At 43.8% G+C, this 72089-nt stretch overlaps 1 protein-coding gene across 1 annotated transcript; it reads right to left on the reverse strand.

Moving 5' to 3' along the window:
- Positions 1-22725: 22725 nt before the first annotated feature.
- Positions 22726-23614, reverse strand: LOC121007418 (pre-mRNA-splicing factor syf2). Its single transcript, XM_040439341.1, has one exon. It carries the CDS (start codon positions 23603-23605, stop codon positions 22865-22867), a length of 741 nt encoding a protein of 246 aa, XP_040295275.1. The 5' UTR covers positions 23606-23614; the 3' UTR covers positions 22726-22864.
- Positions 23615-72089: the final 48475 nt, after the last annotated feature.

Consider the following 72089-nt stretch of genomic DNA (forward strand, 5'->3'; position numbering starts at 1 on the left):
CCACAAGTAATTGGTTCTGTGGTTAATTATGGGGTTGGTGGTATGAAAGGGTCATGGTATAAAAGGGTAAGGGTTATTGTGTGCACTGCGGTCAAGAAACTATGGTATGATTTCTACAAATGTTCATTTCTCTGTAGTTACAGAAATGTGTCTCATATTTCATCTGAAATTTCAGATCACCCTCATCTATATTTCCCCAGATTCTCAGAGGAGCAGCTATCTATTGCACATGGAAATTATCACTTGCTGCAGATGCAGAAAGAACAAATTGTATAAGCTAATTCTGTTCTATCACAAGGTACAAAAACTTCTGGCCAGTTGCACAATGTACTAATGCTCTATAATAATCATTATAACTGTGATATGATTGGACATGAACTATCTGTACTGACCGTACAAATGTCAAAGGGCGCAAGGGTATGCTGGTAAACTCTGACCCCCGCCAGGGGCCCTCTTTCTACTAATGGCATATATTGAAAATTAAAAGTAAGATGATAACATGGCATGTAAGGAGTATCAACACACATTATATGTCTTATATGTCTTTCTTACCTTTTTTGTTTTCTTACTTATTTTTACTTAATTTTTTTGGTTAGTACTACCAAGGAATTCATCAGCATCTTTCTGTTTCAGATATGTTATATCTGATGTATTTTGTTCTTAGTGGTTTAAAGGGCTTGCGCAGTGTCAGATGACCAATTCTCAGGATAGGTCACCAGTATCAGATTGGCTAGGGTCCGACACCCTTGGAGGACAATCAATGTGTTTTGAAGCCCTTGAAAATGGCCATTTGAGATCGGCTACACATGTCAGGGAACAGATGGCTGCTTGAGTAATACTCTAATTTGGAAGTGAATAACTTCCACTGATGACACCGAGACCAACGTCTGGACCACCTGCCATCACTTACTGTGCATTCAAACCTACAACCGATGTTCTTCATGAAGTGCTACGAGAAAATGCATAAGTACTTAAAAAGTAAATGTTCACATCTAAAAACTATTTTACATTTTATAGCATTCATTCATTAACTGTAAATGCAGTGCAAATACTAATTCAGAGTTATGGCCTGTTCTATAGTCCAGAGCTGTATTCACAATGCTGCATGCTTCAGACCAGAACTGTCCTTGCTAGTGGAAGCAGATATATCCGCTGAATATACCATCCTGTACAAGGGCAGCATATTAGTGGTACAGGTTAACAGTTCTATTAGCCAAAACAGCACAATAGGTCAACTCAAAGTATACAGCGGATTCAAAGTTATGAGTCCACTGTATAAATGTGGGGAGCGCTACCATGCCTCTCTCCACTTCCATCCGCTCCTCAATGTGGTGACTGCTCCTGTGTATATGGGCATACAGGCACTATACAGTCATTTGATGAATGAGAAACTAACTACCCCCTATATCATAGGAGCCCAGTTGAACAGTCCAGGATGTGTCTGTTGACAAACCGGTTTCCAATAATAAAGCAGACTCATAGCCTGAATGTCCTGTGTCCCCCCAAACAATCTGCAAAAAAGCACTCCCAAATACTAGGTGTCATTTACATTACTGGTATTCTCATATTGAACACTCCTGAATTCAGCTTTGACACTCTCTAACTAAACAAATTTGCAGCTAAAATGTGGTTTTGATCAGTGAGAGTCCAAGCTCTGAGACCCCCACCAATTACCACCAGCAAAGAGAAGCACTTATCATCAAAGATGGGCTCAACAGAAAGTCTATAAGCCTACCTCAAGTTGATCTCCAGCAGCGAGGAGAGACAACGCTCTCTGTGAGTGCTTCTTTCTCCTCATTTTAGCACTTGAACCACCACCGATCACTATGACATATCAAAAGTAAAGACCAACCATTTTTTTCTTGTTGCGTTTCTGTTTTTAACTTCCTGCCTTCCCGTAGCCATAACCTTTTTTATTTTTCTGTTCACATAACCGTATGAAGGCTTTTTTTGTGTGGGACAAGTTGAACTTTCTAAAGGCACAATTTTTTATGGCATAGGATGTAGTGGGAAGCTGGAAACAAATTCCAAATGGGGTAAACTTTTAAAAAAAAAAAAAGAAGCTATTCCACCAGAGTTTTATGGCTTTTGTGTCCTGTGCAGTAAAACTGACCCGTTACCTTCATTCTCTGGGTCAGTATGATTACAGTGATAGTACAATAGTATAGTTTTTCTTGTGTTTTAATACTTAAATAAATACAAACGTTGAAAAACACAGATGTTTGCTTTGCATCACCACATTCTGTTCCCTAATAACTTTTTTACAATTTTATTTTTTGCATGGCAATATGTACTTTTTATTGATACCATTTTAGTGTGTGTGACTTTTTGATAATTTTTTATTCAATTTTTTTTGGAAGGTGAAGTGACGGAAAAAAAAAGAAAATTGGCCATTTCGATTTTTTTCTGTTACACCATTCACTGTACAGGATATTTTTATATTTTAATGGTACAGGCATTTTGGGACAGGTCAATGATTATGATCTTTATTTTTTATGTTTATTTTTATTATGGAGAAAGGGGGGGGTGATTAAAATTTCTATATATTTTAAAAAGCTTTTTAAAGTTGTCTTTACACTTTTCAAAAGTCTGTCTAGGGGACTTGAACATGCACTCATTAGATTGCTTCTCCCATAGACTGCATTTATTTAAGAATGCTGTCTACAGGAGATTCAATATATTCCTATGGTGCATTGCCACCTGCAGACCTTAATAAAAATACACCTGTGGTAGGCATCGTAGCCTTGGGCAGGCTCGAGGCTACCACCAATGAACGGCTTCCACAGGGAAGCCAATCGGACTCAGTGCTCCCAGGGAAAACCGGCTCAGATGCCATGGTCACAATTGACCACTGCATCTGAGCGTTATTGCCGATCGCAGACATTAGCTCTGAATGTATGCGGTTTAAAACAGCAGAAACTTGTCAGCTATCCATTTGCAAGCGGGTGCCATTTTCAAAACCTTAGACTTCTGCCATACATGTATGGCAGTGGTCTTGAAGGGCTTACAGAACAAGAAAGCTATAATGGTTATGCAAAAATATTTTTTAAACAATGTAAATTTTTAAAACCATAAATTATACAATCTAAAAATTCTGTAATCAATGCCTGATTGGGATCCCACCTATCTAATTGAAAGAACTGGCTAGATCTAAACCTGACTCCCAGTGCTGCAACCCTTTCTGCTCAGACTGGCTTCTCGATATAAGCACAACCTCACCAGGAGGTCATAATAATATCATTCTCACTACAACAAGGGCCGATTATAATCTACAGAGCCCTCTACTATAAAAACAACGGATATCAATAAAGTTTATTTCATTGATGATGATTTTCATTCAGGATTACAACAAACAAAAGGAGGGGATGATGGATGAGCTTCGTCTGGTTAATATCTAGATATTTTTGACATGTTTGAAATGTAATCTTATCATCAAAGCAAATTAATATTAAATCTGAGCTCTGCCAACTTGCACTTACTAAACGTATCATATGAATTTATCCCTGCTGTCAGTGTTTCTGTTACGTAGCAAATAAGGTACAGGCCGTGACCTGGAAACCAGGGGTCATATGTTGCGCCTCACTAGTCAAAAATGGTGACAATGCGACCATGCCCATCTGGCAGATTGTCGAAAGAATTAGATGTGGTCATATTTCAAAAGACTTTGTACCCCCATATACATTACTGAGAGAAGGTTATTCTGAGACCACCCATCTTCAAGATTAAATAGGAAACATAAGGTTACTCCCCCGAGCATATAAACACTGAAGACATTACATCATGTCTTCACAACTTCATACTTGACACTCACCATTAAACTGTAACCTTTAGGCAGCCATCATATCAAATTAAAGGAGTTGTCATGGCTCTTTTAAAAAATCCATTCTTCCTTTTAACGTGTTGAAGAAAGAGTTTATTTGGTACTTACCTCTCACTTCACTGTTTCCGCTGCACTCACACAGGCTGCAGACTCTTCCGCTCTGGTCCCAACCCGATGTTTGTCTGAATAAAAGTAAACTATCTTTTATTTATCCCCAGGACTGTGACGAGGGGACATCTTCTACGTCTGGAGGAAAGAAGGTTTCTACACAAACATAGAAGAGGATTCTTTACGGTAAGAGCAGTGAGACTATATGGAACTCTCTGCCTGAGGAGGTGGTGATGGTGAGTACAATAAAAGAATTCAAGAGGGGCCTGGATGTATTTCTGGGGTGTAATAATATTACAGGCTATAGATACTAGAGAGGGGTCGTTGATCCAGGGAGTTGTTCTGATTGCCTGATTGGCAGGAATTTTTTTGCCCTAAAATGAGGAAAATTGGCTTTTACCTCACAGTTTGTTATTTTTTGCTTCCCCTGGATAAACGTTCAGGATAACAGGCTGAACTGGATGGCTGTGTGTCTTTTTTTTAGCCTTATAAACTATGTTACTATCTTTTTTCAAGGATTTATCCAGTCTAGAAAAACTATTTTCATACACATCATTAGGGAATTCTGAGTTGACATATTGAGGTCCTGTGTCCAGAATCCTCATCCCTTGACCAGAGTGGAGAGCAATTACAAAGAGTATCTCTCGCTCTGGAGGACATGTCCTGTATTACCCACTGTTCTGAACGGCATTGCCACTGTGCAATAATAATTTACCCTGTGCTACAGGTAAACTGAACACTTTCCACCAGGTTTCCTCACATATTACAGCTGGTTTCTGGTGGTCTAGGCAGGTGGATAGTTTTGAGATCAGGCTATTATCAAAAGACAATGCAAACACAGAGTATATGAACTAATGCTATGCTCAATATGCTAATAGTAAATAAAATTTTATAAAAATCATTTGTCCCTATCCACCACGGCAAAGTGACCTTTTTTTTGGACAGGAACCTGTGCAAAATGCTACTACCTCTTTTGGAGCCAACCAGCCTCTTAAAAAATTTAGAGAAGAAAGGTTCCCCCTGGCCCATTCTATATCTTGCCTCTCCTGGTACCAACTGGCCTCCAATAAATCTAGGGAGAGCAGGCTCTAGCTTTATGCTACACTAATTAAAACTAAATGCAACAGCACTCTGCAAAGACAGAATATATGACCTTATATGAATAAATGAGAGGTTTTCTGCAAATATATTTTGATCAAGATCATTTTTGCCCATCCACCACGGCATCTTATTAGTCCCTGCTGCCATCAGTAAACCAATAAAGTCTTTACCAGTAATCTAGGTGACTAGTTTACTCTTAGAATTAGGGGTGAGCGAATCAAAGTATCCGATTGAAAGTATTCGATCTGAATTTGAGGAAATTTTGATTAGCCATAAACCTGAATTTCCTCGCGTTTTGTGGTAACGAATCCATTTTCTCAGAAATGCCGCAAAAAAAAAAAAAAACATACTCACCTCATCCATTTGAGTGGAAAGAGGTCGCCGCGGCAATCTTGATTAAAGATCCAGGGCGAAATCTTGTGCTCGGAAAGGTATGACTTCACCACGCTGGCCAGCGTGTTGATGTCATCATGCACCGCGCAAGATTTCACTCAGGATCTTCAATCAAGATGGCCATCGCGGCCTTTTCGCACACAAATGGATAAGGTGAGCATTATTTTAATATTTTTTTACTGATTAACCCCTGAAAGCCCTAATTTTTTATCTTCGATGCCGCGATCACTGATAAATGCAGCATCTGAGGGGTTCAATGATGGGGGTCGGCGCAGTCGCCGTTCCATATCATTACGTCCGCTACTTACAAAGAAATGTGCTTCGTGAGTAATTCTTCACAAAGCTAATTTCTTTGTGAAATTCGGCAAAGCAGCCGATTCAAATTTTTGTAAATTTCGCTCTATTCTACTTAGAATAGTCTGAAAGATAACCTAGACATTCCAGGAGAGTGCTTATGTATGGTAAATACTTAGGGAATGTGTCATCTAGATTTTTTCTGAGTCAGTGACTCATACTGTATTCTTATTTTCTAATCTATTTTATTTTCTGACAGATTTTTTTTAAACTTCTGGTACATGATAAAGTTGGCAGCTACCTCGCCTGAGCTGTTGCTTACAGCATTTAGAGATATGCTTTACAGCAGCATCATAGACCAGAGACACAATAATCTGGAGGGGATCACTGACTTCTATTGGACGGTCTTCTAGACACGTTCTGAGATCTGGGAAGAGGTCATCGTGCAGGGAGGAAGGATAGATTCATACCCCTTGAATTTTCCCACATTTACACTGACAAATTTAAAGGGGTTCTGCAGTTTGTTTAAACTGATGATCTATCCTCTGGACAGATCATCAGCATCTGACCGGCGGGGATCCGACACCCGGGACACCCGATCAGCTGTTTGAGAAGGCAGCGGCGCTGGCAGTAGTGCCGCGGCCTTCTCGCCGTTTCTGTCTGGGGTTGGCTGCTGGTCTCCTGTATCCCATGTGCAGTAAGCCGGATTGGGGCAATTGCACACTGGCGCAAAATTAATAGTTTTTAGTTCGTGACGCCCATTGCAGCTTGCGCAGGTACTGTAACAGGGCCCTTTAAGATTTAATAACTCACGTACCAAGTGAGGAATGCCAGAGGGGGATAATGTCTCTGTATAGTAGGTATGGTAGTGTCAACGGTGTCTCCTACCTTGGTACGGCTGGACTCCTGTATCCTGGCTCACTTGCAATAAAATGAGTGTTCTTAGTAGGAGTAATTGAGGGTTGTAATAGAAGCAAATGAGATCCAGACTTGAGATATAATCCAACTTGTCTTTACTTAATGGCAGCTTGAATCCATACAAGTTACAGCATAGGTCTTGGGTCCCAGCAGGTATTGGCAATATGTGGCAGGAATCAATATGTATTCTGCTTCCATTCATATGCCTAGAGCAGGTGTCTGCAACCTTTAAGACATAAAGAGCCACTTGGACCCGTTTCCGAAGGAAAAAAAAAACTGGGAGCCGCAAAACCATTGCGACATTTAAAACAAATATAACACTGCATATATTGTTTCTTACCTTAATGCTATATACAGGATCGTGCAGTCAGCTATCAATCTGAAGAAAAAAAGGACTTTTTCACTTAACAATGTAAAATATATTTTTGCAAATTAATAGCTAATTAAAATATTTAATTTACCTTTACCAGACCCCCCCAATCAGGTGCCAGTAATACCAGACCCACCCCAATCATGTGCCAGTAATACCAGACCCCCCTCCAATCATGTGCCAGTAATACCAGACCCCCCTCCAATCATGTGCCAGTAATAGCAGACCCCCCTCCAATCATGTGCCAGTAATAGCAGACCCCCCTCCAATCATGTGCCAGTAATACCAGACCCCCCTCCAATCATGTGCCAGTAATACCAGACCCCCCTCCAATCATGTGCCAGTAATACCAGACCCCCCTCCAATCATGTGCCAGTAATACCAGACCCCCCTCCAATCATGTGCCAGTAATACCAGACCCCCTCCAATCATGTGCCAGTAATACCAGACCCTCCTCCAATCATGTGCCAGTAATACCAGTTCCCCCTCCAATCATGTGCCAGTAATACCAGACCCCCTCCAATCATGTGCCAGTAATACCAGACCCCCCCAATCATGTGCCAGTAGTAATACCAACCCCCCAATCATGTGCCAGTTGTAATACCAACCCCCCAATCATGTGCCAGTAGCAATACCAACCCCCCCAATCATGTGCCAGTAGTAATACCAGACCCCCCCCAATCATGTGCCAGTAGTAATACCAACACCCCCCAATTATGTGCCAGTAGTAATACCAGACCCCCCCAATCATGTGCCAGTAGTAATACCAGAACCCCCCAATCATGTGCCAGTAGTAATACCAGACCCCCCCCAATCATGTGCCAGTAATTCCAGTGCCCCCCCAAATTCCCTAATCATGTGCCAGTATAATACCAGGGCCCCCCATTATGTGCCAGACTGCCAGTTAAAAAAAAAAAAAATGAACACTTATACTTACCTCTTTGGAGCGATGCGATGCAGGCCTCTTCCGGCCTGTGTCCCGACTCCAGCGCTGTACGGCTCAGGCGGCGCGACGTCATCACGCCGCCTACGCCGGCCTCTGATAGGCTGCCGGCCTAATAGTGCCGGCAGCCTATCAGAGGAACAGGAAAGGGACACACCTCCCTGCCCTGCTCCTCCGCACAGCCTTCTGTTTGTATCGCTGTCCTGAGGACGGCGATACAAACAGATCACTATGGAGATGAGAGCTTCGCTTCCACAATGGAAGCGCTCATCTCAGTGCCTGCCCAGCCGCCGCCGCACAGTGCCTGCCCCGCCGCCGCCGCACACACACTGCTCATGCCCATGCCGGAGCCGCGGCAAAGGTTCAAAAGAGCCGCATGCGGCTCCGGAGCCGCGGGTTGCCGACACCTGGGCTAGAGAATCTGGCAGGTTTCTATCTTCTGCTCTGTCTGTCTTCTGCTTGGTATGGGCCTCCTCCTAGCTGAGGAGGTATTTGGCTACTCCTGGTCTCTGGATAAACACTAACAGTTCTGCTCGCAGGGTATATTTCATCCTGGAGGTCTGTAGATCTGGAGGTGGCTGCTTGCTTGTCCACCAGCACTGAGGTTGATGGCTCAGTCTGGGAAGGATGAGGCTGGATCCTAGGTTGGGATCCCTGTTTCTGGGAGCTCCTACCAACACAGCCTTCCCCTAGAAGGGGGCTGGTTCACACTACCTAGAACTTTCCTTCCTCCCCATGAGGTAGGATGTGGGAACATTCCACTCCTCCTCAAAGAGGGGGGAGCTAGACTGGAATGAACTATTCCAGTCTAGCAATACTAAACTGGCTAAGGTCTGCTGAACATATTGCTGCCACCTGCTGGTGTACATGGAAATTATAATTATTGTGCTGAGTGTACCTATATTATAGTTATTTTAAAACATATCTTTTATTTTGTCGATATTTAGAATATAAAGACACTTTTGTTGAAACAATGCTTGTATTGCACTGCTTTCTTTAGAGGAGTGTCAGGCGTGACATAGAGATTCCGATTTTTTCAGGCAGCGGTTATTTGTGCTGTGGTCGCTTTTTAAACAATTATTCAGGTGGGTTGCTCTGCCTGAGTTCTATCCCTACATTTACTAGTCGTGATGAGTGGGGAGAGCCCTATTTGGCTGTATTCCGGGCACCCGCCCTTACAAGGGCGACCCACAACCGCTGGAACCTCGGATCTATCGCTGTTTCACCCTGACAGCTAAATTCCCTCTGGACAGTCTAGAATGTTAGATTACACCAGATGACAATATACATACACCTAACATGTTGTAGCGGGGAGAAAAAGTTAAGTGACATACTCTGGGATGTTACACATGCTGTAGCGTGGCTGCTAGGTCTCTTTCTGTGTGTGTATTAAACTTCTCCCTGCAGCACTGCAAGGGTTAATTCACCCTTATGCTCTATGTTTAGCTGTTTGACTAATGAGCTCATCAGCTCTCCTTTATATTCTGGACTGTTTGTTCCACCCCTAGTCTGAGCAATAGATTTATTTTGGTTTCACTTGCTTGTTATGGCCTGCAAAAGGGGTGTCATCCATTAGTCTGTGTACCGATTTTGCCTCCTTCCTGACTCTCTGCCTCCTGACCTGACCCATGCCTGTTCACCCTTCTGACCCCGAGTCACCTGGCCTGTTTCATGGATTTGCATGTACACTGCGTGTAACACCTGCATAGTCATCAAGAAAGAAGTGTGCAGGGGTTTTCTCACATCAGCAAATGGCATTTATCATGTAGAGAAAGTTAATACAAGGCACTTACTAATGTATTGTTATTATCCATATTGCTTCCTTTGCTGGCTGGATTCATTTTTTCATCACATTATACACTGCTCGTTTCTTTAGTTACAACCACCCTGCAATCCAGTGGCTGTGATTGCACACTATAGGAAAAACGGTCCCTTTCTGGTGGCCGGGACCATAGGAGTGCACATAGCCTGGCGCTTTTTCCTATAGAGTGCAAGCACGACCACTGCTGCTGAATTGCAGGGTGTACATAACCATGGAAACGAGAAGTTTATAATGTGAAGGAAAAATGAGTCTAGCCAGCAAAGGAGGCAATATGGATAATAACAATACATTAGTAAGTGCCTTGTATTCACTTTCTCTACATGATAAATGCCACTTACTGAAGTGAGACAACCCCTTTAACTGCTCATTTGTATTTGGATTAATAATTCAGTGTGAAGCAACGAATCACTAAGTGAAAGGCATCATTACATTCAGCTGAGATGTGCCTGGTAGAACAGTGAATTTCCTAATGACAGATTGCCTGTCATGCTCCCCTACAACTGGAAATGACACTATTCATCAATAAGTACAAGAGAATTATGCAATATATAGCCCATGGCAACATTCGGAAATATTACAATACATGCAATCAGCGTTACCAAATTAATTAGAAAAATGATTGTCATCTTTGCTAGTGTTTGTGTACTGTTTTTTTTTTCTTTCTGATTTCCTGTTGCCATGTAAAAGTATTTAACCGCTTGCCGCCACGCTAACGCCGAAAGGCGTCATTGCGGCGGCTCCCCCAGGCTACGCTAACGCCAATAGGCGTCATCTCGCGTGAGCCGAGATTTCCTGTGAACGCGCGCACACAGGCGCGCGCGCTCACAGGAACGGAAGGTAAGAGAGTTGATCTCCAGCCTGCCAGCGGCGATCGTTCGCTGGCAGGCTGGAGATGTGTTTTTTTTAACCCCTAACAGGTATATTAGACGCTGTTTTGATAACAGCGTCTAATATACCTGCTACCTGGTCCTCTGGTGGTCCCCTTTGTTTGGATCGACCACCAGAGGACACAGGTAGCTCAGTAAAGTAGCACCAAGCACCACTACACTACACTACACCCCCCCCCGTCACTTATTAACCCCTTATTAGCCCCTGATCACCCCTGATCACCCCATATAGACTCCCTGATCACCCCCCTGTCATTGATCACCCCCCTGTAAAGCTCCATTCAGACGTCCGCATGATTTTTACGGATCCACTGATAGATGGATCGGATCCGCAAAACGCATCCGGACGTCTGAATGAAGCCTTACAGGGGCGTGATCAATGACTGTGGTGATCACCCCATATAGACTCCCTGATCCCCCCCCTGTCATTGATTACCCCCCTGTCATTGATTACCCCCCTGTAAAGCTCCATTCAGACGTCCGCATGATTTTTACGGATCCACTGATAGATGGATCGGATCCGCAAAACGCATACGGACGTCTGAATGAAGCCTTACAGGGGCATGATCAATGACTGTGGTGATCACCCCCCTGTCATTGATTACCCCCCTGTAAAGCTCCATTCAGATGTCCGCATGATTTTTACGGATGCACTGATAGATGGATCGGATCCGCAAAACGCATCCGGACGTCTGAATGAAGCCTTACAGGGGCATGATCAATGATTGTGGTGATCACCCCATATAGACTCCCTGATCACCCCCCTGTCATTGATTACACCCCTGTCATTGATCACCCCCCTGTAAAGCTCCATTCAGATGTCCGCATGATTTTTACGGATGCACTGATAGATGGATCGGATCCGCAAAACGCATACGGACGTCTGAATGAAGCCTTACAGGGGCATGATCAATGACTGTGGTGATCACCCCCCTGTCATTGATTACCCCCCTGTAAAGCTCCATTCAGATGTCCGCATGATTTTTACGGATGCACTGATAGATGGATCGGATCCGCAAAACGCATCCGGACGTCTGAATGAAGCCTTACAGGGGCATGATCAATGACTGTGGTGATCACCCCCCTGTCATTGATTACCCCCCTGTAAAGCTCCATTCAGATGTCCGCATGATTTTTACGGATGCACTGATAGATGGATCGGATCCGCAAAACGCATCCGGACGTCTGAATGAAGCCTTACAGGGGCGTGATCAATGACTGTGGTGATCACCCCATATAGACTCCCTGATCACCCCCCTGTCATTGATTACCCCCCTGTCATTGATTACCCCCCTGTAAAGCTCCATTCAGACGTCCGCATGATTTTTACGGATCCACTGATAGATGGATCGGATCCGCAAAACGCATCCGGACGTCTGAATGAAGCCTTACAGGGGCATGATCAATGACTGTGGTGATCACCCCATATAGACTCCCTGATCACCCCCCTGTCATTGATTACCCCCCTGTAAAGCTCCATTCAGATGTCCGCATGATTTTTACGGATGCACTGATAGATGGATCGGATCCGCAACACGCATACGGACGTCTGAATGAAGCCTTACACGGGCGTGATCAATGACTGTGGTTATCACCCCATATAGACTCCCTGATCACCCCCCTGTCATTGATCACCCCCCCTGTCATTGATCACTCCCCCTGTCATTGATCACCCTCTGTAAGGCTCCATTCAGACATTTTTTTGGCCCAAGTTAGCGGAATTATTATTATTTTTTTCTTACAAAGTCTCATATTCCACTAACTTGTGTCAAAAAATAAAATCTCACATGAACTCACCATACCCCTCACGGAAACCAAATGCGTAAAAATTTTTAGACATTTATATTCCAGACTTCTTCTCACGCTTTAGGGCCCCTAGAATGTCAGGGCAGTATAAATACCCCACATATGACCCCATTTCGGAAAGAAGACACCCCCAGGTATTACGTGAGGGGCATATTGAGTCCATGAAAGATTGAAATTTTTGTCCCAAGTTAGCGGAACGGGAGACTTTGTGAGAAAAAAATTAAAAATATCAATTTCCGCTAACTTGTGCCAAAAAAAAAAAATTTCTATGAACTCGCCATGCCCCTCATTGAATACCTTGGGGTGTCTTCTTTCCAAAATGGGGTCACATGTGGGGTATTTATACTGCCCTGGCATTCTAGGGGCCCCAAAGCGTGAGAAGAAGTCTGGTATCCAAATGTCTAAAAATGCCCTCCTAAAAGGAATTTGGGCACCTTTGCGCATCTAGGCTGCAATAAAGTGTCACACATCTGGTATCGCCGTACTCAGGAGAAGTTGGGGAATGTGTTTTGGGGTGTCATTTTACATGTACCCATGCTGGGTGAGAGAAATATCTTGGTCAAATGCCAACTTTGTATAAAAAAATGGGAAAAGTTTTCTTTTGCCAAGATATTTCTCTCTCCCAGCAAGGATATATGTAAAATGACACCCCAAAACACATTCCCCAACTTCTCCTGAATACGGCGATACCACATGTGTGACACTTTTTTGCAGCCTAGGTGGGCAAAGGGGCCCATATTCCAAAGAGCACCTTTAGGATTTCACAGGTCATTTACCTACTTACCACACATTAGGGCCCCTGGAAAATGCCAGGGCAGTATAACTACCCCACAAGTGACCCCATTTTGGAAAGAAGACACCCCAAGGTATTCCGTGAGGGGCATGGCAAGTTCCTAGAATTTTTTATTTTTTGTCACAAGTTAGTGGAAAATGCTGATTTATTTTTTTTTTTTTCATACAAAGTCTCATATTCCACTAACTTGTGACAAAAAATAAAAACTTCCATGAACTCACTATGCCCATCAGCGAATACCTTGGGGTCTCTTCTTTCCAAAATGGGGTCACTTGTGGGGTAGTTATACTGCCCTGGCATTCTAGGGGCCCAAATGTGTGGTAAGGAGTTTGAAATCAAATTCTGTAAAAAATGACCTGTAAAATCCGAAAGGTGCTCTTTGGAATATGGGCCCCTTTGCCCACCTAGGCTGCAAAAAAGTGTCACACATCTGGTATCCCCGTACTCAGGAGAAGGTGGGGAATGTGTTTTGGGGTGTCATTTTACATATACCCCTGCTGGGTGAGAGAAATATCTTGGCAAAAGACAACTTTTCCCATTTTTTTATACAAAGTTGGCATTTGACCAAGATATTTATCTCACCCAGCATGGGTATATGTAAAAAGACACCCCAAAACACATTCCTCAACTTCTCCTGAATACAGAGATACCAGATGTGTGACACTTTTTTGCAGCCTAGGTGGGCAAAGGGGCCCATATTCCAAAGAGCACCTTTCGGATTTCACAGGTCATTTTTTACAGAATTTGATTTCAAACTCCTTACCACACATTCGGGCCCCTAGAATGCCAGGGCAGTATAACTACCCCACAAGTGACCCCATTTTGGAAAGAAGAGACCCCAAGGTATTCGCTGATGGGCATAGTGAGTTCATGGAAGTTTTTATTTTTTGTCACAAGTTAGTGGAATATGAGACTTTGTATGAAAAAAAAAAAATAAATCATCATTTTCCACTAACTTGTGACAAAAAATAAAAAATTCTAGGAACTTGCCATGCCCCTCACGGAATACCTTGGGGTGTCTTCTTTCCAAAATGGGGTCACTTGTGGGGTAGTTATACTGCCCTGGCATTCTAGGGGCCCGAATGTGTGGTAAGGAGTTTGAAATCAAATTCTGTAAAAAATGACCTGTGAAATCCGAAAGGTGCTCTTTGGAATATGGGCCCCTTTGCCCACCTAGGCTGCAAAAAAGTGTCACACATCTGGTATTGCCGTACTCAGGAGAAGGTGGGGAATGTGTTTTGGGGTGTCATTTTACATATACCCATGCTGGGTGAGAGAAATATCTTGGCAAAAGACAACTTTTCCCATTTTTTTTATACAAAGTTGGCATTTGACCAAGATATTTATCTCACCCAGCACGGGTATATGTAAAATGACACCCCAAAACACATTCCTCAACTTCTCCTGAGTACGTAGATACCAGATGTGTGACACTTTTTTGCAGCCTAGGTGGGCAAAGGGGCCCACATTCCAAAGAGCACCTTTCGGATTTCACTGGTCATTTTTTACAGAATTTGATTTCAAACTCCTTACCACACATTTGGGCCCCTAGAATGCCAGGGCAGTATAACTACCCCACAAGTGACCCCATTTTGGAAAGAAGAGACCCCAAGGTATTTCGTGATGGGCATAGTGAGTTCATAGAAGTTTTTATTTTTTGTCACAAGTTAGTGGAATATGAGACTTTGTAAGAAAAAAAAAAAAAAAAAAAAATCATTTTCCGCTAACTTGTGACAAAAAATAAAAAGTTCTATGAACTCACTATGCCCATCAGCGAATACCTTAGGGTGTGTACTTTCCGAAATGGGGTCATTTGTGGGGTGTTTGTACTGTCTGGCCATTGTAGAACCTCAGGAAACATGACAGGTGCTCAGAAAGTCAGAGCTGCTTCAAAAAGCGGAAATTCACATTTTTGTACCATAGTTTGTAAACGCTATAACTTTTACCCAAACATTTTTTTTTTATCAAAGACATGTAGAACTATAAATTTAGAGCAAAATTTCTATATGGATCTCGTTTTTTTTTGCAAAATTTTACAACTGAAAGTGAAAAATGTCATTTTTTTGCAAAAAAATCGTTAAATTTCGATTAATAACAAAAAAAGTAAAAATGTCAGCAGCAATGAAATACCACCAAATGAAAGCTCTATTAGTGAGAAGAAAAGGAGGTAAAATTCATTTGGGTGGTAAGTTGCATGACCGAGCAATAAACGGTGAAAGTAGTGTAGTGCCGATTTGTAAAAAAGGGCCTGGTCTTTAGGGGGGTATAAACCTGTGGTCCTTAAGTGGTTAAATCTACAGTGCCTTGCAAAAGTATTCACCCTCTTGACTTTTTTCGTGTTTTGTTACATTACAGCCTTAAGTTCAATGTTTTGTTAACCAGAATTTTATGTGATGGATCAGAACACAATAGTCTAAGTTGGTGAAGTGAAATGAAAAAAAATATATAAATAAAACTATTGTTTAGAAATAGAAAACAGAAAATTGGCATGTGCGTATGTATTCACCCCCTTTGTTAGGAAGCCCATAAAAAGCTCTGGTGCAACCAATTACCTTCAGATGTCACATAATTAGTGAAATGATGTCCACCTGTGTGCAATCTAAGTGTCACATGAGCTGTCATTACATATACACACCTTTTTTGAAAGGCCCCAGAGGCTGCAACACCTAAGGGCTCTTTCACACCTGCGTTCTTGTCTTCCGGCATAGAGTTCCGTCGTCGGGGCTCTATGCCGGAAGAATCCTGATCAGGATTATCCCAATGCATTCTGAATGGAGTGAAATCCGTTCAGGATGCATCAGGATGTCTTCAGTTCCGGAACGGAACGTTTTTTGGCCGGAGAAAATACCGCAGCATGCTGCACTTTTTGCTCCGGCCAAAAATCCGGAACACTTGCCGCAAGGCCGGATCTGGAATTAATGCCCATTGAAAGGCATTGATCCGGATCCGGCCTTAAGCTAAACGTCGTTTCGGCGCATTGCCGGAGCAGACATTTAGCTTTTTCTGAATGGTTACCATGGCTGCCGGGACGCTAAAGTCCTGGCAGCCATGGTAAAGTGTAGTGGGGAGCGGGGGAGCAGTGTACTTACCGTCCGTGCGGCTCCCGGGGCGCTCCAGAGTGACGTCAGGGCGCCCCAAGCGCATGGATCATGTGATCGCATTGGACACGTCATCCATGCGCATGGGGCGCTCTGACGTCACTCTGGAGCGCCCCGGGAGCCGCAAGGACTGTAAGTATACCGCTCCCCCGCTCCTACCATGGCAACCAGGACTTTAATAGCGTCCTGGGTGCCATAGTAACACTGAAAGCATTTTGAAGACGGTTCCGTCTTCAAATGCTTTCAGTAACTTGCGGTTTTCTGGATCCGGAGTGTAATTCCGGCAAGTGGAGTGCACGCCGGAGCCGGACAACGCAAGTGTGAAAGAGGCCTAAGCAAGAGGCATCACTAACCAAACACTGCCATAAAGACCAAGGAACTCTCCAAACAAGTAAGGAACAATGTTGTTGAGAAGAAGAAGTCAGGGTTAGGTTATAAAAAAATATCCAAATCTTTGATGATCCCCAAGAGCACCATCAAATCCATCATAACCAAATGGAAAGAACATGGCACAACAGCAAACCTGCCAAGAGACGGCCACACACCAAAACTCACGGACCGGGCAAGGAGGGCATTAATCAGAGAGGCAGCACAGAGACCTACGGTAACCCTTGAGGAGCTGCAAAGTTCCACAGCATTGACTGGAGTATCTGTACATAGGATGACAAGGCATGTGGGAGACTCCCAAAATGTATGAAGGAAGGTTCTCTGGTCTGATGAAACTAAAATTGAACTTTTCAGCCATCAAAGAAAACGCTATGTCTGGCGCAAACCAAACACATCACATCACCCAAAGAACACCATCCCCACAGTGAGACATGGTGGTGGCAGCATCATGCTGTGGGGATGTTTTACAGAAGCCTGGACTGGGAAACTGGTCAGAGTTGAGGGAAAGATGGATGGTGCTAAATACAGGGATAATCTTGAGCAAAACCTGCGCCACTCTGTGCGTGATTTGAGGCTAGGACGCAGGTACACCTTCCAGCAGGACAATGACCCCAAACACACTGCTAAAGCAACATTTAAGTGGTTTAAGGGGAAACATGTAAATGTGTTGGAATGGTCTAGTCAAAGCCCAGATCTCAATCCAATAGAAAATCTGTGGTCAGACTTAAAGATTGCTGTTCACAAGCGCAAACCATCCAACTTGAAGGAGCTGGTGCAGTCTTGCAAGGAGGAATGGGCAAAAATCCCAGTGGTAAGATGTGGCAAGCTCATAGAGATTTATCCAAAGCGACTTGAAGCTGTGATTGCCGCAAAAGGAGGCTCTACAAAGTATTGACTTTAGGGGGGGTGAATAGTTATGCACATTGACTTGTTCTATTATTTTGTCCTATTTGTTGTTTGCTTCACAATAAAAAAAAAAAAAAACATCTTCAAAGTTGTGGGCATGTTCTGTAAATTAAATGATACAAATCCTAAAACAATCCATGTTAATTCGAGGTTGTGAGGCACCAAAACACGAAAAAAGTCAAGTGGGGTGAATACTTTTGCAAGGCACTGTATAGTTAAAACTAAGATACGGTAAACTAAAAACAGTAGAATGAAACTGAAATAATAAGTATGTAGAAGAAAATATAAGATCAGTACGGAACAGTATTACCATTACTTTACATAGAGATTTAGATTTAGTCGGTGACTATTTTGCCTATAACAATAGAATTTTTGAGGTACATGAACAGTCACTTGCTATTAATGCTATCGGCATAGTCTTATGAATTTTGACTCCCACCATTCCACGTGCCTCACATTCATAATAAGTGGCCTGTATTCTGTAACTCACATTAACCCCACGTTGCCCATTATTTGAGAAGGTACGGTCACTTACTATTAATGTGAGGCACATCATGGGGCCCACTCCAAAAGCATGTGCGCAGCCTGACATTAAAAATAAGTGACCCCCATTCATGTTTAAAATATGGCATTGGCAAGATTGGAGTTAATGAGCCACATTAACCCAAATCTTGCTGGCTGCCTGGTACATACCTTATGTTTTTGTCTGCCTTTATTTTCAGGCAGGCTAATCACTTTTGTACTGGGGGTATACCTGCTATGCTGCTGAGTGCACACAATATAGAATATAAGAGCCCTGCATCACAGAAAGAGGATTGTGTTTGTGCTATCGCAAAACCTCAGCTCCAACACTACATTCTAGCAAAACCTCAGATCGTACACTACATTCTAGCAAAACCTCAAATCCGACACTACATTCTAGCAATAGGGCTTTCCCAGACTGGTGTGCATGTAGGCGGCTCCAGGAGAATGGGACAGGCCCTAGGAGGATCGTGGTTGTTGATGTCCCGCCATAGAAGTGCCAGGCTCTTCCCTCTTTCTCAGTAGGTACTGTACATGCCAGGATCAATGCCGGGTACATCGCAGGCTGATGTCCTTATGCAGTATAGCCTGCGATGTATCCGCAACATGCAAAGCAACGGCCATTCAACCGCGCCCCCCCCCCCCCCCCCCCCCGTATTCGTCCTATAAGTCGCATTATAATTTTCACCCCACTTTAGGTATATGCCTACATGTTCAACACATTTTTATGATAACATAATGGCCCACATTTACCATTTCGGCTGTGCCTGAATTCTGGCATAAATTGCGACAAAATTTGGGGCATTTTTGGTGCAATCTGGCACATCTTACTTTATATATACTGTATTTATGATGCAAGTAAGACGAAAGAATAATCCACTGCACCTCATCCACAAGGTGGCATGGTCTCATGGGAAAGTGGCGTGACTTCAAGTGAGCAAGGAGCATAGCTTAAAGGGGTTGTGTCACTTCAGCAAGTGGCATTTATCATGTCCATATTGCTTCCTTTGCTGGCTTGATTCATTTTTCTATCGCATTATACGCTGCTCGTTTCCATGGTTACAACCATCCTGCAATCCAACATTGGTGGCCATGCTTGCAAACTATAGGAAAAAGTGGCGGCCTCTCTGGTTCCTGGGACCGTGGGAGCTCACATAGGCTGATTTATTTTAGACATTTTTCATAAATTTGCCCAACACTAAATGATAAGATTCAGGTGCTTGCAGATGCCACTAAAGGGGGCCTAGGAGCTAACTGCATACTGTTTTATGATTGAGACCAATGTATAAACAGTATTTGGCAAGCCCATAAGCTCCCTCTAGTGGTGGCTGTAGGCAGATAAGAATTTATTTATGACTGCTCAAAAAATTTGGAGCTCTGTAACAGAAAACCAGTGTACCGATCGCTCTAAAGATACATTAAGAGATCAGAATAGAATTAGGTACTTTAGTTAAAAAATTTGAACAGAATTTGAGCATGGACAATTCCTTTAAGAGACTAGACAACTACCAATCTTACATTTGTATTTAATAAGCTCTAAGCAACATTGCTATACTTGTGAGCTGTGCTGGGCTCATGGCCTTGCTCTCCGATCTGAGGCAGATTTTCTAAGATATTTTTGTAACTACTGAGGTTTTGGTTTCCTTACTAGTTTCCTAGAAATAGCAGCCAAACGAGTAGAAAAACCTATATCTGATTGTGGCTGCAAAAGGAAATTAGTGACAATACCGACACCTACTGAAAAAAGCACATGTTCAGAGTACGCTCCACATAACCTAAAGCTGGTCTTACAGATTATATAACTGTTACTCTGGCATGCCCAAGCGTCCGTGTGTTGTCCACCCTTTTATTAAGTGATGGCTTCTCCTTGGGATAGGCTATCACTAGCTGATCGGCAGGGGCCACACACCCTGCACCCTCGACAATCAGCTGTTTGGCTATAGCTCCAGTGGTGGCAGCAGACGGCTCCAACAACTCTGTAGTGGTCTGAGCGTGTCACTGCGGCTGAGGATTGACCATCACCTAATAAAAGGTGTTTTTCTACATTGTAATAAATTAGATTTCCTTACTTTATACAGCGTCAAATATCTATACACATTATTCTTGCATTGATAATATATATTTTTTTATCCTGGTCTTGTCCAGTAGGTCCATTAGTAATACTCATTAACTCAAATACAGGAAAAGGGTATATACAGTCCCATTCCAAAAATGGTAGCTACCCCCCAGACTATGTGCATACCCTCTCATAGCATTGCAGTGACTATGCCATGGCTTTTAAAACAAAAAGTAAATCTGTAGAAAGCATGAAGTGTGGACCTGGCCTTACAGTTCTCAATTGAATTGCTTCTTCATTTGCTGGAGTTCTGTACGCATACATAGGATGCAATAATCTGCTCTTCCACTAGGAGGCGCCATAAAGTCACCAAGACATTTTTTTTTTTAAAGGCCATTGAAGTCTTGATCAAAGGGCTCATAGCAAGAGCAAGCTGCATGCAAGAAAACGAGAACAACTGAGTTAAATGCCAAGAGAGGTCACCTTAAAAGCTAGATGTCAACTTCAATATTGATAACCTGTCTTCAGGGTAGGTCATCAATATCAGATCGGTGGGCGTCTGACACCTGGCATCCCAACCAATCAGTAGTTTTGGGCAGCCTGAACTTTGTAGTTCCCGGCTCCGGCGTACTGAAGCTCAGCTCCCTTTCACTTGAATGGGAACTAAGCTACAGTACTTCAGCACGGCCACTACACAGTGGACGAAGCCTTCTGCTTATGGCTCTGTCCACTGTATAGTTTCCAGTGACAGTGTCAGCCTGACTGATGGGGTTGCTTGGTGTTGGACCCTCATTGATCGGATATTGATGACCCATCCAGAGCAAAGGCCATCCTACTCTATGTCACAAAAACAGTGATCCCCAACCTTTCATGGACTGGTTTCATGCAAGACATATTATTGAAGAAAATCACAGAAATAAGGTAATAATGCACTTAATAAAGTAGATGCAAGCATTATATATGGACAAAGTCCTCACTCTGATATGCATCTACTTTATTAGGCTACTTTCACACTAGCGTTCGGGTGTCCGCTCGTGCGCACTGTTTGAAGGTGCTCACGAGCGGCCCCGAACGCATCCGTCTGGCCCCAATGCATTCTCAGTGGAGGCGGATCCACTGAGAATGCATCCGCCTGCCAGCGCTCAGCCTCCGCTCCGCGAGCGGACACCTGAACGCTGCTTGCAGCGTTCGGGTGTCCGCCTGGCCGTGCGGAGGCGAGCGGATCCGTCCAGACTTACAATGTAAGTCAATGGGGGCGGATCCGCTTGAAGATGACACCATATGGCTCAATCTTCAAGCGGATCCGTTCCCCATTGACTTACAATGTAAAGTCTGAACGGATCCGCTCAGACAACTTTCACACTTAGAAAATTTTCTAAGTTTTAATGCAGACGCATCCGTTCTGAACGGATGCGAACGTCTGCATTATTGGAGCGGATCCGTCTGATGAAACATCAGACGGATCCGCTCCGAACGCTAGTGTGAAAGTAGCCTTAGGTGCATTATTACCTTATTTCTTTGATTTTCTTCAATATTATGGTCAGGGAGATCCACACATTTATATAGCATACCGTGCAGGATGTTTTTATCTGAGTTTTTTCAGTGATTTTTTTGTCTATATAGTATATGATTGAGGGAGTGGCACCTTCAAGTGTGAATGTGCTCCTATTTTATCTTGGGAGTAGCATTCCTTTGCACTTTTGCCCTTCCTATCCAATAGAGCGCCTTGATTAGGTGGTACATATGGGTGTGCTTGCTCCTCCTCCCATTGGTTGCTTGATGCACATGGAGGTGACTAGGAGCAGCACACCATATGTGCGGCGTCTGCGCTCCTGAACATAGAAGCCCAATGGCTTAGGTAGGTTTAGTGTAGAACCCGTCTGACCTGAGACCACCTTGGCGCTTGGTAGGTGGGCTCAGATGCGTTTTGATCAAAATATATTGGCTAAGTGTCTCAGATATTATCATATCAGAGTGAGGACTTTGTTCATATATAATGCTTGCATCTACAGTACTTTACTAAGTGCATTATCTTATTTCTGTGATTTTCTTTAATAATATGGCCAGGGACATCTGCACATTTATATATCATACCGTGCAGGATGTTTTTATCTTAGTTTTTTCTGTCATTTTTTTAGGGTTGCAGATGTTGCTGATCCGTTGAAGTCATACGTTTCCAAACCATTTAGCCAGAATTGAGTTTTTCACAATTCATGACTTTTAATCCTAGTACAAATTACCTCTCGTAGATCAGTAAGGATCACTAATATAGTTCAAGAATGGGACATGTCAGAATAATACTAGAGACAATGAGTTATTTTAGCTTTTATTTATTTCATTTCATTACATTCCCAGTGGTTCATACATGTGGTTAATATTGGGAACCATTGCCTTTAAATTGTCTAACTTGGGTCACACATTTCGGTTAGCCTTTCACAAGTTTCTCACAACAAGGCCTGGGCTACAATGCGACTTTTTTTTTTTTTTTTTTTTTTTTTTCGCCAGGAATACATTTTATTATGGACAGTCATTTCCGTATGTACAAAGCAAACCAGTAAAGAAAATATATAAAACACAAGACGCAGACCCCGAGACGTCTTAAAGGGAAACCCCGGAGAGCTGCAGGCCAGCGACGAGCCCCTAGACGGCGGTGCCTCTCTCCAGGTTCTGTTTGATCTCGGCCGTGTACTTCCCATAAAACCTCTCCGCTTTCTTGTTGAACTTCGCGTTCCTCTCATTGATGTAATCGATATCAGCGTCGTCGTTGTACGCCCGGCGGCGACTGTATTTCTCGCGCTTCTCAATCTGTTTCTCCAGGTCGGTGACCATTCTGTCAATGCCATCCTTGGATGGGACATGTGTTCCATGGTAGAGTGTGTCAGATGTCGGGTAGAAGCTTTCACCGTGTTTGTCTCGCTCCTTCTCATACTCCTCCATGTCTGGTTTGATCTGTCTCGTCAGTCTCTGGTACTGTCGCAGTTGTGCAGCTGCATAATCTGAGAATCCTATATCTGGGTTCTTTTTCTTCTTCTTCCTCTCCCACCTGTCGGCCTCGTCTGCACTGATCTCCAGTAGTTTCGCTCTCTTGTAATCCACCCCATTAGCGGCACATTCCTTCTTCCGTTCCTCCTCCTTTAGCTCCCACTCCAGTCGAGCTTTCCGAGCCTCCCAGTTGGTGGGTAACTTCTGCCTCTTGTCCTCCTCCACCACTTCCTGGTGATTCAGTTTTCGCGCTTCATTCCTTTTCAGGTGCAGTTCTCGGAATTTTCTTAAGCGCTCCACCCGCTTCTGCGCAGCCAGATCTTCCGCCGAAGTTGACGGCTCCTCGTCCTCTGAAGACACCTGCTCCCTCTCTTCCACTTCTTTCCCCTCGGTCGCCATCTTGATTCTAAATCCCCTACACTGCGACTTTTTGTAGCGCAACTGATTGATTTTAACTATTGAATTACAGCTGCAGTCCACAAGATTAGATTAAACTAAATGCATTCATTTGGACTACAGCTGTAATTAAACTGTTAAAATCAATCAGACACGTGTCATGCCCTGCTCAGGTTATGTGCGGAGGTCTGCCAGGTTAGCAGCACGTGTGTAGTTTTTTTGTTTTTGTTTTGGAGTTGAGCTGTATACGCCTCCCTTCAGGTGCACTGGGTGGGGTCGTTTGTATGAGTTTAAATTACGCCCCTTCCAAGTGTTCTGTGCGGGTTATAGCTTCTATCTTGCTCAGTGGAAGGAAGGAAGGAAAGAAGGAAGGATTTGCTGTATCTGCTCTGTGACAAGATAAGTTGGTTTTGTTTTCTTGTGTGTGTTCTGTCTAGGCTGTTAGAGAGACGCCTGCCTCCTCCAGGTCTGAGGAAGCAAGCTGATTCTTTCCCCCTGTCACCATCTTAGTGGGGCACGTTTATTCCCACCTCTAGGGTCTGAACGTGGGCACAGAAGTCTAGAGAGAGCTGGTAGGGATTTGTAAGGAGGTGACCTTTATCCCCAGCTTCTGGCCTAGACACTTGTTGGTGGATTTCTGTTGTATCTTGTATCCTGTCCAGCGTGACAACACGCTACAAAAAGTCGAAGTGTAACCCAGGCCTAAGGCTTCGTTCACATCACCGTTCAGCCTTTCCGTTCTCCTGCTCCGTCCAGGAGCAGGAGAATGGAAAGGACGGAGAAGGCACATAACTGAGCCGAACTGAGCCTAAGAACCCCATAGACTATAATGAGGTCCGTTAGGTTTCCGCTCAGAAGATGGTTTTGGAGCGGGGACAAAAGTTGTGCATGCAGGACTTTTGTCTCTGCTTCAAAATCATCTTCTGAGCGGAAACATAACAGACCCCATTATAGTCTATGGCAGACCTGGGCAAACTACGGCCCGCGGGCCGTATACGGCCCGGCGGACCTTTTAATCCGGCCCCCGGCATTTTTGTTGCCGCCGCCGCCGCCGGCCCTGTAACAGCACGGAGTCACTGTCCGGAGTGAGGAGGGGGCGGGGCCCGCGGCCGCTCTGCGCTCCGCTCTGCTGCCTGGCCTGCCTGTCTCTTTAACAGAGCAGACCAGTGGCTGCTGGAGCGTGATGCAGCTGCCGCACAGGCAGAAAGAGGAAGGAGGCGGAGCCCCAGCCAGCAGCCACAGCCAAAGCCAAGCAACTAACAGAACTTACAGGTATTTGGTGGGGGTGGGGGGGGGGCTCATATAGGACAGGGGGACAGTGTGTGCTTTCCTGCCTGCTACTCCCCCCCCCCCCCCCCCCAGGGATTGTGGGGGTCATTAAGGGTTGGACTTGCTGCTGATGTTGAGTGTGCCAGTGTGTGTGTGTCCGTCCCTGAGTGTGTGTGTCTGTCCCTTTGTGTGTGTGTGTGTGTGTGTCCGTCCCTGTGTGTGTGTCTGTCCCTTTGTGTGTGTGTGTCTATCCCTGTGTGTGTGTTTGTCCCTTTGTGTGTGTGTGTGTGTGTGTGTGTCCATCCCTGTGTGTGTGTGTTTGTCCCTTTGTGTGTGTGTCCCCGTCCCTGTGTGTGTCCGTCCGTGTGTGTCTGTCCCTTTGTGTGTGTCCGTCCCTTTGTGTGTGTGTGAGTGTGTCTGTCCCTTTGTGTGTGTCCCCGTCCCTGTGTGTATGTCTCTCCCTGTGTGTATCACCTTGCCCACAGTGTTCCTATGTCTTGACGCAGCTGCTTCAGAACGTTCTGTGCGGGGAAGAAGATGGAAGAGGAGGCAGCGCCAGCATGGAGTCTGTGCGATAGACACAGGGAGGCACACTAAGGACGAAGGTAACACTTCCACATGATCTACACTAGTGTTATCTGTGGTTTTACATAGGACTGCAGGTAACACTACTACATTATTTAGCACTAGTGTTATCTGTGGTTTTACATAGGACTGCAGGTAACACTACCACAAGGTTAGCTCACACAGGGCGCCTGAACACCTAAGGCCGGCCCTGGCTGCGCACCCCAGCGCCAAGGGATGACGTCACTGATGTAATATGCCTCTTATATGTGGAGAGCGGTGATGTCACAGATGTAATATATTACTTATAAGTGATATATTACATCAGTGACATCACCACTCTCCACACATAAGTAATATATTACATCAGTGACATCACTGCTGTCCACATATACCGGTAAGTAATACATTACATCAGTGACATCACCGCTCATCACATATATGTGGAGAGCGGTGATGTCACTGATGTAATATATCGCCTATATGTGGACAGCGGTGATGTCACTGATGTAATATAACATTATATGTGGAGAGCGGTGATGTCACTGATGTAAAATATCACTTATATGTGGAGAGCGGTGATGTCACTGATGTAATATAACATTCTATGTGGAGAGTGTTCATGTCACTGATGCAATACAGCGCTCCAGATGGCGACCAAAATGGTCGCCAATGCGCCTTAAAATTTGCAGATGGCGACAAGACTTGTCATAGGCTACAGGCCTGAGGTCTATTTGGTAGTGAAATCCCAGCGCAGGCAGGCATGATGATGTCATCACGCCCGCCTGTGCCAGGACGCGGTGATTTTATGCAGTATTGAGTTTAGCCTTTTGGCCCGGCCCTCCAAAATATTTTCAGTTTCTCATGTGGCCCCATCGAAAAAATAATTGCCCACCCCTGGTCTATGGGGTCCTAAAGGCTCAGTTTGGCTCAGTTATGTGCCTTCTCCGTCCTTTCCGTTCTCCTGCTCCTAAAAAGAGCAGGAGAACGGAAAGGCTGAACGGTGATGTGAATGAAGCCTAAGTTGCTGGAATTTGGGCCCATTTCTCTTGACAGAATTGTAATTGTTCAACGTTCTTGAGGTCAAGACTTTATGATGACAACTCCATTACTTTAACTTTTCTGTCCTTAAAGGGTTTTTTATTCTACATTTTTCAAACGAGTACCTGGATCCGAATACTTTTGTACTTTCATGTAATTAAACATTCAGTATAGTCACGAGTTGTACTTTTCCTTATTTCTTGTTCACCTCAAAAGAGGTGATCGCACATGATCAGTTACAGGGAATAAGCTACAGCTGAAGAGACAAATCCCCTGAGAATGGACACACCCTCTGAGCTAGCAGAAATTTTTTTGAAATTAATGTGGAGATCTCTGGTTCCATGTGTGGTACAGGGCTGGTTCTAGCTTTGTTAGAAAGAGATTGTCAGGTACTATACAAAGTCTGATTTTCATTTTTTTCATCAGTCATGGCATAACCCTTTTAAGCTATTTTGCCACAACTCTGGGATCACTGTCCATTTCCTACCTCATAATTCCATCTATTTTATGTAGTGTACCAGACCCTTCTGCAGCAAAGCGCCCAGACAACATGATGCTGCCACCCCTATGCGTCACAGTTGGGATGTTGCTCTTTGGCTTGAATGTTCCCCGTTTTGTCACCATACATAACAATGGTAATTATGGTCAAATAGGTCCATTTTTGTTTCATCAGACCAGAGGACATTTCTCTAAAAAGTAAGATCTTTTTCCCCATGTGCAACTGTAAACTGTAACCTGGCTTTTTTATGGCTGTTTTCGAAAAATGTTTTCTTCTTTGTATCTTACTGTTGATGTCGATACTTTTATACCAACTGCCAATATCTTCACATGGTTGTTTTCTGTTGTTCTTGGATTGATCTATAATTTTACGTTTATCTCTAGGAGACAGAACAGTATGATGGTTCTATGGTTCCACAGTGTTTAAAATTGCCTATTATAATTTGAACAGATAAGTGGGGTTCCTTCAGACGTTTAGAAATTGCTACCAAGGATGTATCGGATCTGTGAAGGTCCAAAGTCATTTTTCTGACATCTTTTCTTTTGATTTACCCATGATGTGGCGCAAAAGGCAAGAAGGCCTTGAAGGTAGGCATTAAGATATTGCCACAGTTACACCTCCAATTAACTAAATGGATGGCAATTAGCTCATTAGAAACTTCTAAAGCTATGACACTTTTTTTCTGGAATTTTCCAAGCTATTTAAAGGCATAGTTAACTTGGTATATGTAAATGTCTGAGCCACTGGGAATGTGATGAAAGAAATAAAAGGCAAAAAAAATAAAATAACTGTCTCTATTATTCTGACATTTCACATTCTTCAAATATAGTACAGATCCCAGCTGACCTAAGATAGGCAATTGGTACTAGAATTACAGGGTCATGTCAAGTTTTCAAGCTATCCACTTCCTTATCCACAGGATAGAAGATAACTAAATGATCAATGGGTGTCCAACGGGCCAGCGTTCAGGCCCAACGATCAGATATTTAAACTTAAAAATGTGGCAAACCCCTTTAAATGTCAGGAATTGTGTACACTGATGTTTAATGAATGCAGGAAGCATTGTTTCAAAAGGCCGGAATGCCAGATATAAGCTGATCTCTGGGTCTGTTTCACTTAAAAAAGGGATTTTCAAGATAAGACAGACCCTTTAATGAAAATGTATCCCTTTGAGATATATGAATCGGGTTACCCCTCCATGTTTATTTCTAGGGAAGCAAATTATGAAAAAGTTTTTGGGGATGTATTTTGTGCTGCTGGCAGTATTCTGTGATGGACTGTGGTATTTGGCTCTGTTGGGTGGTATAATGTGCTATAATATGGTATTGCTGAACCTGCCTTCCATCAGTTTGGACCCAATTACATAACGGGTCCACTTTTAGTATTTTTTCCAGGGCCACTTCAAGTTCCCAGCCTGACCCTGTATATACAGTATATATATATATATATATATATATATATATATATATATATATATTGAGCAAGAAAGTCCGCAGCACTCCTTCAAGTAAAAAATTTGCAATTTATTGACACATGTCAGCAAAGACAACGTTTCGGTCCTCTCACAGGACCTTTCTCAAGTCAAGTGAACATAAAAGTGCATAGTGCAAAAATAAATACATCTCTACATCATGACCCATTCCATTATTGGCCAATAGGGTACTAGTGCACTCCCATTCGTGGGTGGGCTTCAATTCATATAGTTAACTCCACATATTAACATACACACCAACGAAGGTCAGGGCATATCAGTGATACATTCAGTAATAATCAATCATCATAAGTGTATACCAGTGCGTATACTAAAGTGAACAGTGCAATTTAAAAAGGCATTGACTATATTACCTTGCAGCAAGCCTGACCGTGGATCAAGAAGCGAGGGGAGAAGGCGTCTTTGCTTGTACTGGAGCACGCCACTCATCCGCGTCCACTGCTTCTTACTGCGCATGTATCTAACCCATTTCCTTTATGACGCAGCATATATTAGTCATGCGTCGCCTCTAGGGTGGAAGCCAACGTGGTGACGCACGATCGATCACATCCGAGCGCAGCGCACATACAAAGTGTGCGTCAGCACGCAGTCCAATCGTCCGCGCCCCACCACGAGTCCCTATCCACCATCTTAGTTTCAGGCATTTGTTTGAGCAATATTATTATGCCTCCATACAACCCCATATTTAATCATCCCTATCCAGTACCCGTCACAGGCAAGAGTCAAGGCAATAATCAATGCATACAAAAATATATATTAGCATAGACATATCACTATAGCTTCCATTTAATTCACCTTATACAGAGCGCAGACAACATCAGACCATAAGTCCTGCAGACTGGATATCATGATCTAAAATTTATGATTATAGACCATGTTAAACCATTGGAGAGAGGAGGGGACCGATTAAGTAAATTAAAGAAAACTGAGCTAAGGTGGATTTTTCGGCTGGATACCCTGAAACCGAAAGGGTTAAATGTGGAATTTAGGGTAACAGGAGGAATGGTTGGCTAGATATCCAGTCTGCAGGACTTATGGTCTGATGTTGTCTGCGCTCTGTATAAGGTGAATTAAATGGAAGCTATAGTGATATGTCTATGCTAATATATATTTTTGTATGCATTGATTATTGCCTTGACTCTTGCCTGTGCCGGGTACTGGATAGGGATGATGAAATATGGGGTTGTATGGAGGCATAATAATATTGCCCAAACAAATGCCTGAAACTAAGATGGTGGATAGGGACTCGTGGTGGGGCGCGGACGATTGGACTGCGTGCTGACGCACACTTTGTATGTGCGCTGCGCTCGGAAGTGATCGATCGTGCGTCACCACGTTGGCTTCCACCCTAGAGGCGACGCATGACTAATATATGCTGTGTCATAAAGGAAATGGGTTAGATACATGCGCAGTAAGGAGCAGTGGACGCGGATGAGTGGCGTGCTCCAGTACAAGCAAAGACGCCTTCTCCCCTCGCTTCTTGATCCACGGTCAGGCTTGCTGCAAGGTAATATAGTCAATGCTTTTTTAAATTGCACTGTTCACTTTAGTATACGCACTGGTATACACTTATGATGATTGATTATTACTGAATGTATCACTGATATGCCCTGACCTTCGTTGGTGTGTATGTTAATATGTGGAGTTAACTATATGAATTGAAGCCCACCCACGAATGGGAGTGCACTAGTACCCTATTGGCCAATAATGGAATGGGTCATGATGTAGAGATGTATTTATTTTTGCACTATGCACTTTTATGTTCACTTGACTTGAGAAAGGTCCTGTGAGAGGACCGAAACGTTGTCTTTGCTGACATGTGTCAATAAATTGCAAATTTTTTACTTGAAGGAGTGCTGCGGACTTTCTTGCTCTATTGATTCCGTCCTGTATCGAGGGACCACCGCGGGCACCCATACAACTACAGCTGTGTTTGAAGGAGTGCTGCCTGACCTTTTCCATGAATTTATATACAGTGGCGGAAATAATTATTTGACCCCTCACTGATTTTGTAAGTTTGTCCAATGACAAAGAAATGAAAAGTCTCAGAACAGTATCATTTCAATGGTAGGTTTATTGTAACAGTGGCAGATAGCACATCAAAAGGAAAATCGAAAAAATAACTTTAAATAAAAGATAGCAACTGATTTGCATTTCATTGAGTGAAATAAGTATTTGAACCCTCTAACAAAAAAAGACTTAATACTTGGTGGAAAAACCCTTGTTTGCAAGCACAGAGGTCAAACGTTTCTTGTAATTGATGACCAAGTTTGCGCACATTTTAGGAGGAATGTTGGTCCACTCCTCTTTGCAGATCATCTCTAAATCCCTAAGGTTTCGAGGCTGTCTCTGTGCAACTCTGAGCTTGAGCTCCCTCCATAGGTTTTCGATTGGATTAAGGTCCGGAGACTGACTAGGCCACTCCATGACCTTAATGTGCTTCTTCTTGAGCCACTCCTTTGTTGCCTTTGCTGTATGTTTTGGGTCATTGTCGTGCTGGAACACCCATCCACGACCCATTTTCAGTTTCCTGGCAGAGGGAAGGAGGTTGTCGCTCAGGATTTCACGATACATGGCTCCGTCCATTTTCCCGTTTATGCGAATAAGTTGTCCTGTGCCCTTAGCAGAAAAACACCCCCAAAGCAAAATGTTTCCACCCCCATGCTTGACGGTGGGGACGGTGTTTTGGGGGTCATAGGCAGCATTTTTCTTCCTCCAAACACAGCGAGTTGAGTTAATGCCAAAGAGCTCTATTTTGGTCTCATCAGACCACAGCACCTTCTCCCAGTCACTCTCTGAATCATTCAGGTGTTCATTGGCAAACTTCAGACGGGCCTGCACATGTGCCTTCCTGAGCAGGGGGACCTTGCGAGCCCTGCAGGATTTTAATCCATTGCGGTGTAATGTGTTTCCAATGGTTTTCTTGGTGACTGTGGTCCCTGCTAATTTGAGGTCATTAACTAACTCCTCCCGTGTAGTTCTAGGATGCTTTTTCACGTTTCTCAGAACCATTGACACCCCACGAGGTGAGATCTTGCGTGGAGCCCCAGAGCGAGGTCGATTGATGGTCATTTTGTGCTCCTTCCATTTTCGAACAATCGCACCAACAGTTGTCACCTTCTCTCCCAGCTTCTTGCTAATGGTTTTGTAGCCCATTCCAGCCTTGTGCAGGTCTACAATTTTGTCTCTGACATCCTTGGACAGCTCTTTGGTCTTTCCCATGTTGGAGAGTTTGGAGTCTGCTTGATTGATTGATTCTGTGGACAGGTGTCTTTTATACAGGTGACTAGTTAAGACAGGTGTCCTTAATGAGGGTGACTAATTGAGTAGAAGTGTCTAACCACTCTGTGGGAGCCAGAACTCTTAATGGTTGGTAGGGGTTCAAATACTTATTTCACTCAATGAAATGCAAATCAGTTGCTATCTTTTATTTAAAGTTATTTTTTCGATTTTCCTTTTGATGTGCTATCTGCCACTGTTACAATAAACCTACCATTGAAATGATACTGTTCTGAGACTTTTCATTTCTTTGTCATTGGACAAACTTACAAAATCAGTGAGGGGTCAAATAATTATTTCCGCCACTGTATATATATATATATATATATATATATATATATATACATACACACACACACAGTCAGGTCCATAAATTTTGGGACATCGACACAATTCTAAAATTTTTGGCTCTATACACCACCACAATGGATTTGAAATGAAACAAACACGATGTGCTTTAACTGCAGACTGTCAGCTTTAATTTGAGGGTATTTACATCCAAATCAGGTGAATGGTGTAGGAATTACAACAGTTTGCATATGTGGCTCCCACTTGTTAAGGGGCCAAAAGTAATGGGACATATTAATAATCATAAATCAAACTTTCACTTTTTAATACTTGGTTGCAAATCCTTTGCAGTCAACTACAGCCTGAAGTCTGGAACGCATACACATAACCAGACACTGGGTTTCATCCCTGGTGATGCTCTGCCAGGCCTCTACTGCAACTATCTTCAGTTCCCTTCAGTTTTGTCTTCAACAAGTGAAATGCATGCTCAATCAGATTCAGGTCAGGTGATTGACTTGGCCATTGCATAGCATTCCACTTCTTTCCCTTAAAAAACTCTTTGGTTGCTTTTGCAGTATGCTTTGGGTCATTGTTAGAGTTGAGCGAACACCTGGATGTTCGGGTTCGAGAAGTTCGGCCGAACTTCCCGGAAATGTTCGGGTTCGGGATCCGAACCCGATCTGAATTTCGTCCCGAACCCGAACCCCATTGAAGTCAATGGGGACCCGAACTTTTGGGCACTAAAAAGGCTGTAAAACAGTCCAGGAAAGAGCTAGAGGGCTGCAAAAGGCAGCAACATGTAGGTAAATCCCCTGCAAACAAATGTGGATAGGGAAATGAATTAAAATAAAAATTAAAAAAATAAAAATGAAAAAATATCAATTGGACAGAGGTCCCATAGCAGAGAATCTGGCTTCACGTCAGCAGAGAATCAGTCTCTTCATGCCATAGCAAAGAATCTGGCTTCATGTCAGCAGAGAATCAGTCTCTTCATGCCAAAGCAGAGAATCTGGCTTCATGTCAGCGCAGAATCAGTCTTCATGTCATAGCAGAGAATCAGGCTTCACGTCACCCACCACTGGAACAGGCCACTGTCACACATTTAGGCCCCGGCACCCAGGCAGAGGAGAGAGGTCCCGTAATAGAGAATCTGGCCTGATGTCAGCACAGAATCTGTCTTCATGTCATAGCAGAGAATCAGGCTTCACATCACCCACCACTGGAACAGGCCACTGTCACACATTTAGGCCCCGGCACCCAGACAGAGGAGAGGTTCATTCAACTTTGGGTTGCCCCGCAATATAATGGTAAAATGAAATTAAAAATAGTATTGAATGAGGAAGTGCCCTGGAGTAGAATAATATATTGTTAAGGGGAGGTAGTTAATATCTAATCTGCACAAGGGATGGACAGGTCCTGTGGGATCCATGCCTGGTTCATTTTTATGAACGTCAGCTTGTCCACATTGGCTGTAGACAGGCGGCTGCGTTTGTCTGTAATGACGCCCCCTGCCGTGCTGAATACACGTTCAGACAAAACGCTGGCCGCCGGGCAGGCCAGCACCTCCAAGGCATAAAAGGCTAGCTCTGGCCACGTGGACAATTTGGAGACCCAGAAGTTGAATGGGGCCGAACCATCAGTCAGTACGTGGAGGGGTGTGCACAGGTACTGTTCCACCATGTTAGTGAAATGTTGCCTCCTGCTAACACGTTCCGTATCAGGTGGTGGTGCAGTTAGCTGTGGCGTGGTGACAAAACTTTTCCACATCTCTGCCATGCTAACCCTGCCCTCCGAGGAGCTGGCCGTGACACAGCTGCGTTGGCGACCTCTTGCTCCTCCTCTGCCTTCGCCTTGGGCTTCCACTGGTTCCCCTGTGACATTTGGGAATGCTCTCAGTAGCGCGTCTACCAACGTGCGCTTGTACTCGCGCATCTTCCTATCACGCTCCAGTGTAGGAAGTAAGGCGGGCACATTGTCTTTGTAGAGGGGATCCAGCAGGGTGGCAACCCAGTATTCCGCACACGTTAAAATGTGGGCAACTCTGCTGTCGTTGCGCAGGCACTGCAGCATGTAGTCGCTCATGTGTGCCAGGCGTCCCAGAGGTAAGGACAAGCTGTCCTCTGTGGGAGGCCTATCGTCATCGTCCTGTGTTTCCCCCCAGACACGCACCAGTGATGGGCCCGAGCTGCTTTGGGTGCCACCCCGCTGTGAACATGCTTCATCCTCATCCACCTCCTCCTCATCCTCCTCGTCCTCCAGTAGTGGGCCCTGTCTGGCCACATTTGTACCTGGCCTCTGGTGTTGCAAAAAACCTCCCTCTGAGTCACTTTGAAGAGACTGGCCTGAAAGTGCTAAAAATGACCCCTCTTCCTCCTCTTCCTCCTGGGCCACCTCCTCTTCCATCATCGCCCTAAGTGTTTTCTCAAGGAGACATAGAAGTGGTATTGTAACGCTGATAACGGCGTCATCACCACTGGCCATGTTGGTGGAGTACTCAAAACAGCGCAACAGGGCACACAGGTCTCGCATGGAGGCCCAGTCATTGGTGGTGAAGTGGGTCTAATCCGCAGTGCGACTGACCCGTGCGTGCTGCAGCTGAAACTCCACTATGGCCTGCTGCTGCTCGCACAGTCTGTCCAGCATATGCAAGGTGGAGTTCCACCTGGTGGGCACATCGCATATGAGGCGGTGAGCGGGAAGGCCGAAGTTACGCTGTAGCGCAGACAGGCGAGCAGCGGCAGGGTGTGAACGCCGGAAGCGCGAACAGACGGCCCGCACTTTATGCAGCAGCTCTGACATGTCGGGGTAAATGCGAATGAACTTCTGCACCACCAAATTCAGCACATGCGCCAGGCAAGGGATGTGCGTCAAACCGGCTAGTCCCAGAGCTGCAACGAGATTTCGCCCATTATCGCACACCACCAGGCCGGGCTTGAGGCTCACCGGCAGCAACCACTCGTCGGTCTGTTGTTCTATACCCCGCCACAACTACTGTGCTGTGTGGGGCCTGTCCCCCAAACATATGAGTTTCAGAATGGCCTGCTGACGTTTACCCCGTGCTGTGCTGAAGTTGGTGGTGAAGGTGTGTGGCTGACTGGATGAGCAGGTGGAAGAAGAGGAGGAGGAAGCTGAGTAGGAGGAGGAGGAGACAGGAGGCAAAGAATGTTGCCCTGCGATCCTTGGCGGCGGAAGGACGTGCGCCAAACAGCTCTCCGCCTGGGGCCCAGCCGCCACTACATTTACCCAGTGTGCAGTTAGGGAGATATAGCGTCCCTGGTCGTGCTTACTGGTCCACGTATCTGTGGTTAGGTGGACCTTGCCACAGATGGCGTTGCGCAGTGCACACTTGATTTTATCGGACACTTGTTTGTGCAGGGAAGGCACGGCTCTCTTGGATTAGTAGTGGCGGCTGGGAACAACATACTGTGGGACAGCAAGTGACATGAGCTGTTTGAAGCTGTGTGTGTCCACCAGCCTAAATGACAGCATTTCATAGGCCAGTAGTTTAGAAATGCTGGCATTCAGGGCCAGGGATTGAGGGTGGCTAGGTGGGAATTTACGCTTTCTCTCAAATGTTTGTGAGATGGAGAGCTGAACGCTGCCGTGTGACATGGTTGAGATGCTTGGTGACGCAGGTGGTGGTGTTGGTGGTACATCCCATGTTTGCTGGGCGGCAGGTGCCAACGTTCCTCCAGAGGCAGAGGAAGAGGCCGAGGCGGCGGCAGCAGCAGCAGAAGAGGCCGAGGCGGCAGCAGCAGAAGAGGTAGCAGGGGGAGCCTGAGTGACTTCCTTGTTTTTAAGGTGTTTACTCCACTGCAGTTCATGCTTTGCATGCAGGTGCCTGGTCATGCAGGTTGTGCTAAGGTTCAGAACGTTAATGCCTCGCTTCAGGCTCTGATGGCACAGCGTGCAAACCACTCGGGTCTTGTCGTCAGCACATTGTTTGAAGAAGTGCCATGCCAGGGAACTCCTTGAAGCTGCCTTTGGGGTGCTCGGTACCAGATGGCGGCGGTCAGTAGCAGGCGGAGTCTCTTGGCGGCGGGTGTTCTGATTTTGCCCACTGCTCCCTCTTTTGCTACGCTGTTGGCTCGGTCTCACCACTGCCTCTTCCTCCGAACTGTGAAAGTCAGTGGCACGACCTTCATTCCAGGTGGGGTCTAGGACCTCATCGTCCCCTGCATCGTCTTCCACCCAGTCTTGATCCCTGACCTCCTGTTCAGTCTGCACACTGCAGAAAGACGCAGCAGTTGGCACCTGTGTTTCGTCATCATCAGAGACGTGCTGAGGTGGTATTCCCATGTCCTCATCATCAGGAAAAATAAGTGGTTGTGCGTTAGTGCATTCTATCTCTTCCACCCCTGGGGAAGGGCTAGGTGGATGCCCTTGGGAAACCCTGGCAGCAGAGTCTTCAAACAGCATAAGAGACTGCTGCATAACTTGAGGCTCAGACAGTTTCCCTGATATGCATGGGGGTGATGTGACAGACCGATGGGCTTGGTTTTCATGCGCCATCTGTGCGCTTTCTGCAGAAGACTGGGTGGGAGATAATGTGAACGTGCTGGATCCACTGTCGGCCACCCAATTGACTAATGCCTGTACCTGCTCAGGCCTTACCATCCTTAGAACGGCATTGGGCCCCACCAAATATCGCTGTAAATTCTGCTGGCTACTGGGACCTGAGGTAGTTGGTTCACTAGGACGTGTGGCTGTGGCAGAACGGCCACGTCCTCTCCCAGCACCAGAGGGTCCACTAACACCACCACGACCATGTCCACGTCCGCGTCCCTTATTAGATGTTTTCCTCATTGTTCCCGTTCACCACAATTTTGAGAATGGCAAATTTGGGAATGCTTTTTCAACCCAGAACAAAAAGTCTGCTTTAACGGTCACTACAAATAACTTGACCAGCTAAAACTGTGCAGATTTGGTTAAATAGAGATGTGAGACCTGTTTTTTTTTGCGCTGTGTGACAGTTATAGGTTTAATCACAGAATGACACTTCTATCAGCACGCTAGCGTGTGTCTTAGGTTTTTCTGAATGACCCTATCAATAACTTCAATGTAAGATTTTCTTTTTGGGATAGATTTCAAGTACGCCTCAAATACCACAAACTAGTTATTTTCAGAATGGCAAATTTGGGAATGCTTTTTCAACCCAGAACAAAAAGTCTGCTTTGACGGTCACTACAAATAACTTGACCAGCTAAAACTGTGCAGATTTGGTTGAATAGAAATGTCAGGTCTATTTTTTAGGCGCTGGGTGACAGGCTCAACTTGCCCTTGATGTAATATATGGGCAAAAAATAACCACACTGTTGATGGTTAAATGCACTTGGGTGACACAGGCTCAGCCTGCAGCTGATGTAGTATATGGCCAAAAAGTAATCAGACTGTTGATGGTTAAATGCACTTGGGTGAAACAGGCTCAGCCTGCAGCTGATGTAGTATATGGCCAAAAAATAACCAGACTCTTGATGGTTAAATGCACTTCGGTGACACAGGCTCAGCCTGCAGCTGATGTAGGATATAGCACAAAATAACCACACTATCGATGGTTAAATACACTTGGTGATAGCTCGTGCTGGCGCACCACAAGTCACAAAATGGCCGCCGATCACCCCAGAAAAAAAGTGATCCAAAAACGCTCTGGGCAGCCTCAAAAAAGTGAGCAAGTCAATAATAGCACTTCAATGATCCACAGCTGCAGATCGATCACAGAATGAAGTCTTTTGGAGGAGTTAACCTGCCTAATCTCGCCCTAACGTCGCAGCATCAACCTCTCCCTATGCTTGAATCAGCAGAGTGATGTGCAGCGCTACGTGACCCAAGCTTATATAGAGGCTGGGTCACATGCTGCACTGGCCAATCACAGCCATGCCAATAGTAGGCAAGGCTGTGATGGCCTCTTGGGGCAAGTAGTATGACGCTTGTTGATTGGCTGCTTTGCAGCCTTTCAAAAAGCGCCAAGAAAGCGCCGAACACCGAACCCGGACTTTTACGAAAATGTTCGGGTTCGGGTCCGTGTCACGGACACCCCAAAATTCGGTACGAACCCGAACTATACAGTTCGGGTTCGCTCATCCCTAGTCATTGTCCATCTGCATTGTGAAGCGCCGTCCAATGAGTTTTGAAGCATATGGCTGAATATGAGCAGATAATATTGCCCGAAACACTTCAGAATTCCTCCTGCTGCTTTTGTCAGCAGTCACATCATCAAAAAATACAAGAGAACAAGTTCCATTGCCCACGCCATGACACTACCACCACCATGCTTCACTGATGAGGTGGTATGCTTAGGATCATGAGCAGTTCTTTTCCTTCTCCATACTCTTCTCTTCCCATCACTTTGGTACAAGTTGATCTTGGTCTCATCTGTCCATAGGATGTTGTTCCAGAACTGTGAAGGCTTTTTTTAGATGTCGTTTGGCAAACTCAAATTTGGCCTTCCTGTTTTTGAGGCTCACCAATGGTTTACATCTTGTGGTGAACCCTCTGTATTCACTCTGGTGAAGTCTTCTCTTGATTGTTGACTTTGACACACATACACCTACCTCCTAGAGAGTGTTCTTGATCTGGCCAACTGTTGTGAAGGGTGTTTTCTTCACCAGGGAAAGAATTCTTCGGTCATCCACCACAGTTGTTTTCCGTGGTCTTCCGGGTCTTTTGGTGTTGCTGAGCTCACCGGTGCATTCCTTCTTTTTAAGAATGTTCCAAACAGTTGTTTTGGCCACTCCTAATGTTTTTGCTACCTCTCCGACAGGTTTGTTTTGTTTTTTCAGCCTAATGATGGCTTGCTTCACTGATAGTGACAGCTCTTTGGCTCTCATCTTGAGAGTTGACAGCAACAGATTCCAAATGCAAATAGCACACTTGAAAATGAACTATGGACCTTTTATCTGCTCATTGTAAATGGGATAATGAGGGAATAACTTACACCTGGCCATGGAACAGCTGAGAAGCCAATTGTCCCATTACTTTTGGTCCCTTAACAAGTGGGAGGCACATATGCAAACTGTTGTAATTCTTACACCGTTCACCTGATTTGGATTTAAATACCCTCAAATTAAAGCTGACAGTCTGCAGTTAAAGCACATCTTGTTCGTTTCATTTCAAATCCACTGTGGTGGTGTCACGAGGGTGTCAAGACCCACACCTGACTCCGTTATACCCGGGGTCAGGAATTCACAGCAGTTGGCTGCGCGCTCTATGTAAGATAGGGCTGTTTCCTTATGGTAGCTTTCTGGGTTTGCTTTGCAACCCTTTTTGGCTCACTCAGGGATCCGTAGCTCCTTCTCCTCAGCTGTTCCTTGTCCAGCACTCCCAACCTCCTTATATTCCCCTCTCACACTTCTCTGGTTGCCAGATATAGAGCTTCCTGACTGGACTTCTATACTGACCCTCTGGAGCTGTGTTTCTGCGTTCTCTGGTAGTTGGTCCAGAACGTTACCCTCCGGATCCCTGTTGGACCTTTGTGGTCTGCTGTGGTCGCCCACCTGGGTGTATGTGTTTGTCTGTATTGTCTGTCCTCTCCCTGGTGTTTCCCTCTTAGTGTCAGTGGTGCGGACTAGCGATCCCACCGGCCCGTTCACTATCTAGGGCTCATTCTAGGGAAAGCCAGGGTTTAGGCACGTGATCGCCGCACGGGTGAGGAACCCGTCTAGGGACGTCAGGGCAGTCAGGTGCCAGCCGCAAGGCGAGTCAGGGGTCACCACCTTTCCCTCTCCCTTGGGCAGGGCTTTCCCTTTTCCCTCCCTGTGCGTGACGCCGGTCATTACAGGTGGTGTATAGAGGCAAAAATGTTAGAATTGTGTCGGTGTCTCAATATTTATGGACCTGGCTGTATGTGTGTGTGTGTATATATTTTATAGTGAGGAACAGAAGTATTTGAACACCCTGCCATTTTGCAAGTTCTCCCACTTAGAAATCATGCAGGGGTCTGAAATTCACATTGTAGGTGCATTCCCACTCGGAATAAAAATAAAAAAATTCAGGAAATCACATTGTATGATTTTTAAAGAATGTATTTGTCTTGTACTGCTGAACATAAGTATTTGAACACCTGAGAAAATCAGTGTTAATATCTGGTACAGAAGCCTTTGTTTGCAATTACAGAGGTCAAACGTTTCCTGTAGTTCTTGACCAGGTTTTCACACATTGCAACAGGGATTTTGGCCCACTCCTCCACACAGATCTCCTCTAGATCGGTCAGGTTTCGGGGCTGTCGCTGAACAACACTGAGTTTCAGCTCCCTCCAAAGATGTTATATTGGAATTAGTTCTGGAGACTGGCTAGGCTACTCCAGAACCTTGATATGCTTCTTACGGAGCCACTCCTTGGTTATCCTGGCTGTGTGCTTCGGGTCGTTGTCATGTTGGAAGACCCAGCCACGACCCATCTTCAATGCTCTGACTGAGGGAAGGAGGTTGTTGCTCAAAATCTCACAATAAATGGGCCCATTCATCCTCTCCTTAATACAGTGCAATCGTCCTATCCCCTTTGCAGAAAAGCACCAAAAAAACATGATGTTACCACCCCCATGCTTCACAGTAGGGATGGTGTTCTTGGGATGCAACTCATCCTTCTTTTTCCTCCAAACACGACGAGTGAAGTTTAGACCAAACAGTTCTACTTTGACCACATGACTTTCTCCAATGTCTTCTCTGGATCCTCCAGATGGTCATTAGCAAACTTCAGATGGGACTGGACATGTGATGACTTGAGCAGGGGAACCTTCCGTGCAATGAATGATTTGAAACCATGACGGCGTAGTGTTCTACCGACAGTGACCTTTGAAACTGTGGTCCCAGCTATCTTTATGTCATTGATCAGCTCCTCCCTTGTAGTTCTGGGCTGATTCCTCACCTTTCTTATCATCAGTGATATCCCACGAGGTGAGATCTTGCATGGAGCCCCAGTCCATGGGAGACTGAAAGTCGTCTTTAGCCCCTTCCATTTTCTAACAATTGCTCCAACAGTTGATTTTCACCAAGCTGCTTGGCAATTTCCCCGTAGCCCTTTCCAGCCTTGTGGAGGTCCACAATTTTGTCTCTGGTGTCTTTTGACAGCTCTTTGGTCTTGCCCATGGTAGTAGTTGGCGTCTGACTGACTGTGGGGTGGACAGGGGTCTTTAAAGAGCTCCGACAGGTGCTACTTAGGCTACTTTCACACTAGCGTTCGGGTGTCCGCTCGTGCGCACCGTTTGAAGGGGCTCACGAGCGGCCCCGAACGCATCCGTCTGGCCCCAATGCATTCTCAGTGGAGGCGGATCCACTGAGAATGCATCCGCCTGCCAGCGTTCAGCCTCCGCTCCGCTCAGTGAGCGGACACCTGAACGCTGCTTGCAGCGTTCGGGTGTCCGCCTGGCCATGCGGAGGCGAGCGGATCCGTCCACACTTACAATGTAAGTCAATGGGGACGGATCCGCTTGAAGATGACACAATATGGCTCAATCTTCAAGCGGATCCGTTCCCCATTGACTTTCAATGTAAAGTCTGAACGGATCCGCTCAGACAACTTTCACACTTAGAAAATTTTCTAAGTTTTAATGCAGACGCATCCGTTCTGAACGGATGCGAACGTCTGCATTATCGGAGCGGATCCGTCTGATGAAACATCAGACGGATCAGCTCCGAACGCTAGTGTGAAAGTAGCCTAAGTTAGATTAATGAGTGGAGTAGAGATGGACTTTTTAAAGGCACAGTAACAGGTCTTTGAGAGCCAGAATTCTTGCTGTTTCTCAGGTGTTCAAATACTTATGTTCTTTAAAAATCATACAATGTGATTTCCTGATTATTATTTTTTTATTCTGTCTCTCAGAGTGGGAATGCACCTACAATATGAATTTCAGACCCCTCCATGATTTCTAAGTAGGAGAACTTGCAAAATCGCAGGGTGTTTAAATACTTCTGTTCCTCACTGTAAATGTAAATATATATATATATATATATATATATATATATATATACACACACACACACACACACACACACATATATATATATATATATATATATACAGTGGAGGAAATAATTATTTGACCCCTCACTGATTTTGTAAGTTTGTCCAATGACAAAGAAATGAAAAGTCTCAGAACAGTATCGTTTCAATGGTAGGTTTATTGTAACAGTGGCAGATAGCACATCAAAAGGAAAATCGAAAAAATAACTTTAAATAAAAGATAGCAACTGATTTGCATTTCATTGAGTGAAATAAGTATTTGAACCCTCTAACAAAAAAAGACTTAATACTTGGTGGAAAAACCCTTGTTTGCAAGCACAGAGGTCAAACGTTTCTTGTAATTGATGACCAAGTTTGCGCACATTTTAGGAGGAATGTTGGTCCACTCCTCTTTGCAGATCATCTCTAAATCCCTAAGGTTTCGAGGCTGTCTCTGTGCAACTCTGAGCTTGAGCTCCCTCCATAGGTTTTCGATTGGATTAAGGTCCGGAGACTGACTAGGCCACTCCATGACCTTAATGTGCTTCTTCTTGAGCCACTCCTTTGTTGCCTTTGCTGTATTTTTTGGGTCATTGTCGTGCTGGAACACCCATCCACGACCCATTTTCAGTTTCCTGGCAGAGGGAAGGAGGTTGTCGCTCAGGATTTCACGATACATGGCTCCGTCCATTTTCCCGTTTATGCAAATAAGTTGTCCTGTGCCCTTAGCAGAAAAACACCCCCAAAGCAAAATGTTTCCACCCCCATGCTTGACGGTGGGGACGGTGTTTTGGGGGTCATAGGCAGCATTTTTCTTCCTCCAAACACAGAGAGTTGAGTTAATGCCAAAGAGCTCTATTTTGGTCTCATCAGACCACAGCACCTTCTCCCAGTCACTCTCTGAATCATTCAGGTGTTCATTGGCAAACTTCAGACGGGCCTGCACATGTGCCTTCCTGAGCAGGGGGACCTTGCGAGCCCTGCAGGATTTTAATCCATTGCGGTGTAATGTGTTTCCAATGGTTTTCTTGGTGACTGTGGTCCCTGCTAATTTGAGGTCATTAACTAACTCCTCCCGTGTAGTTCTAGGATGCTTTTTCACGTTTCTCAGAACCATTGACACCCCACGAGGTGAGATCTTGCGTGGAGCCCCAGAGCGAGGTCGATTGATGGTCATTTTGTGCTCCTTCGATTTTCGAACAATCGCACCAACAGTTGTCACCTTCTCTCCCAGCTTCTTGCTAATGGTTTTGTAGCCCATTCCAGCCTTGTGCAGGTCTACAATTTTGTCTCTGACATCCTTGGACAGCTCTTTGGTCTTTCCCATGTTGGAGAGTTTGGAGTCTGCTTGATTGATTGATTCTGTGGACAGGTGTCTTTTATACAGGTGACTAGTTAAGACAGGTGTCCTTAATGAGGGTGACTAATTGAGTAGAAGTGTCTAACCACTCTGTGGGAGCCAGAACTCTTAATGGTTGGTAGGGGTTCAAATACTTATTTCACTCAATGAAATGCAAATCAGTTGCTATCTTTTATTTAAAGTTATTTTTTCGATTTTCCTTTTGATGTGCTATCTGCCACTGTTACAATAAACCTACCATTGAAATGATACTGTTCTGAGACTTTTCATTTCTTTGTCATTGGACAAACTTACAAAATCAGTGAGGGGTCAAAAAATTATTTCCTCCACTGTATATATATATATATATATATATATATGTATATTCTCACACACATACAGTATATGTAGATACACACACATTGTGATATGGACAAAAGTATTAGGGAACATCTCTAAAATCACTGAATTTAGGTGTTTCAGTACCATTGCCACAGGTGTATAAAATCCATGCCTTTACAGACATTTGTGAAGAAATAATGCACTCCAAAGAGCTTACTGAACGTGATCGTGATCCTGTAATATGTGCGACAGCTGCAACAAGTCTGTTTGTGAAATCTGTTCCCTCTAAGATATTTCATGATCAACTGTAGTAGTATTATTCCAAAGTGAAAATGTTTAGTAACCAAAGTAACTCAGTCATACCACAGCAGCTCAGACCATGTAAACTTACAGAGTGCTAAGATGCATAGTGCATAAAGGTCACCAACGGTCTGCTGACTCAATAAATATCTCCTCTGGCATTAACATCAGCAAAAAATTGTGCTCCAGGAGTTTCATGGCATGAGTTTCCATGCCCGAGCAGTTGCATGCAAGCCTTACATCACCAAGCGCAATGCCAAGTGTTGCATAGCATGCTGCCACTGGACTCTGCCTCTGGACATGTTCTGTGGAGTGATGATTCACTCCTTTCTATCTGGAAGTCTGATGGACAAGTCTTGGTTTTGAGAATGGCAGGATAACGTTCCCTTTCTTACTGCATCGTTCCAAATGTAAAGTTTGGTGGAAGAAGGATACTACTATGGGGTTGTGTTTAAGGGATTCACCTAGGCCCCTTAGTTCCAGTGAAGGGAAATCTCAATGCTTCAGCATACCAAGACATTTTGAGCAATTGTATGCTCCCAACTTTGTGGGAAACATTTGTGCACAAGGCAAGCTCCATTAAAGGCATGGTTTAGTATGGAAGAACTTGACTGGCCCATATAGAACCCTTAACTGAACCCCATCGAACACCTTTGGGGTGAAGAAGAATGGAGATTGCGAGTCAGGCCCTCAGAATCAACATCAATGTCTGACCTCACAAATGCTCTTCTAGATGAATGGGCAGAAATTCCCACTGGCACACTCCAAACTCTTGTAGACAGCCTTCCTAGAAGAGTGGATTCAGTTTTAGCTGCAAAATAGGGACCAACTCCATATTAATGCCTATGAATTTCAAATGGGATGTCCTAAAATACCTGTAGGTGTAATGTGTAATTGTCCCAATACTTTTGTCCATGTATTGCATATAGTGTTGAGTGAATCGAAGTTGACTAAGTGGAATTCAATCCGAATTTAGGGAAAAACTCAATTCATCCCGTAACTCAAATAAGTGAAGTGTGAAGTGATTCTAAGAGTGACATCTATCACCTGCCTGTCAAATAGCACAGTAACTGTTTCCCTACCACAGCGGACTAGCTATGCATGCTTCTGCAATGCACAGTGATGTACATGGATAACCTGGCTCCCTGCAGCCAGGGAATGGCCGATTTTAACCGCTTCATCAGAAATTAATTCGGATCGAATAGAATTTTTTTAGAAAATTCTGCAAAGTGTCCGAATCAAATTTTTTAAAACGTCGCTCATCTCTAATTGTATATATAAAGCCACAAAACACTTACTGACACACAATTTACTGAGCTTATTGTAACAAAAAATGTCTAAACAATCACAGCTTTACAAGCACAAAAAAAGACACCACAGAATTAAACGTTATGTTTGTGGGTGATCTTTCATTTTAGGAACAGAACAAACATGACTCATTCATCAATTAGGAGAACCAGGAAGTTTGTGAATAAAAAACATTTGGATAAGAAGATTCTTTTATACCACCTGGAATTCATCTAGGATCAGCTGCAGAATCCCCCGATTTGAGGCCAAGACAAAATCTAAAGGCCTCCTCCTTCCTAAACAACTAAGCAATATGGTGTTCCCTTTACTTGGATGAACTTCATCTTAAACCAGAGATCAGAAACTTGGCATGAGCTTGCTACAAAGGACTGTGGGTATTTGTGTAGAGGTCTGCAGAAGGTCTGTGATTAAAACCATTCAAGAATTCTGTTTTACACTCATGCTACAATTTAAGTAATTTTAGAAGCAAGACTGGCTGATTCCATAAGCTAGAACTGAGCCGTCTCATATTAGACACCGTACCACCTGGAGATCAAAAAAAACAAGACGACTATATGGATTTTGTCATTTTAGAATTTGTTTGAGGTGAGTTGAAGATGTTCTCCATCTAAAGCTTCAGATGGTCAGCTTTAAAGAAGTTTTACATCTTCTGGGAAGTGTTAGGCAGACTCCTCCCCCCACATATCTGCACCTGTGGTCTGACACTCTAGTTGCTGGGGAGAAACTGCTTAAAAATCACAGTCTGTTCAAAAACAGCCCCACAACTGTCCACGGTTTGTGTGGGTTACTGCAGCTCAATCCCATTCACTTCAATGCAGACACAACCCATTAACAGGTGTGGTGCTGTTTTTGGAAAAACAGCTATTGTTTTTAAATTCTGTACAACACGTATTAACCACACATTCTACATCATAAATAACAGTTCTGCAGAATAGAAAGTATGAACCACTCTGAAAGCCATGAACTATGTCCAGTAGAGGGTGTCCTTTCTATACCCCCCCCCCCCCAAGTGAAAGGCTAAATCATCACCCAAGCTTCAATATACAGTTGCAAGAAAAAGTATGTGAACCCTGTGGAATGATATGGATTTATGCACAAATTGGTCATAAAATGTGATCTGATCTTCATCTAAGTCACAACAATAGACAATCACAGTCTGCTTAAACTGATAACACACAAAGAATTAAATGTTACCATGTTTTTATTGAACACACAATGTAAAACATTCACAGTGCAGGTGGGAAAAGTATGTAAACCCCTAGACTAATGACATCTTAGAGCTAATTGGAGTGAGGTGTCAGCCAACTGGAGTCCAATCAATGAGATGAGATTGGAGGTGTTGGTTACAGCTGCCTTGCCCTATAAAAAACACACACTAGTTCTGGGTTTGCTTTTCACAAGAAACATTGCCTGATGTGAATGATGCCTCGCACAAAAGAGCTCTCAGAAGACCTACGATTAAGAATTGTTGACTTGCATAAAGCTGGAAAGGGTTATAAAAGTATCTCCAAAAGCCTTGCTGTTCATCAGTCCACGGTAAGACAAATTGTCTATAAATGGAGAAAGTTCACCACTGCTGCTACTCTCCCTAGGAGTGGCCGTCCTGTAAAGATGACTGCAAGAGCACAGCGCAGACTGCTCAATAAGGTGAAGAAGAATCCTAGAGTGTCAGCTAAAGACTTACAAAAGTCTCTGGCATATGCTAACATCCCTGTTAGCGAATCTACGATACGTAAAAAACTAAACAAAAATTGATTTCATGGGAGGATACCACAGAGGAAGCCACTGCTGTCCAAAAAAATAACATTGCTGCACGTTTACAGTTTGCTCAAGAGCACCTGGATGTTCCACAGCAGTACTGGCAAAATATTCTGTGTACAGATGAAACCAAAGTTGAGTTGTTTGGAAGAAACACACAACACTATGTGTGGAGAAAAAGAGGCACAGCACACCTGTGAAAACCTCATCCCAACTGTGAAGTATGGTGGTGGGGGCATCATGGTTTGGGGCTGCTTTGCTGCGTCAGGGCCTGGACGGATTGCCATCATCGAAAGAAAAATTAATTCCCAAGTTTATCAAGACATTTTGCAGGAGAACTTAAGGCCATCTGTCCACCAGCTGAAGCTCAACAGAAGATGGGTGTTGCAACAGGACAACGACCCAAAGCATAGAAGTAAATCAACAACAGAATGCCTTAAACAGATGAAAATACGCCTTCTGGAATGGCCCAGTCAGAGTCCTGACCTTAACCCGATTGAGATGCTGTGGCATGACCTCAAGAAAGTGATTCACACCAGACATCCCAAGAATATTGCTGAACTGAAACAGTTCTGTAAAGAGGAATGGTCAAGAATTACTCCTGACCGTTGTGCACATCTGATCTGCAACTACAGGAAATGTTTGGTTGAAGTTATTGCTGCCAAATGAGGTTCAACCAGTTATTAAATCCAAGGGTTCACATACTTTTTCTACCTGCACTGTGAATGTTTACATGGTGTGTTCAATAAAAACATCTCAACATTTAATTCTTTGTGTGTTATTAGTTTAAGCAGACTGTGATTGTCTATTTTTGTGACTTAGATGAAGATCAGATCACATTTTATGACCAATTTGTGCAGAAATCCATATCATTCCAAAGGGTTCACATACTTTTTCTTGCAACTGTATTTAATAAGTAATAAATCCTGTAATGAGAACCTTGAAAACACATGTGTCAGGTCGTCCCTATGCAACACAGAAACGTACACTGGGTAAGTGAAGGAATGGTTACAAATTCAAAAGGTAAGTATATTAAGAATATTAATTTAGAATCTTCGACTCCATTCACATTGGTGGCTCCAACAATGGAAACAACAATGAAAATGTAAACAAAACAATTTTTTCTTCCTCTACAAACTACCATAAATATGTCATTCCAATGAAGAATCAAGTAAAGAATGCATATTTAAAGCAAGTCTGTCAGCTAATTTTTACCAATATAACTAACATCATTGCCCCACAGAAGATTGCAAACACATTCCAAACATACCTGTGTATACTGTGTGTCTTTATTCCATGACCAGAAAAAGTGCTTTTATTTTTCTGAAAACAGTCTCTCGAGTACCCAGCTGAAAGTAAAAAACAGCTTTCACTCCGGACTTGATTTCTAACGGCTATATCTTCCGATATAGTGGATATAATGCTGTGATTCTGGTATTGTTTGAAAGCTTGGAATGCCAACTTTCAAACAAGGCCATCCCAACATATGAGCTGCTAAAGCAGCCCTCCAGTCTTCAGTCTGGCTTGCTTTGGGTACTTGGAGAAGCAAAGCTGGGTACTTGGGAGTCATTTTCCAGCAGAGTAAGGGTCCATTCAGACGTCCGTAGTGCATTGCGGATCCGCAATAGACCCGGCCGGCACCCCCATAGAACTGCCTAGGACATGTTCTATTTTTTTCATTAGCCGCGGACCGGAAGATTGGGGGCGCCCTCCGGAAATGTGGTTGCGGAGAGCACATAGTGTTCTCTCTGCATCCATTCCGTCCCCATAGAGAATGAATGGGTCCGCACCCGTTCCGCAATTTGCGGAACGGATGCGGAGCCATTATACTGATGTGTGAATGGAGCCTCAAAGTGCTTTTTCTGGACATTAAATAAAGACACACAGCACACACAGGTATGTTTGGAAGGCGTTTGCAATCTTCGGTGGGGCAATGCTGTTAGGTTACTTTCACATTAGCGGTTTTTGCGGATCCGTCATGGATCAGCAAAAACACTTCAGTTACAATAATACAACCGCAAGCATCCGTCATGAACGGATCCGGTTGTATTATGTCTTCTATAGCCATGACGGATCCATCTTGAACACCATTGAAAGTCAATGTTGGATGGATCAGTTTTCTATTGTGTCAGAGAAAATAGATTTGTCCTAATTGACTTACATTGTGTGACAGGACGGATCAATCTTGCTCCGCACCACATCGTGGACAGAAAAACGCTGCATGCAGCGTTTTGGTGTCCGCCTCCAGAGCGGAACGGTGACTAAACGGAGGCAAAATGATGCATTCTGAGCGGATCCTTTTCCATTCAGAATGCATTAGGGCAAAACTGATCCGTTTTGGACTGCTTGTGAGAGCCCTGAACGGATCTCACAAACGGAAAGCCAAAACTCTAGTGTGAAAGTAGCCTTAGTTGTATTGGTGAAAATGAGATGACAGACTCCCATTAAAATAATGGATGCATGGAGGGACTAGATTAGCGGTCAATAAAAATGTCTGCATAGTATGCCACGAAAAAGACAAATTGGTCAATAACCCTTTATTTACAACTGTATAAAATATGTGATAAAATGATTACAATAAAACTTTTAAAAAGGAGAAATGTATTACTATCAATCTTTCCAACAACAAAAGAACAGAGGGGGTCATTTAGGAAGTTGAAATCCACCTATATTAGACGTATTTTAGGAGCACATTGCAGTGCGGGCAATCTGCGACTCTTCCCCGCTCACTTCAGGTCTAAAAATGTGGATGTGGCGTGGGCGGGGAAGGGGACAGGCCAGGAGCCTCATCACATTTACTATTTTCTACACCCGTTTCAGACGTAGAAAAAGCTCTAAATATAAAACAGCTAGGAAGCTTGGTGGGAGGATCTATAAACTAGCTGGGTGTTAGGGGCAGTGATAGGGGAGTGTCTATGTAACTAGCTGGTGGGAGGAGCTATAAACTAGCTGGGTGTTAGGGGCAGTGATAGAGGAGTGTCTATGTAATTAGCTGGTGGGAGGAGCTATAAACTAGCTGGGTGTTAGGGGCAGTGATAGGGCAGTGTCTATGTAACTAGCTGGTGAAAGAAGCTATAAACTAGCTGTGTGTTGTTAGGGGCAGTGAATGTAACTAGCTGGATGGGAGGAGCTATAAACTAGCTGGGCATTGTTAGGGGCAGTGATAGGGGAGTGTAAGTAGCTGGGGGAGGAGCTATAAACTAGCTGGGTGTTGTTGGGGACAGTGATAGTGGAGTGTCTATGTAACTATCTGGGTGGGAGGAGCTATAAACTAGCTGGGTGATGTTAGGGGCGGTGCTGGAGCTTTGGCAGAGAAAGGAGAAGTGCATCATGGGTTTGGTTGGACCCAAGGAACTACAGTGTACTATGGAGCGCGACATACAGGATGAAAATAAACCAGAGTTATTGGTTTATATGGTGAAAAAAAGGTCAGAGAAGTCCATATTAGAGAGAAAAAAAAGCACGGGGAAGATGTACATGAGGTAAGCAACTACACGAGCATATCTGTTAGAAACCACAGTAATCCTGGAAAACCCCTTTAACTTGTACATAGGCAAATACTATCAAAGTTACTAAAGATAAACTCCCTGAGTATAAGAATTATGCCCATGACAAAAAAAAACATTTAAGTATGAAAAAATAGAATAAAAAAACTGAATAGTTTTTTCATGTATGAAACTAAATTTATATCATTTTGCATATGCATTATTTGTTTTATGACTTTTATGATTTAATTCTTTTTTAACTTTTAAAGTTTTTCGTGTTACAACCACTAAGTACGGTAATGTTTTGCAAATGTTTCATTCTCAGTCTTACTTCATCAATTAGATACATGATAGTTACTCATTTCCTTTTGCTTCAGAATAAAAAAAAAAAAAAACTACAGTACTACTTACCCAGCTTTCAGAATAATTCAAGATCATTTATAATTTATGTATACATTTTCCACACCTGTTCAACAGATATTTTTATACAACAGTTTCATGAAAACCTACAGATCGCGGAGAATGGTTCTCCGAATCAAAGGTTGCTTGTGAATAGAGACATGAACATGAAGCAAAGATACATGTAAATTTAGAATTGCCTTATACTAAGGGTCTATTCACACGGATCCGCAAAACAGGGACAACGGCAATGTGCGTTCCGCATTTTGCGGACCGCACATCGCCAGCACTAATAGAATATGCCTATTCTTTTCCGCAATTGCGGACAAGAATAGGGCATGTTCTATTTTTTTTCGGGAACGGAAATGCGGAACTGGAAGTGCAGTGCCGCACATAGAAATGAATGGGTCCGCAATTCCGTTCCGCAAAATGTGGAACAGAATTGCGGACGTGTGAATGGACCCTAACAATTAAAAAAAAAAAAAAGATCCTGAAAATGTAGATTTAACCCCTTGGCGTAATAAACATATTTAAATTTCGTTTTTCCCTCCTCACCTTCCATGTACCATAACATTTTTAGTTTTCCATTCCCATAGCAATATAAGAGCTTCTTTTTGTAGGACATGTACTTTTTAATTGTACCATTTAATTTACCATAACATGTACTGGAAAAAGAAAAAAAAAAATCTTGTGCGGTGAAATTGAGAAAACGATCTAATAGTGGCATTATTTTGGGTTTTGTTTTCATAGAGTTTAGTGTATGCTGAACTGAAACGTTACCTGTATAATGCGGGACGGTAGAATTACAGTGATACCAAATTTATATATTTTTGCTTGTTCTTTGCTAATTTTTTAAAATAAATTGCTTTGTGTTTCCATATTCTGACACTCATAACTTTTTTTTATATTCTACAAAGTAGAATTGTGGCACAGACCGGGGGAAATGTAGTACTGCACTGTACTATAACGAGAAGCTACTAAACAACCAGTACAGGCAGGGGCGTAGCTATAGGGGGTGCAGAGGTAGCAGTCGCTACCGGGCCCAGGAGCCTGAGGGCGCCCAAAGACCCTTGGGCCACATAAGAAGACACCGGTATTATAGAAAGTGCATGCTGGTCAAGTTACACCTCTGGCTGGAGGGAAGGGGTTAGGTCAAGAATTTGACATGGGACGAGTGCCGTTTCAATGTTTGCCTCAGGGAGCACAAAGGCTATGTGCTCCCATGCTCCTGACCACAAAGCACTAAGGGAAGAGGGGCCCAAGCTGAACACTCATACCAGGGCCCATGAGCCTTCAGCTACGCCCCTGAGTACAGGTGTTTTACCAGAAAAATTGCCATGTTGATTGGTTGGACCAGAGTCTGAGTCATTCTATGTAGAGTCTAGTTTTAACATACAATGACCTGGAAATACCATTGTATGTTGAAAATATTGTATCCTAAGGCCATTGTAAGGCTACATTCACACAACATGGAAAACGGGACATTTTATTTTTAATGGCCGTCACACGTCTATTTTAAGAAAATAGTAGTCTATGTTATTCACGCGTCAGTTTTTTTTAACGGCAAGTCAATAATGAATGCCAAAAAATAGAACATGTTCCATTTTGTCCATTTTCACAGACTGAGGCCTCCTGCATACGACCGTATGGCTTTTTCAGTGTTTTGCGGTCCGTTTTTCACGGATCCATTGTTCCGGTTTTTGTTTCCGTTGTGTTTCCGTTTCATTATGGCACAGTATACAGTAATTACATAGATAAAATTGGGCTGGGCATAACATTTTCAATAGATGGTTCCGCAAAAAACGGAACGGAAACGGAAGACATACGGATGCATTTCCGTATGTGTTCCGTTTTTTTGCGGACCCATTGACTTGAATAGAGCCACGGAACGTGATTTGCGGGCAATAATAGGACATGTTCTATCTTTAAACGGAATGAAAAAACGGAAGTATGGAAACTGAATGCATACAGAGTACATTCTGTTTTTTTTGCGGAACCATTGAAATGAATGGTTCCGTATATGGACCGTATACGGAATGCAAAAAACGGCCAGTAAACAGGGGAAAAAACGGTCATGTGCAGGAGGCCTCAAAGTCCCCATACAATTGAAGGTCCATTTCTCAGAAAGGTATCAGTGAAAATCGTATGAATATAGCTTACGGTAGTTTGAGGGATCACTTGTTTACATGTGTGTATGTACACATGGAGCAATCTTCATCTTGATTCAGAGATGAACTAGGACATATCCCCATTTTCACCCAGGAAGCCCCCCGATATGAGCATTGGAGCATTTCAGGTTTGTTTATATTTTTTACACTGCTAGGTGGAGGCTCTGATGGGCAAGCTTTAGCGCTGCAGTAGCCATTTTCCAGGTTAGGCAGCGCTAAAGCAGCCCATTAGTGCCGGTGAAATCACCGGGTTCACTGATTGGTGGAAGTCTCTGAATAGCTTTACTGATGAAAAGTACATCACCGGATTTCCCAAAAAAGTCTTTGTCCTGCATGATTCAGCGCAGGGCAAAGGAGAGCATCGGAGCATGAAATGCTCTGATGCTCATATCAGGGAGGCCAAAGGGGTGAAGATAGGGATATGTCCAGGTTCAGCTCTGCACCCGGACAACCCCTTTAACGTGTAAACAAAGGCAAGAAACTTCTCACTGACTTTTTTCTTCTTAATGGCTTTTGTGCTATGATATTATGGTAAAACGCGATACCAAACTCAAGTTTATAACTGCTACATCTGCGTTACAAAAGATATATACGTGTGTATGTATGTTTTACAACAGATATACAGTATATATATATATATATATATATATATATATATATATATATACATACTTTTGAAAAAGGCTCATGCTGGAGCCGAAACGTTGCTTTTGCCACCATATGGGTGATTAAACACTAACTTGTTTGAAGATACGCTTGGAGTGCAGTCCGATTTTTTACATTTTATAAGTGGGTAAGCACCTTTTACCATACTTGGATATTGCACCCGTCCATTATTTATACCTTTTTATGGTCGTGCTGCCAGTGGTTTTGTTTATATATATATATATATATATATATATATATATATATATATATATACACACACACACACACAGTCAGGTCCATAAATATTGGGACATCGACACAATTCTAACATTTTTGGCTCTATACACCACCACAATGGATTTGAAATGAAACAAACAAGATGTGCTTTAACTGCAGACTGTCAGCTTTAATTTGAGGGTATTTACATCCAAATCAGGTGAACGGTGTAGGAATTACAACAGTTTGCATGTGTGCCTCCCACTTGTTAAGGTACCAAAAGTAATGGGACAGAATAATAATCATAAATTTTACTTTCACTTTTTAATACTTGGTTGCAAATCCTGAAGTCTGGAACACATAGACATCACCAGACGCTGGGTTTCATCCCTGGCGATGCTCTGCCAGGCCTCTACTGCAACTGTCTTTAGTTCTTGCTTGTTCTTGGGGCATTTTCCATTTAGTTTTGTCTTCAGCAAGTGAAAAACATGCTTAATCGGATTCAGGTCAGGTGATTGACTTGGCCATTGCATAACATTCCACTTCTTTCCCTTAAAAAACTCTTTGGTTGCTTTTGCAGTATGCTTTGGGTCACTGTCCATCAGCACTGTGAAGCGCCGTCCAATGAGTTCTGAAGCATTTGGCTGAATATGAGCAGATAATATTGCCCAAAACACTTCAGAATTCATCCTGCTGCTTTTGTCAGCAGTCACATCATCAATAAATACAAGAGAACCAGTTCCATTGACAGCCATACATGCCCACGCCATGACACTACCACCACCATGCTTCACTGATGAGGTGGTATGCTTAGGATCATGAGCAGTTCCTTTCCTTCTCCACACTCTTATCTTCCCATCACTCTGGTACAAGTTGATCTTGGTCTCATCTGTCCATAGGATGTTGTCCCAGAACTGTGAAGGCTTTTTTTAGATGTTGTTTAATCTGGCCTTCCGTTTTTGAGGTTTACATCTTGTGGTGAACCCTCTTTATTCACTCTGGTGAAGTCTTCTCTTGATTGTTGACTTTGACACACATACACCTACCTCCTGGAGAGTGTTCTTGATCTGGCCAACTGTTGTGAAGGGTGTTTTCTTCACCAGGGAAAGAATTCTTCGGTCATCCACCACAGTTGTTCCGTGATCTTCCGGGTCTTTTGGTGTTGCTGAGCTCACCGATGCGTTCTTTCTTTTTAAGAATGTTCCAAACAGTTGTTTTGGCCACGGCTAATGTTTTTGCTATCTCTCTGATGGGTTTGTTTTGTTTTTTCAGCCTAATGATGGCTTGCTTCACTGATAGTGACAGCTCTTTGGATCTCATCTTGAGAGTTGACAGCAACAGATTCCAAATGCAAATAGCACACTTGAAATGAACTCTGGACCGTTTATCTGCTCATTGTAATTGGGATTATGAGGGAATAACACACACCTGGCCATGGAACAGCTGAGAAGCCAATTGTCCCATTACTTTTGGTTCCTTAACAAGTGGGAGGCACATATGCAAACTGTTCTAACTCCTACAACGTTTACCTAATTTGGATGTACAGTACAGACCAAAAGTTTGGACACACCTTCTCATTCAAAGAGTTTTCTTTATTTTCATGACTATGAAGGCATCAAAACTATGAATTAACACATGTGGAATTATATACATAACAAACAAGTGTGAAACAACTGAAAATATGTCATATTCTAGGTTCTTCAAAGTAGCCACCTTTTGCTTTGATTACTGCTTTGCACACTCTTGGCATTCTCTTGATGAGCTTCAAGAGGTAGTCCCCTAAAATGGTCTTCCAACAGTCTTGAAGGAGTTCCCAGAGATGCTTAGCACTTGTTGGCCCTTTTGCCTTCACTCTGCGGTCCAGCTCACCCCAAACCATCTCGATTGGGTTCAGGTCCGGTGACTGTGGAGGCCAGGTCATCTGGCACAGCACCCCAGCACTCTCCTTCATGGTCAAATAGCCCTTACTTTCAAAGTTTTCCCAATTTTTCGGCTGACTGACTGACCTTCATTTCTTAAAGTAATGATGGCCACTCATTTTTCTTTACTTAGCTGCTTTTTTCTTGCCATAATACAAATTCTAACAGTCTATTCAGTAGGACTAGCAGCTGTATATCCACCTGACTTCTCCTCAACGCAACTTATGGTCCCAACCTCATTTATAAGGCAAAAAATCCCACTTATTAAACCTGACAGGGCACACCTGTGAAGTGAAAACCATTTCAGGGGACTACCTCTTGAAGCTCATCAAGAGAATGCCAAGAGTGTGCAAAGCAGTAATCAAAGCAAAAGGTGGCTACTTTGAAGAACCTAGAATATGACATATTTTCAGTTGTTTCACACTTGTTTGTTATGTATATAATTCCACATGTGTTAATTCATAGTTTTGATGCCTTCAGTGTGAATCTACAATTTTCATAGTCATGAAAATAAAGAAAACTCTTTGAATGAGAAGGTGTGTCCAAACTTTTGGTCTGTACTGTAAATACCCACAAATTAAAGCTGACAGTCTGCAGTTAAAGCACATCTTGTTCGTTTCATTTCAAATCCATTGTGGTGGTGTATAGAGCCAAAAATGTTACAATTGTGTTGATGTCCCAATATTTATGGACCTGACTGTATATATACTTTTTTTTACTTGATGCCTCTGATGGAAAAGACTGCACTATTCCATATAGCATTAAAAAACTCCATAGAAAACAGGTCCGACAAACACCAAAAGGACACTCTAATGGCTTCTTCTGGGTCATTGGAGGTCTACAAATACATTTAAAGGTACTGTATGTGTCAGAAGTGCATACATCAGCATTGAGGGTTACTTTAGACGCAGAGCTTGCTATGAGCTCATTTCCATACCTTCTTCTTCATCAGCATCAGTATGGCAAGGCCATGGTAAAGAAGGAGTGGTGCCCCAACTTGTGGAACAGCCAGGAGCCTCTGGTCAACTTAATGTGCCACTGCATGTACACGTCCACTAATATCTGCATAATCTTGTACAAACAGGTCATATCATCAATACAGTCTAATCACCATGGCACTCAATACATGCATTAATAAGCTTGCTGTTAGGGCTCATTCACACGACCGTATAAATGGGTCCGTATTCGATCCGCAATCTTGCGGAATGAGAGCGGACCCATTCATTTCAATGGGCCTGGAAAAGATGCGGACAGCATAAAAGATAGAACATGTCCTATTCCTGTCTGTTCTGCACACGAGAATAGGCATTTCTATAATGCGCTGCCGATCCATTCCGCAAATTGCAGAACGCATGCGGGCAGTATCCGTGTTTTGCGGATCCGCAATTTGTGGAACCCAAAACATGGCGTGGTCGTGTGATTGAGCCCTTATTGTAAAGAATCTAGTGCGGTCCAGAATATTTCATACATTCATGAAAAAAGGGTATTTAGGTGATTTATTAACCTTCCTCAGTAACATGGAGGGCATGGAGGCACTGGACCAGGTCATGTCAATGTGAATCATCCATAAGAATACTAGTGGCAAATTACTGGGTCCAATGTCACCTCCAAATGGTGTAGTCTACTGCTAGACCTTTGGGACGCATCACTGTGTAAAAACTTGGGCCCATTGGAGGATCCTTTGGTACTCTGGTGCGCCCATCACATGAAATGCATGGACAGCCAAAGTCGTCACTGTTTTCAGGGTCCCAATTTTACTAGAATAGGCTAGGAAATTGAAATGTATCTTACTGGTTGAGGAGAGCAACTCAGTTACACATCACAAACTTTTGTATTGTAATACAGGGACTTTGAGCAAATTCATATGAAATAATTTTCCTAGTAGTCAACAAATTAAAAAACTTTAATTTGATTTGGCAAAAAATATAAATAAAACAAATAGGAGGAAACACAAAATTAAACAAAAATACGAATTTCAGTAACGATACTGAGATTTAAAAGACTCCTTACAGTTCTAGTCACTGCCCCTGACAGATCTGTATGTCTGGGACCATTGTCCAGATGATCAGAGTGTACAACCGTGTATCATGTTTTATTTTATGTTCCCATACATTTCACGGTAAACACATGCAACGCTTAGCAGGGAGCCTGCGTGTTTGGCAGGTACGCCCTGGGAACAGTGAAATAAAAGAAGAGTTTTGGTATGGAAAACCTTTCACACAATGTGAAACTGTATTTCTCAATTTCATTACGTAAAACATACGTGATGCTATCCTGGGATCCAGGGTTGTGCGGTTTAATGAAGAATGTTTTTTATTTGGTTGTCAGGCGTCCTATTACTTTTAAGTCTGGCCATGGACAGGCAGCAAATTGAGCTATGGGGTTTTATTGTTCAGGTGGATTACAGAGCCCCAATCAGCATCTAGAAGAGATTGTGAGCATGGGGTTATCACAGCTTTCTCAGGCTCCTGAATGGAAAATCTAAATGTTGGTATGGCTTAAGAGGTAGTGGTGGCATTGTATAAAATAATAAGACACTGGGGTTCATTTATTAAGACTGGTGTTTTAGACGCTAGTCTTAAAAAGCCCCTGCGCTGTCGGTGGAACCACCAAAGTTATATAGAAGCGCCGGCCTCTACATAACTTCAGCGTATCCAGCGCCAGTTCTAAATGTAAGACAGTTTCCTAGCTTGCTTACATTTAGACCATCTTCTAAACCTAAAACAGGCATAGAAGATGATGAATGAGACGGGCCTGCCATCCCATCCCCTCCCACGCCACTCCATCTTTTTTAGACCTGACGTGAGCGGAGAAAAGTCTCAGATTGTGGCGCAAATAACCTTTGCGCTGCAATCTGCAGCAGAAATACGCCTAATATAGCCATATTTCCGTAAATGTCCCCTACTGTACTTCCCTTTTAAAGGGGTTCTTTATGTTGCAGATATTGATGATTTATCCTTCGTTCCTGGATCTTCAATCATCCATCATTGAATCGAGAACATGTGCTGTCTACAGTCTCCGCGAACAGCACACATATCCATTGACTTAAATATGTGCATTCACACATCCGTGGTTTTCCACTGGGTCTGTGGTGACACCACAGAAGCATGCCCTATTATATCCATTTTTACAGATCCCTCGCACACATTATAGTCTATGGGTCCCTGAAAACCACGGACACAACATGGATGCCATCTGTGTTTGGTCCAAGGTTTTCACGGTTCATGGCTAGCATATACTTTGAATTTTAATTTTCAGCCCAGTAGTGTCTATGGAATACGGATGACACACAGAGGGCAGAAAAATAGACACATAGACCAAACATGGATTCTTCACAGACATTGTCACATATGAACCATTGACCATCCTGTCACCGACGTCATCACAGACACTGATGCGAGAAATAGGCCTTAGCATCCAGGGCCGCGACAGCCCAATTAGTGAGGGTGCTGGGTGTTAGACTCCCACTGATCTGATATTGATCACCTATCCTGAGAATAGGTCATCAATATCTGTAACCTATAATGTAACCTGTAATGTAGCAATCTCTTGGCTGCAGACCTTACAGTGAATCTCCATCTTTTGACCTCCTGTCATTTTCAGATCCAAAATTCAGAAAAACACTGCTCTGATCCCTATAAGTATATAATAAAAAAATGAATCATCACAGAAATCTAGACCTCTTTAACCCCATAAGGACCCATGACGTACATGTACGTCATATCTGGCCGTGACTTAAGGACCAGTCACGTACATGTACTACATGGTGATCGAGAGGGTGCAGGAGCTGCGACCGCCCGATCAGCAGCAGGGGTCAGGCAGTCACTGATAGCCGGACCCCTGCTGTATGCACCGGCATCAGGGAAAACACCAGTGCCGGCGATTTAACCCTTGCGTGCGATGTATCGGGAGGGAGCTGCCATCAGGTCCCAGCGTTGCTGTGACGGGGATCTGATGACAGGGAAGGCAGCCTGATCTCACAGGCAGGAAGGCTGTAAGTGTATTACACTGGTAATACATTTACAGCCAATGCCATACAATACAGAAGTATTGTTATGCATTGTAAAGGGGATCTGACCCCCAAAAGTCCCAGAGTGGATCAAAAAATATAGTGAAAAAAAAAGGGAAGTAGACATATTTGGTATCGCTGCGTCTGTATCGACCGGCTCTATAAAAATATCACATGACCTAACTCCCTCAGGTGAACACCGTCAAAAAATAAAATAAAAACTGTGCTAACATTACATCACCTTACATCACTGTGTGTCACCTTACATCACTAAAAGTGTAATAGCACACCAAGCGATCAAAAAGGCGTATGTCTCCCAAAATGAGCCCCTACCTAAGACAATCGCCCAAAAAATATAAATAAACTATGTCTCTCAGACTATGGAGACACTAAAACATGATTTTCTTTGGTTTCAAAAATATTATTGTGTAAAACTTAAATAAATAAAAAAAAGTATACATATTAGGTATTGCCACGTCCATAACGACCTGCTCTATAAAAATATTACTTGAACTAACTCCTCAGGTGAACACCGTAAAAAAAAAAAAAAAAAAACTGTGTCAAAAAAGCAATTATTTTGTCACCTTACATCACAAAAAGTGTGATAGCAAGCGATCAAAAAGTCATATGCACCCTAATATAGTACCAATCAAACCGTCACCTCATCCCGCAAAAATTATACCCTACCTAAGACAATCGCTCAAAAATAAAATAACTATGGCTCTCAGACTATGGAGACACTAAAACATGATTGTTTTGTTTCAGAAATGCTTTTATTGTGTTAAATGTAAAAAAAAAAAAAAGTTGACATATTAGCTATCGCCATGTTCGTAACAACCTGCTATAAAAAAAATACCACATGACCTAACCCCTCAGGTGAACACCGTAAAAAATAATTAAAAAATGATGTAAAAAAAGGCATTTTTTGTCACCTTACATCACAAAAAGTGTAATACCAAGCGATTAAAAAGTCATATGCACCCTAAAATAGCACAAATCAAACTATCATCTCATACTGAAAAAAATTAGCCCCTACATTAAAAAAACTATGGCTTTCAGAACATGGAGACAAAAAAATCATTTTTTTTCAAAAATGCTTTATTATGTAAAACTGAAACAAACTTGGTATTGTTGGTATTTGGTATTGTTGCTTCCGTAACAACCTGCTCTATAAAAATACCACATTATCTAACCTGTCAGATAAACATTATAAATAACAAAAGATAAAAACGGTGCCAAAACAGCTATTTTTTGTTATCTTGCCACACAAAAAGTGTAATAGAGAGCAACCACAAATCATATGTACCCAAAAATAGTACCATCAAAACTGCCACCTTATCTCGTACTTTCCAAAATGGGGTAATTTTTGGGGAGTTTCTACTCTAGGGGTGCATCAGGGGGTCTTCAAAGGTGACATAGCAACTTAAATTATGCCTTCCAAAAACCATAAGGCGTTTCTTTCTTTCTGCGCCCTGCCGTGTGCCCGTACAGCAGTTTACGACCACATATTGGGTGTTTCTGTAAACTACAGAATCAGGGACATAAATATTGAGTTTTGTTTGGTTGCTTTGTTATTGGAAAAAATAGATTAAAATGGAAAATCTGCCAAAAAAGTGAAACTCTGAAATATCATCTACATTTTGCTTTAATTCTTGTGGAACACCTAAAGGGTTAGGCTACTTTCACACTGGTGTTTTGGCTTTCCGTTTGTGAGATCCGTTCAGGGCTCTCACAAGCGGTCCAAAACGGATCAGTTTTGCCCTAATTAATTCTGAATGTATAAGGATCCACTCAGAATGCATCAGTTTGCCTCCGTTCCATCTCCATTCCGCTTTGGAGCCTGCAGCGTTTTGGTGTCAGTCTGACGAAACTGAGCCAAACGGATCTGGCACACAATCTGGCACAGTAGAAAACGGATCCATCCTCCATTGACTTTCAATGGTGTTCAAGACGGATCCGTCTTGGCTATGTTAAAGATAATACAAACAGATCCGTTCTGAACGGATGCATGCAGTTGTATTATCTGAACAGATCCGTCTGTGCAGATCCATGACAGATCCGCACCAAACGCGAGTGTGAAAGTAGCCTTAGGCCGCATGCACACGACAGTGGTGTGTTTTGCGGTCCGCAAATCGCGAATCCGCAAAACACGGATGGCGTCCGTGCGCATTCCGCAATATGCGGAACGGCACGGACAGCCTTAACATATAACTGCCTATTCTTGTCCGCAAAGCGCGGACAAGAATAGGACGTTATATTTTTTTTGCGGGGCCACGAAATGGAGCAACGGATGCGGACAGCACACAGAGTGCTGTCTGCATCTTTTGCGGCCCCATTGCAGTGAATGGGTCCACATCCGAGCCGCCAAAACGGTGGTTCGGATGCGGACCAAAAGAACGGCCGTGTGCATGAGGTCTTACCAAAGTTTGTAAAATCTGTTTTTGAATACCTTGAGGGGGGTATTTTCCAAAATGGGGCCATTTATGGATGGTTTCTATTATGTAAGCCTCACAAAGTGACTTCAGACCTGAACTGGTCCTTAAAAAGTCGGTTTTGGAAATATTCTGAAAAATTTCAAGAATTGCTTCTAAACTTTTAAGCCTTCTAACGTCCCCAAAAAAAAGAAAAGTAATTTACAAAATCATCCAAACATGAAGTAGAAATATGGGAAATGTAAAGTAATATCTATTTTAGGACGTATCACTATCTGTTTTAAAAGCAGCAAATAATTATTTTTTTAAATTGCAAATTTTTCCACATTTTTGGTAAATTTGGTATTTTTTTTTTATAAATAAATGAATTAAATGAAATTTACCACTGTCATGAAGTACAATATGTGACGAGAAAACAATCTCAGAATGGCCTGGAAAAGTAAAAGCGTTTCAAAGTTATCACCACATAAAGTGACACGTCAGATTTGCAAAAAATGGCCTGGTCCATAAAGGTGAAAAATGGCAGGGTCCTGAAGGGGTTAAATATACTCCTCAACATTGAAATTGCAATATCCAGAAGGAAAGGTCATGGAATTACTGAAATCACAGGATTGATAGACTTATTAACTATATGCAAATAAAATATAAAAAATGGAAACAAAATATTCAAGCATCTTCATTTATTCAATATCACCACATGCAAAAACACATGCACTTACACACCTGGCATGCTATCAATGAGGTTAGAAATGGTTGTCTGAGGAATATTCTGCCACCCTGAATCCACTTGGGCACACAAATCATCAAGATCCACTGCTGGCTCCCTTTGCAATTGCCAACCAATGACATCTCAGATATGCTTGATGGGAAACAAGTCTGGAGACCATGCATGCCATCAGGGGAGTAACTAGAAGTGACTGGGCCCCACAGCAAATATTTGTAAGGGCCCCTCCAGCGCGCTTCGCACCTCCCTCCTCCTGTGTAAACCCCACTCCTTTGGCACAGTGTAGCGGTATACTGTATATTGTGTGGCACAGTGGATAAACATATTTCATATGAAAACTTACAGTTACTTGACTCTTGGGGATCTCGGACACCACTTCAACACTTGGCCGGGGGCTCGGTGAAGCGGATGATATGCTTTATCCTAATGAGAAAGATTTCATTATAAGGATTTGGAGAAGGGGCAGAGGGATAGCAGAGCAGGGAGAGGCTGGTGCTGCTACTAGGGGGTCATACCATGGGGGAGTAATAAAGCCCACTATAATGCCCCCCCCCCCTAGTAGTAATAATTCTCCTTATAATGTGACAGTGCAAAAATACCCCCTTGTAATGCCCCCAGTTGAGCTAATGTCCCCATAGTGTCCCCATAATGTCCCAGTATAAAATACCCCTATATAGTGCCCCCAGTAAATTCCCCCATAGTGCTCCTCTCCCCCCTTCCTGCTAGTGCCCCCCATAATGTACCAGTATAAAATGCCCCATATATAGTGCCCCAGTAGATGCCCCTCAGTGTCCGGCCTCTGATAGGCTGCCGGCCTAGTGTCCCCCATAATGCCCCCCAATAATGTGCCAGTAAGTGTCCCCATAGATGCCCCCCCCCATCATGTCCCAGTATCATAGTTCCATCTCCCCCCCCCCCCCAATGTGCCAGTATCAAGTGCCTCTCTCTTCCCCCCCATGTCCCAGTATCATAGTGCCATCTCCCCCCCCAAAAAAGTGCCAGTATCAAGTGCCTCCCCCCCATGTGCCAGTATCATAGTGCCAAACACACCCATGTGCCAGTATCAAGTGCCAACCCCCCCCCCCCCACATGCCAGTATCAAGTGCCTCTCTCCTCCCCCCCATGTCCCAGTATCATAGTGTCATCTGCCCCCCCCCCACACAAAAAAGTGCCAGTATCAAGTGCCTCTCTCCCCCCCCCCCCCATGTGCCAGTATCAGGTGCCAACCCCTCCCCCCAGGTGCCAGTATCAGGTGCCTCCCCCCCCCCATGTGCCAGTATCAGGTGCCAACCCCCCCTCCCCCCCAGGTGTCAGTATCAAGTGCCTCTCTCCTCCCCCCCATGTCCCAGTATCATAGTGTCATCTCCCCCCCCACAAAAAAAGTGCCAGTATCAAGTGCCTCTCTCCCCCCATATGCCAGTATCAGGTGCCTCTCTCCCCCCCATGTGCCAGTATCATAGTGCCATCTCCCCCCCCAATGTGCCAGTATCAAGTGCTTCTCTCCTTCCCACCCCCCATGTGCCAGTATCATAGTGCCAAACCCCCCCATGTGCCAGTATCAAGAGCCTCTCTCCCCCCCCCCCCCCCCATGTCCCAGTATCATAGTGCCATCTCCCCCCCAAAAAAAGTGCCAGTATCAAGTGCCTCTCCCCCCCCCCATGTGCCAGTATCATAGTGCCAAACCCACCCATGTGCCAGTATCAAGTGCCAACCCCCCACCCACATGCCAGTATCAAGTGCCTCTCTCCTCCCCCCATGTCCCAGTATCATAGTGCCATCTCCCCCCCACAAAAAAAGTGCCAGTATTAAGTGCCTCTCTCCCCCCACCATGTGCCAGTATCAGGTGCCAACCCCTCCCCCCCCAGGTGCCAGTATCAGGTGCCTCTCTCCCCCCCCATGTGCCAGTATCAGGTGCCAATCCCCCCTCCCCCCCAGGTGTCAGTATCAAGTGCCTCTCTCCTCCCCCCCATGTCCCAGTATCATAGTGCCATCTCCCCCCCCCCATGTGCCAGTTTCAGGTGCCAACCCCCCCCCCCCCAGGTGCCAGTATCAGGTGCCCCCCGCTCCCCCTATGGCAGTAACAGTCGGGTATTACAAAAAATAATAAACACTTCTCCTTACCTCCATGTCAGCGATGCGATGCAGCCTCTTCCTGTGTCCCGTCCTGTATGTCCATATATGGAGTCAGTGCTTGTATTTCAGAAAAGTTTCTGCTGGGATTCGAACCCATGACCTTCTGTATCAGAGGCAAAGCACTTAACCACAAGACCTGAGTTCAGACCTGAGCGTATTTGATATGCGCGTTTAACGCGCGTTTTTGTCCATAGTCAACGCGCGTATTACGCGCGTTTGTGTGATTGACAGCAGTGTCCTATGGCCGCAAACGCGCGACAAAACGCCCCAAAGAAGCTCAAGAACTTGTTTATGCGTCGGGCGTTTTTCAGCGTGTTCGAACGCGCTGTAAAACGCGAAAATGTGAACCAGTCCCATAGGGAAGCATTGATTTGCATCGGTTATGCATTTTACAGCGTGTTCGAACGCGCTGTAAAACGTGCAAGTGTGAACTTAGGGTAAGAGCTGCCTTGCTGCTGACTGAAAAAATATGAGACTTCTACTGTTATTGCAATGCAGCCTTTATAGCTGTGTGGGTAAATGCTTTGCCTCTGATACACTGATACATTGGAGGTTGTGGGTTCGAATCCCAGACACATCAGGAGACTTTAGGAGACAGTAAGATTAGCTCACATTAGCGAGGGGGCCTGGTCAGCTGCTGCTGCGAAGGGGCCCTGAACATTAAGACAAGAATAGATATTTAACTAACTTGAAAATAAACTGTCACACACGCTGCCGGGGCGCCGAAGCAGCTGCTTCCCCGGTAGTTACGCCGCTGCCTGTGTGTAGTGTCTGTGTTAATTTAAAAAAAAAAATGAATGCGGTCCAGACGGGCCCCCAGTGGCGTAGGGCCCCATAGCCACTGCTATGGTGATCCCTACGCCACTGCATGCTCACAGTAGAACAAACAATATGTGGTCTGGCAGTTGTATAGAAAAAAAGCTCCTGGGACACTTGGGAGAAATGGCCATACCACTGCTCCACAACCAAATCAATGTAAAGATGTTAGAGTACCTGAAATGAAGACTCTGGCTACAGTACATTATGCCACCACTCATCATAATTCCAGGATTAGGATCTGATATTCCCCTACGAAGGCTTTTTCATGTTATAGCCTACGAGGTCTCCAGCTATCACTGCATCCAAGACAAAAGTAAGAGTCACTGCTGAAGAGGATAGATCTCTATTCCAGCCTCCATTGCTATCTTGCTGTGCACCATGATAAAATACAAAAATAGGTTACAAGGGAATTGCGTAAAGCAACAGTATAGCAGAAGAAGCCCCTCACACGAGCTTAACTCAGAAACTAGAAAACCTATAAACGGACACTGAGAGCTATTAAGCTATGAAAATATTGTTTTATTAAATGCATGATTTAAAAGATATACAAAAGAGATGACAGACAAATGTAACAAAGTGCGGTACAATCCTGGGAGAATTTATAAAGTACAAATCAGAATAATGAAGCAGGTGACCTAAACACAAGAGCCTATAAAAGAGAAAGCTGCTATATAAGATATATGTTTAGAAAGATATCCACTATCCATGAGAGTGCAGATAATGTCATCGGATTTAAAGTGCATGTGCAAACTGCAGTGTAAGCAGAAAAACGTAGCAACTCTCAGGTGTGAATCTTTAATTAGACATATACCTATTCAATTAAATGCAGCACCATGGTAAAGTGCATGTGCAAAACCACATAAAATTGACAAAGCAATATATTAAACATTTGTTCAAGAGGCTCAAACCGCAATAAAATACATCAAATAAGCGGACAGAATAAGGGTCACATACCGTATCTAGAAAGTAACAAATCCAGAGGAAGACCGCACACCCCGACGCGCGTTTCGATTGAAACCTTCCTCTGGGGGTACAATCTTCCTGCTGGAGAGGCTTTATTTAAATGGTTGCTCCACCAATCGGGGCACATCAATCAGGTATAAAAATGCGACCATATGATGTCAATTAGGTTCATAGACCTATCGCTGACCTTCTAAGAGGTAGAGGCGCGGGTGGGCCGTGCGGTGGTATAATTGACATCATATGGTCGCATTTTTACACCTGATTGATGTGCCCCGATTGGTGGAGCACCCATTTAAATAAAGCCTCTCCAGCAGGAAGACTGTACCCCCAGAGGAAGGTTTCAATCAAAACGCGCGTCGGGGTGTGCGGTCTTCCTGTGGATTTGTTACTTTCTAGATACGGTATGTGACCCTTATTCTGTCCGCTTATTTGATGTATTTTATTGCGGTTTGAGCCTCTTGAACAAATGTTTAATATATTGCTTTGTCAATTTTATGTGGTTTTGCACATGCCTTTACCATGGTGCTGCATTTAATTGAATAGGTATATGTCTAATTAAAGATTCACACCTGAGAGTTGCTACGTTTTTCTGCTTACACTGCAGTTTACACATGCACTTTAAATCCGATGACATTATCTGCACTCTCATGGATAGTGGATATCTTTCTAAACATATATCTTATATAGCAGCTTTCTCTTATATAGACTCTTGTGTTTAGGTCACCTGCTTCATTATACTGATTTGTACTTTATAAATTCTCCCAGGATTGTGCACCATGATAGCAGTGGTGTGAAGTCAATGGAACACCTGTAGCTCGACGTCTGTCTCCTAGCCCAATGTTTGCCGCCCTAGGCTTGGGAATGCGACATCCAATTTAATTTGCATAACAAAATAGATCAGTACGCACCATTCTTATAATCATATGATCAGTCTATGCAGAGGTTTGTCTCTCTGTAACTCTTGCAGTCATACGAGTTTGTTGTTCTCCCAACCACAAGGATGCAGAGCATTGAATAGTGCCGACATCACAGCCTAGACATTTAGTGATCTGCTGGAGTGATAAACCATGGTGTCTCAGTTCAAGAATTCTGTCCCTCTCAGTTTATGTCAAGTGGCGATAACTGGCATGTCGACGAACAGGAGGCATCGCACAACCATCCCTCACAACTTGATCTGATATTTAAGGTTTCTTTGTCATGAACGGGTAGGGAACAGTGCAGCCCTGTGCTCCACCGCACCACTCTCCCTAACTACTTGCACAATCCGTCCTAAGTGACAGCCCACAACTGGACTTCAGTCCCTTCTTAGCTAAATGCAGGGGCCTAAACAAAAATGGGAAAATAGTAGTGAGACAGAAAGAGATGAAAACCAGACAGGTAAAACTAGGACCAGATGAGGATCAAAAATCAGATACAAATACACAGCAAAGTGAAATCCGGAAAAAACATCAGAGATGAAGTAAGCAGGCAAAGGTGAGGTCACAAACTTGCAGAGCCAAATACCAGGAGTATCAGAAGAATCAGAAGCAATGTCAAAGTCACCAGGTAAAGGTCAGTGATCCAGAGTAGAAAACACACAGCTGGCTAGTGAGGCTCAGAAAACCACGGGGCTGGATGCTGTAGAAACAGAGTGATGTCTGCACCGCCGCCCTATTGCAGCTGGACTCAATAGGGAGCACAGACAGGTAAGTGCGTGACATTCATGTAAAAAATGTGGCTTTCAATCCAGCTTTTATGCTCCTCCCATATACAGATCATCTACAGATCTTAGCAACACATGTTACTTCCTCGATTTGCATAATCTTGCACTTTGTCATTCTTCATGTTGCAATTTCAATGCTGAAAAGTGTAAAAATGGGTGGACATTCCCCTTCAGTGGAGTCAAAGTCAATACATTGCTTTACGTCTTGTCATACACGTTGTCGCGTGTAGGCCTATCCTAAATGATCCAGATTGTATGGGCAATGTTATATGAACCATCATAGACTTTTTGGGCTTTGCAATTAAAACCCTTTAGTGACCAGCTTGATTTGGTCCTTAGCGACAGAGCAATTTTTTTCTTTTTTTCCACTTTTCCTCGTTGCATTCCAAGAGCTCAATTTTTTTTTTCCCCATCAATCTAAACATATGAGGGCTTTTTTTGTGGGACAAGTTGCAGTTTTTAATGGCACCATCGGCATTTTGAGACTACTAGGCATATACATAGCCTGCTCCTTCTGAAACCACTTAAATGCCGCTGAATTTAAGGGGTTAAACAGCCAGAAGAGGAGGTTCTGCCAATCCCAGCCGTTATGAGACAGCTGAGCTCCTGCCATTCCCTGCACAGAAAGCCCATGCAGAAATTAGACTAGGCCGCTGTACAAAAATACTAGGGTTGTCCCGATACCACTTTTTTAGGACCGAGTACAAGTACCGATACTTTTTTTCAAGTAGTCACCGATACCGAATACCGATACTTTTTTTAAATGTCATGTGACCGTTTTGGGGGATCTGTGGATGACGCACTGTCATGTGGGGGATCTGTGGATGGCACTGTTATGGGGGACCTGTGGATGGCACTGTTATGGGGGATCTGAGGATGGCATTGTTATTTGGTGGGGGATCTGTGGATGGTGCTGTTATAGGGGATCTGTGGATGGAACTGTTATGGGGAGGATCTGTGGATGACACTGCTATATGTCATCCACAGATCCCCCTCATAACAGTGTCCCCCAATACACCGGGCCCCGCCGCTCACCGAAGTATTTATAAACGTGAATCCTTATCCTGTTATTAAGTTGAACTAACGCTGCCCTCTCCCATGTTCCCCTGTATCCCCCTGTATCCCCACAGCACTTACTTAAGCTTCCATAGCAGGCAGAGCGGACGGCACCAGTAACGTCACTCACTGACGTCGCGCGTCTGCTCCGCCTGCTTCATTCATAAAGTGGGCGGAGCAGGCGCTCTACGTCAGTGAGTGACGTTACTGCTGCCGTCTGCTCTGCCTGCTATTGAAGCTTACAGGGGGATACAGGGGAACATGGGAACATGGGAGAGGGCAGCGTTAGTTCAACTTAATAACAGGATAAGGATTCACGTTTATAAATACTTTGGTGAGCGGCGGGGCCCGGTGTAAGAGTACAGTGACTGCACCGGGCCCCGCCCCTAGTTACGGACTCCAGCCCCTCCTCTCTCCCGATGCTGCATCTTTGCCGGGCCGCAAAAATATTCATTGCGGGCCGCATGACACCCATGCAGTAAGTAATACCCAGTCACATACCAGCAATAATTATCGTTGCCGGCTCTCTCCACCCCTTCTCAGCTGCCGTTCACTGCCCCCTCTATGCACCGCTCACCAGCCCGCTTGATGTAAAAAAAAAAAAAAAGTATTCTATTTATGTATCGGGGCGGGGTATCGGCGGCTGAGTACCGCCGAGAAAACTCGGAATCGGTCCCGATACCGATACTAGTATCGGTATCGGGACAACCCTAAAAAATACTAAAACAAAAACATCTTAAAACAAAAACGTCTGTAAGTGGGTAAGTAACTGGCTCAATGATAGAAAACAGAGGGTGGTTATTAACGGTACATACTCAGATTGGGTCACTGTCACTAGTGGAGTACCTCAGGGGTCAATATTGGGCCCTATTCTCTTCAATATATTTATTAATGATCTTGTAGAAGGCTTGCATAGTAAAATATCAATTTTCGCAGATGACACTAAACTGTGTAAAGTAATTAACACTGAAGAGGACAGTATACTACTACAGAGGGATCTGGATAGATTGGAGGCTTGGGCAGATAAGTGGCAGATGAGGTTTAACACTGAGAAATGTAAAGTTATGCACATGGGAAGGAATAATGCAAGTCACCCGTACATACTAAATGGTAAAACACTCGGTAACACTGACATGGAAAAGGATCTAGGAATTTTAATAAACAGCAAACTAAGCTGCAAAAAACAGTGTCAGGCAGCGGCTGCCAAGGCCAATAAGATAATGGGTTGCATCAAAAGGGGCATAGATGCCCGTGATGAGAACATATTCCTACTACTTTACAAATCACTGGTCAGACCACACATGGAGTACTGTGTACAGTTCTGGGCTCCTGTAAACAAGGCAGACATAGCAGAGCTGGAGAGGGTCCAGAGGAGGGCAACTAAAGTAATAACTGGAATGGGGCAACTACAGTACCCTGAAAGATTATCAAAATTAGGGTTATTCACGTTAGAAAAAAGACGACTGAGGGGAGATCTAATTACTATGTATAAATATATCAGGGGGCAGTACAGAGATCTATCCCATCATCTATTTATCCCCAGGACTGTGACTGTGACGAGGGGACATCCTCTGCGTTTGGAGGAAAGAAGGTTTGTACACAAACATAGAAAAGGGTTCTTTACGGTAAGAGCAGTGAGACTATGGAACTCTCTGCCTGAGGAGGTGGTGATGGTGAGTACAATAAAGGAATTCAAGAGGGGCCTGGATGTATTTCTGGAGTGTAATAATATTACAGGCTATAGCTACTAGAGAGGGGTCGTTGATCCAGGGAGTTATTCTGATTGCCTGATTGGAGTCGGGAAGGAATTTTTTATTCCCCTAAAGTGAGGAAAATTGGCTTCTACCTCACAGGGTTTTTTTGCCTTCCTCTGGATCAACTTGTAGGATGACAGGCCGAACTGGATGGACAAATGTCTTTTTTCGGCCTTATGTACTATGTTACTATGTTATGTACTATGTTACTAATATAAGCCTCCTCCACAGTAAAATGTTGTATTGGGTTGGGTTCACTAAGGGGTTAAAAATTTACTTGTAAGGATTAAATCAACAAATAGTTAAATACCATATAACAGGAGATTATGGAACTTTCAATATTATCCATGTTCTGTATTAATTTGCTCAGCTGGAAATCCCCCAGAAACACAATCTATATCTGCCGTTGTCTCAGTTCAGATTTGATTCAAAACTTTGTTTTTTCTGTTCTCTATGAGGCTGCAATATCATATCAGTAGCTAGATTTGACCTACCACAGTACTGCACAGATGAGGTAAGTATGATAGATGAATTGTTACATGGTGGATCAGTTGTATCAGTCATCTTCCCAGCATTTGTACTGGCAAAGGACTGCACTAAGGACAGGGGACCCATCTGTAGCCCCTTATTTTGCTGACTGGTAGC

This window comes from Bufo bufo, chromosome 1 (genome assembly GCF_905171765.1).
Source record: "Bufo bufo chromosome 1, aBufBuf1.1, whole genome shotgun sequence".
Lineage (NCBI taxonomy): Eukaryota > Metazoa > Chordata > Amphibia > Anura > Bufonidae > Bufo > Bufo bufo.

What these genes read in the sequence shown, in the direction of transcription:
- LOC121007418 (XM_040439341.1), bottom strand. Translation starts at nt 23,605, where the DNA reads ATGGCGACCGAGGGGAAAGAAGTGGAAGAGAGGGAGCAGGTGTCTTCA.